The 72,089-nt window shown below is 38.8% G+C and overlaps 1 long non-coding RNA gene across 1 annotated transcript; it reads right to left on the reverse strand.

The window, feature by feature from the left end:
* Nucleotides 1-10,698: 10,698 nt before the first annotated feature.
* On the reverse strand, nucleotides 10,699-32,011 carry LOC108708585. Its single transcript, XR_001934495.2, has 4 exons — nucleotides 31,904-32,011; nucleotides 14,343-14,431; nucleotides 13,080-13,175; nucleotides 10,699-11,300 (listed from the first exon to the last, which is right to left on the reverse strand). It is a non-coding gene; the product is annotated as an uncharacterized LOC108708585 (long non-coding RNA).
* Between the last annotated feature and the right edge of the window lie 40,078 nt (nucleotides 32,012-72,089).

Genomic DNA, 72,089 nt, shown 5'->3' on the forward strand with positions numbered 1-72,089 from the left:
ACTTTAGCTGCTCCATTGCAGTTTCACACAGGGTGATTCCAAGCATATTGTCCCCACAGCATTTAATTGTATGGCAATTGCCTGCATGTATTATTATAGCACTCTATTGCACAGCAGGGTTAGGTGGGTACTGGCACCAAATTATTGTTCTTTTCAGGCCCTAAATCAAAATAACTAAATTAAAGGGGAAGTGACATGGGTTGTTGTTACAGTTTGTTTTGTGTTCCCAAACTATGGTACAGGCTCTCCTTGGGTCGTCCAGCCTGAAGACCACATAGGGACATATTTGGTTAGAATTCTTATTCTACCTTGAACATCAAGATGTCCTGTATATTTATAGAACTATGGCAAAATGGCTGATTAAGTAATCTTTTCATGTATTTGTAATCTTGATCTAATGGGGACAGTGGTCAAATTTGGAACTTCAACGGGAGACAACTGAATAAATCCAAGAAACCATCGCATCAGCCAAAGGTATTTCCAATCTATGAATCTTTCAGATGAGAATGGGCTGCAAGTTGGGCACATTTAGGATACTTGGAAATGTGGTAGCAGAAAAAAAATGAAAATAATACTTTTCTCGCACATGCACAAAAAGACCAAAAATATTTTAATTTTGATGATCGTATCTCATTTACAATTAAAACAAAATTGTATATGGGTGGGGTAGCTGTGCCTATTCAGTTGTTGTTGGCATTAACAGTCCATTGTAACCAATAACTAAACGCTATTCTTGGGATCCTGGTAGTTCAACGAAAACCAGTTGGCTTTAAAACTTAATTTGCTCTAAGGTGCTGATTCAAAATCTGAAAAAAAATTTAATTTTTTTTTTTGTAACTTGTCTTCTTAAGGGTGCTACACCCATATTAATGATCAGGAGAACAATACTTTCATTCCCCTTTCATTTTTATCATTTTGATGGAGCATCTCAGCCTCCATCTCTGTCATAAAATCCAACTTTCACTTCACATTACTCATAATGACTTCTGTTACATGTTTAAACATACTGTAACTGCAGAAATGCTAGAACCACAGAAAGTGACTTTTTCTGGATACATGGTTTACAAGTGTCCTCATTCAATCTTATTTAACACTATTAAGCTTTGACTGTGACTGTTAATTTTTCTCAGCTGCTCAAGTGTGTTTCATGTAAAGCCTAAAAGTCATTACAACTGCTCACATGTAAATTTCCATGCAGGTTGGACTGGGCTTCCCACCATATTATTTTGGGTAAATAATAGGGATGCACCAATCCACCATTTTGGATTCGGCCGAACCCCCGAATCCTTTGTGAAAGATTTGGTCAAATACCAAACTGAATCCGAACCTTAATTTGCATATGCAAATTAGGGGTGGGAAGGGGGGTTTACTTGTTTTGTGACAAAAAGTCACAATTTCCCTCCCTGACCCTAATTTGCATATGCAAATTAGGATTTGGATTCGGTTTGGCCGTGCAGAAGGAATCCTGCTGAAAAAGGCAGAATCCTGGCCAAATCCTGAACCGAATCCTGGATCGGTGCATCCCTAGTATATAACTTCTTCATTTAATCCTAATTTCAGTTTAATTTGTAACTTTATATAACTATAAATGTGCTCTTAACTTAAATATGTATGTGTCTCTTTTTTTTTTTTCCAATAAAAATTTTAGCCTAAAGCTCTCTTAAAACTACAGAGACGCCAGTGTACCTTTACTAAGCAGCATTTAGGAACAACACATGTCCCTTGTTTCAAGCAATAGAAAAAGGACAAAGCATTTTATCCAATACAGAGGGAGGACGTTCAGTAGGTTTGCAGAGTCCTCCTCTAAACTCTTGTTTACTTGGGTTGGGGTGGGGAGAAGAATAAGATTTATATTTAATTGCATATTGGAATGAAAGCAACACAGTGACACCAACACATAGAGAAGACGAGCAAAATAGAAATGGAATTATCTTTCTTTTTGTTTCCTCTATTTGAAGATAATCCTCCTGCTGCCAGAGCTGTGCGCTACTTTATCCAGCTATTGCTCTCTTTTCTGCATCAATCCCAGAACTGATGCATGTTTCTGTTTTGTATCTACTGCTGTACTGTAAATATTTCAGGGTAAAAAGAATCCAACCTATTCTACATTCTAAATCCCTCTTTCTGTATGAGATGTTTGACTCCTAATGGATAATAAATTTATTGAAGAACAGCAGGCTTCCAATCCATTGGCCATGAGCCCCTATATTAGAGAGAAAATGCATTATTATATATATATATATATATATTTATCCATCACTTTTTTGCTTTCACTTTATTTTTGTCTTTTTATTTGGATCGAGATGCTTTTGACTTGTACTCCAGGTCTAGAGGGGGGATGTGTGGCCTTTAGACTCCTGTGCAATATGGTGGTGGTGCTTCCCTTTAAGTTTATTTTGGCCATAGGGTTTGGAACATAACGACTCACCAATCCTTGTGGAGCAGATGGTATAAAGACCAAAGAGGGTCTCCAAATGCCTTTTGAGGGGTGAAGAAGGGTGAGGATTTTCACCAACATTTTGACTCATACATTTCTAAGGAGTGTTGTTAGGGCACCTCTTTTTTGTTTTTTTTTCACTTTTTTTTTTTTTACTTTGTGCACTGTGTGTTTTTGATTTTGAAGCATGACTCAAGCTTCAATAAAAATGATTGCTGTTGGCATGCTGGAACTCTCATGGTGAATTATGATATTTGCATTTGGAACTCCCTTTATTTCAATTGAATGTCTCTCAATATTTGTATGTAACGTAAAAGGAAATCACTAGTTTTGCTCTTTTTATATTCAGGTCAGGAAACAGATTGCAAACCTAAAGAGTTAATTTAATCTGATAAGGTAATTGCTGCTTGTCTCTCGCTCCCCTTCTAAGATTAATCCCAGCAATATCCTACCTTGTATTGATCTCCCTTGGGACAAACACTTTTGATCTGAAGCTCGTTCTATCAATTTCAATAACACCATTAAACTTATTAATTAGAAATGGCCGAGAATAAAGGATTATGCAAGGGGTGTAAAGAGTGGATTTGTGATTTACGCTGTGTAAACAGGGGCACCTACTTAGGGTTGCCAATTTCTTTAAAGTCGGTCATGTAACAAGTAACATGCCATATATGTAATTCATTTAGATACAAACTTCATGGCTTTATACCGACAAGTGCAGTCTCTGCCTGTGCTGTTTTTTTTTATGAGTTATGTGGATAATAATGGAGTTTTAAAGGAAGACTTTAAAACTTGTAATGTATAACTGAATTGTATATACTGAATATGTGTAAGGCTATAGTAAAATGAGCAGCAATCTTACTCTCACGGTGAGCTTTACCCCTAATGTTTGCTCCTGATGAGACCTATATCTCCCAGGGGGTGAGCCCTCGCAACAATGTGGAGGCAGGGTGTAACACACTGTATTACTAATAAAGAATGGGTGCCAGTGTTTTTTTTTTGAACAAGGATCAAAATTGGTTTATTAGCACAGATCCACAATGGAGAATATTGCAATGGTGCATAGCACAAGTATTGATTAATATGTACAACTCACAATCAAGTTTGCCCACAAATGACCCCGGATTGGTGACTTACAGTCCTCCCAGAGTCTCCTGTTTCCTCGGGGGACCTCTTAAGTGGAACCTAGGTGTAAATGTAGCTAGTCCCTCCAACTTGTATCTGGTTTCCTGACTAGGCAACAATGCCTTCGGGACTCTAATCCCTTTTATACTCCTTGGTGGAGCCAAATGCTGCTAATCGAGATAGCCCTATGCCCGGCTTTCCCTCTTACAGAGACCTGTAAAACAGCTGACTAATACACAAATATATACTTAGAGAGGGTTCCATTTCTCTCCATTCCCTTGGGGAAGCTGCTGGCAAAAAGCCCTGAGATCACATAGATTATTCAAAATATATTGCACAATGCCACCTAGTGGCTGACCTCAGGATAGTTAGGGGTCATACTGTGACCCAGGAAGGGAACAACTACTCCCTCCACTGTAGTGGCCTTAGGGGAATGCACTATAAATGATACATTTATCAGTCCCCTACACAATAGAGAAAAACTCAACCCACATCTGGACCCTAACCTGAAACCCAAGAACCCGTACTTAATCCTAACCCACGGTGCACTCCATTTTATATACCCACTCCGTTGTGATGCCACGGAAGGGCGCGGGGCATGCTGGTGTGCAAAAAGGAGTGTGTCCGGTTGAAGGAGGCACTAGGAGGTCGTGCAAGTTTGTGCTGAAGTTGACCTGAATGCGCCTGACCCGCTGGCCCTGCGGGCTTTTGGTCAGCCATCACATCACTACTACACATGTATTCAAATATTGTTAGTGGGGCTTCCAGTAGTATTCAAGAAGGCAAACAGTCACTCCCCTCCACACACAAGCTACAGCTCCAGGGGGCCAGACATGCAAACTAGTGTCCTATTGAAACCCCTGGCAGTATGTATAAGGGTTAAATTGTAGGAATGCACCAAATCCAGTATTTGGTTCGGGATTCTGCCTTTTTCAGCAGGATTTGGATTCAGCGAATCCTTGTGCCTGGCAGAACTGAATCGGAATCCTAATTTGCATATGTTGGGTCACGTGACTTTTCATCACAAAAGAAGAGGCAAATTTACTAAGTGCCGAAAATTTGCGAGCGACGGCTTTGCAGGCAGCGCAACGCTTTGCCAGGTGAAAATTTGCTCAGATAACACTAATTCAATATGAATGCCAAGTTGCGTCCAGGGCGCCGAACGCTGGCGAAGTTGCGCTAGCGTTGGCTAATTCAGCAAGCAGAGCGAAGTTGTGCTAGCGTTGGCTAATTTGCATATGGCTGGAGGTTAAAGTTGAATGAACGTATATGTTGCAGCAAATACATTACACTACACAAGCCCAGGGAAGCTTAATAAAAGAAAATAGACTGTATAATGCCATACAGATGAGCCCAGTGTATAGTTTATGTGCCATATGTTGGGAAATGTAGGGGGGAACCGGTTACCCCAAAAAAAAATTACGCTCTTTTGCAGCCCATCACCTTGAAAAAAGGAAAAAGACGCCAGCGGTTTTTGGGACTAAATTTTGAGGAAGTCTTATCTACTCTAATACACTTCGCCTGGTCTGAGGTGGTGAAGCAAGTCTGGCACAAGAGGTTACCTCTATCGGCAGGCGAAGTTGCGCTCTGGCAAATGGACGTAACTTCGCAAATTCACTAAGATGCGGATTAAAATCCCCATCTTAGTGAATTTGCGAAGATACGTCCATTTGCCAGAGCGCAACTTCGCCTGCTGATAGAGAGCGTCAGTCTCTTTCGCTAGCGAAGTTACGCCTGTGCCAGTTAGTAAATCGGCAAAGTACTTAAAAGTACAAAAGAATTTTCGCCAGCGTTAAAGGGATACTGTCATGGGAAAAAAATTTTTTTTTCAAAATGAATCAGTTAATAGTGCTGCTCCAGCAGAATTCTGCACTGAAATCCATTTCTCAAAAGAGCAAACAGATTTTTTTATATTCAATTTTGAAATCTGACATGGGGCTAGACATTTTGTCAATTTCCCAGCTGCCCCATGTCATGTGACTTGTGCTCTGATAAACTTCAATCACTCTTTACTGCTGTTACTGCAAGTTGGAGTGATTATCACCCCTCCCTTTTCCCCCCAGCAGCCAAACAAAAGAACAATGGGAAGGTAACAGATAACAGCTCCCTAACACAAGATAACAGCTGCCTGGTAGATCTAAGAACAACACTCAATCGTAAAAACCCATGTCCCACTGAGACTCCTTCAGTTACATTGAGAAGGAGAAACAGCAGCCTGCCAAAAAGCATTACTCTCCTGAAGTGCAGGCACAAGTCACATGACATGGGGCAGCTGGGAAATTGACAAAATGTCTAGCCCCGTGTCAGATTTAAAAATTGAATATAAAAAAATCTGTTTGCTCTTTTGAGAAATGGATTTCAGTGCAGAATTCTGCTGGAGCAGCACTATTAACTGATTCATTTTGAAAAAAAATTTTTTTCCCATGACAGTATCCCTTTAAGTCACTTCGCCCTTTAGTAAATTTGCCCCAGAGTTTTTTTCATTTTTTCCTTTCCTGCCCCTTATTTGCATATGCAAATTAGGATTCAGTTCGGTATTCGGGCAAATCTTTCACCAGGGATTCGGTCGAATCCCAAATAGTGGATTTGGTGCATCCCTATTAAATTGTATTAAACGTTTACACTCCTAGGGGATTATTTACTAAAACTCAATCAATCAAACTCATTTACCAATATTTCTTCACTGAAGAGAGACCATGTTTAAGTTCAGAAGTTCTGGTGTGGGGATATACAGTAGGCTTGTCAAGAGATGATCTTAAATACTTTTTCCCATAGTGATACGATGGTAGGAAATATCTTCATACAGTGCATGTATTAGAGTTGCTGGTGCATTAAATCACCCCCAGTCCCAGTCTGAGAGACCTGTCTCCTATGGTTTTATTAAGTTGTTATATATTTGGAGTGGGATTCTATTGAGTTGAATGCTCTGATCCACTTAGGAAGGAGGAAGGATTTATTCAGGTCTCTTTTACCATGACTGGTAAACTGTGTGATCGCTAAATAAAGTCAAGTTATTGGCATATAAATGTACTTTATAAAATCATTTTTTCACTTTTTAGGGCCAACTATATCTCTGAATATCACCGCAATTGTTCATCAGAGAAATGGTGGTCCATCACTGGTGATGAAGATGTTGGAATGTGCAGTCAAGTCAAATCAGTATGCTGTAGGTAACATCACTACAAAACAATGAGCCACAATAAGACTTGCGTATAATGATTAAAACATGGGCAGGAGGCACTGAGACAGTCAATGCCCCAGTTATTAATATGCAATACACCCTGTACCCATGTCCCATACACAATGAACAAAATCTTTCTCATTGTTCTTTCCCTCTATAAACCTTGTTCTGTCTGACAGAGATATTGATGCTTTATCCTGAGCGTGAAAGGACTAAGCCTCTCTGTTCAGTACAGGTGAGCCACTACCAACTGAGCTGCGAGTCAGCACAAAGTCACGTTTCAAGGATCTGCACCATCTGCTCTTACTGACAAGCCTCTTGTGCTGCTTCTACAGACCCTCCAGCCCTGAGCTCCGTGTTCTGACACTGGCAGATGCTGGGACTTCAACAAAGGTCTTTTGGGTTACGCCACATCGAAAGCAATTTTTAAAATCTTCCTGCAATCTGCCAGGGATAATAATTAGCCCGGAAAGTGCATTGTCTGTCTCTACCTGCTCATTTAGTATATTTCTACACAAGTCAGCTAACAGAGCTTGCAATCTTTTTATTTGTGAGTCACATGTAGATCAAATGCCTTTGTTGAAGTCACTAGAATCAAGGGATAATCTTCCTTCCTATCCAAGTTCAGCTTCTCAGTCGGTCTCACAGAGGGATTCTAAAATGTGTTTAACGTTTGTTTACATCTATATCAGGTCTCTCTTATTGGAAAGCCCACTGCAAGCAATTGTACCCAAGGCTTGGCGTTCCCACTGTAACGTCAGATGTTAATAATACTAATTGGACAGCAGACAGAAGATAATGAATGACAGAGGAAGAGTTATCAAAGAAAACTGTCAAACTGCTGTTAATGTAATGCAAGCATAATGTGATTTATGAGGAAGGTCGCTGTACCTTTTATTAATTGCACATTGCTTGTGGGATTTGTAACAGACAAGACAACTTGTGCTGGAAAGGCTGGTTCTCAGACTCAATAGGAGCTTCTACAATCGTGTTTTTTTTTTTATTTATTAACCAAACAAAAATGAAATAAACATCATACTTTGTTGATTGGTTGCAAACTGTTTTCCTTTGTCCTGGGAAGTACAGATTGTACTCTAGTGTCCTTTTTTTAATCACAGAGGAATAGACTGTGTTCTGCACTATGGCATTTAGTATGTAAAGCATATTTATTCAGTACGTACACCCTGCTGTTGAGATAGTAATGGCCATATGTTGCCTGAGGCTGACTGCTCCTGTCCCAGACAGGGACTCCACGCCTGCATATTAGGTAAGTGTCAGACATGTGTAAGTGACAGCACTTATATCCAAATGAAGGAAGTTGCTCTAACCTATTTGAAAGTTCATAAAATATGAATTTTTTTTTTTAAAGACACAACTTAAAGGAAAACTCAAGCTTAAAGGGATATTGTCATGGGAAAACAGGTTTTTTTCAAAACGCATCAGTTAATAGTGTTACTCCAGCAGAATTCTGCACTGAAATCCATTTCTGAAAAGAGCAAACAGATTTTTTTTATATTCAATTTTGAAATCTGACATGGGGCTAGACATATTGTCAGTTTCCCAGCTGCCCCAGTCACGTGACTTGTGCACTTTAGGATGGAACTACTTTCTGGCAGGCTGTTATTTCTCCTACTTAATGTAACTGAATCAGTCTCAGTGGGACCTGGCTTTTACTATTGAGTGTTGTTCTTAGATGTACCAGGCAGCTGTTATCTTGTGTTAGGGAGCTGATTTCTGGTTACCTTCCCATTGTTCTTTTGTTTGGCTGCTGGGGGGGGGAAAGGGAGGGGTGATATCACTCCAACTTGCAGTACAGCAGTAAAGAGTGAATGAAGTTTATCAGAGCACAAGTCACATGACTGGAGACAGCTGGGAAACTGACTATATGTCTAGCCCCATGTCAGATTTCAAAATTGAATATAAAAGCACTGAAAGCACACAGCGTGTGAGTGTCACAGACTTTTGGATTTATTCATTAGATTTCATATTATTTTCTTTCTTGCCTTGAGCCCCCCTTGCATTCATAGTGTGGGTCCCAGCAACCCTTTTGAGGCTGATAGAAAACCACAAGTATACAACAAAGTTAAATGACAAAGCAGGGGACATTCCATGTTCTTTCCAGCTCTGAAGTGGTGGCCAAGCTGGGTCTCCAGCTCATGGGAAGGGGAAAGAATTGACCTCTGTGGGAAGGTATTAATTGAGTTATGGAATAGCTTCTGCTCTGTACAGCCCATTTGTAACTTAATCCTCTGAGCTCTAAGATCTGACAATCTTGTGTTATTTTGCCTTGGGTGCTTTGAATAAAGGAAAACAAGGAGAAGAAACTAAGCACATAGACAAATGTTTATTTTCTTTCTCTACAGAGTATAATATTCCATTAAACATGAATATTGCGATTTAAAATATCCGTTCAAATACTCCACAAAGGAAAAGTGACAACTGTTAGGCTTAATTACCTAAAATATCTGGCTTGTCTTCTCACCAGCCTTTCTGATGTGAACAGTTGCAATCTCACTTTGGCAGGGAATAGGGAGGGTGAGTGCACTGCTTTCTCTTTGGTTAAATTGTGTTGTTTGTTACGGCTAATTACAAGCTTGTTTAGTGCCGGTGCAGCAAAACTGTTTCATTAACAAAGTTATAGAAGCCAATGTGGTGTTTAGACCAGATTTAGAGCTGAATAGGGAAGCTGCATTCGGCGCTGAGTATTTTGATTTAAAGTCGAGTGACACTATACTGTTCCTGTACAGAATCAGCTTGTAGGTCAAATAGACAGATCTCTTATGGAAACCATTCTAATGTTCTGTTCTAATGTAATGTTCTAATGTTATGTTCGTTCAGCCCAACAGCGATGACACCCAAATCAACCAATATCCATAGTACAACTTAGTTTTATATGACTTGATTCATATGTGTATAGCCAATATTAGTTGGTTGTTATATTGGCTTCAGATAGCCACAGGTCCCTTTTTGAATTTTGAATATATTGTACTATTTTTCTTAAATATTAGGTGTCAGTGCTGATAGGATCCTTCACACCTCACCCACCGGCAGACTGCTACAACTACTTCAGGTCTAGTAACCTATAGCAACCAGTAAGGGTTACTTTTGAACAGGTGACTAGTACATGATATGTGCTGATTGGCTACCTTGGGCTACAAGAACTGGAGCAAACTTTGTACTTCACTCGTCTTTACTAAATGCTTTCATTTACCTCAGTGGCATAACTTTGTAATTTTATTGCCCCCCAGCAAAAAAATTTTTTGAGGGGCTTGGCACACAAGGCAACCCCTGACCCCCCTTCTACCCACCCACCTGTCTGCTCACATTCCTCTACTCCCCCTCTAGTACTCAAGGAAGGAGAGTGGCTGGGGAGGGGGATTTCGATACAACTTTAGAGAAGGCAGACAATCTACTTCCTCTATAGTTACACCACTGATTTACCCAGATTAGGGATGCACCGAATCCAGGATTATGCCTTTTTCAGCAGGATTCGGATTCGGCCGAATCCTTCTGCCCTGCCGAACTGAATCCGAATTCTAATTTGCATATGCAAATTATGGTAGGGGTGGGGAGGGAAATAGCGTGACTTTTTGTCACAAATCCAGGAAGTAAATTTTTTCCCATTCCCATCCCTAATTTGCATATGCTAATTTGGGCCCGAATTCGGTTCGGTATTCGGCAAAACTTTCACAAAGGATTCGGGGGTTCGACCGAATCCAAGATAGTGGATTCAGTGCATCCCTAACCCTGATACAACAATTTTAAACAAAAACTACAGACAAATTGGGGTTCATTCACTAACACTTTAACACTTTAACCAGTGCAGTGCAAGCAATATGGAATCTGCTGCCACCATTCTAGCTGCAGTAGTATTTGCTTATTACTCGCTGGTTTCTATGAGTTACTGCACTGGTGCAAATTAGCCTAGTTAATATAAGCACCATTGAGCCTAATATCAATTATTAGTATTTATTTATACACCACACATTACTTTCTTCAAACATACGTTTCTTTTATACTATACTCGTCAGATGCAAACCCCCACTTAACATCTAGGACATCTGCCTGTGGCCCCATATATGGATGATCTACATCAAGCCCAGGGTTGTAATACAACTACATCTTGAAAGGTACACATTGCACATGGCTGCCTTACATCATTAATAAATAGTTCTACTAAAAAGTGTAGAATACTAAGTAAGTATAAAATGTCAAGCTAAACTTACATTTTGCCTAAACGATCTGCTAACAGCTTACGATACTTACAATGAGTGTCTGGGTACATACAAAGCAAAAGGGTTCAGTTACACCTTTATGTCATAGCATGCTGGGAGTTGTTGTGGTTGTATTTTAATACAAGGGGAGGCAACCTTTAGTGCTCAATCTACCATGGAACTAATTCTCAGCATTCTCCTGTCTTTTCAATAAGGCAGAAAAAAAAGTGTGGAAAAAAAAGGGACTTTATCTTCAAATGTGTCTGTGCAACATGAAATAATGTGTTCCAGCAGTTATGTCAGGCAGGGACCAATGTCTTCACAGACAGGAGGTTTTCAGATCCTAAAGGAAAAAAGAGACAATAAGTGAGCTACTTCTTTAGACAATATGCTTTAATAATAAGGGACTCCTCACGCCACAGCTTTAATAGGGTGGTTTAAAAAGAAAAGCCGTGGTGCAAAGAATTCACTCCACTCTAAGGCAAATCAGTAAGTGCAAGAATAAGCTTGTTTGTCTACATGCACAAAATATTCATCCAAGCTCTCATTTGCCTTTTTTATTCCTTATAAGGAATAAAGATTTTAAAAACTTTTCTCAATGCCAAGATTCTACTGAGGGCTGTTACTATAGAAGAAGCAGACCTTGTGGCTGCAGGGGAACCCAGAAGGTATAAGGGCCCCATGAAGTCCTAATATATATACAATTTAAATAAATATTGGTAAAACAGGTCAACCCGGGGGCCTGAAAAATATTCAGCTCTGGAGCCCAGTAATATATAGTTACATCACTGATTCTGCTAATTAGATTCGGTGAAACCAAACTGAAATTTATAGATAGATGACTAAAATGCTGAAAGGAAAACTGAAGGGGATCACATTTATGGATGGAAAGACCAACTGTTACAAATGAGTATATTGCATGTTCAATGCCATATTGTATTCAAAGATATCTTTAAAAAAAAGTATGTCCTTAAAAATTGTGTCTGATTGGTCTTTTATTTATGATAGAGGACTGGAGCATTTATTATTATTATTATTATTAACATGTATTTATATAGCGTGAACTAACATGGGACAACACCTCTCGTATTCAAAAATTCAAAAATTCTGCACACGATGTTGCTTTGTGTGAATCCCTTTTGTCTCATTTGTATTTATTTATTTTAGGTGTTCCTTCATCCTGGGGTAGGGAGTAGTTATGTTGCATCTGATTTATTAATTAAGCACATATAAACTTTCAAAAGATTTAAAATCCTATTTACCCCAATTTGAATTTGCGGAATGCTAAAGGTTTTTTTTTCTACTTCGAATAAGCTCGAAGTTTTAGAAATATTTGCTGACATTAAAAAATCAGAGTATAAAAAATGTGAAAAAAACGTGACTATCTTGAGTTTGTACTCTTTAACTTTCAATGGGTCGAAAAATCTTGCATTGAAAGAAGGCTTTAAATTTGCCATAGACAGCTCCAATCAACTTCTAGGTGAACTTGGCAGCTTTCGAGCCACACATTTCTTGCTCTCAGTAAGTTTTTGAAACCATAATTCGAATTCAGGAGTTTTAGCACCAAAAAGATTTGATTTGCAGCAAAATTTGACTTTGAATGATGATGTATCAGTGTACTCAGGGTCAAGGTTCCTTCAAGCAGAGGTCTTTTTTAAAGTGTAAACCCCTATCTGAACTCCAGCATTTGACCTTGACCCCCTTTTATAAGGTTATACATACAGGTATACAGGCAAATTTGATTTAAACATAACCCTGCAGAAATTACAATATCTAGTGAAGCAAATCATTTTTAACAGCAAAGTCCATTGGGGCTTCTAGGAAAGCAAATAAACTTTCTCCTCATGTCAAACTAATTAGCCTTTATTTAGTTACCCCAACAGTTTGGAGACTCTGCCTTAAAGCCAAATGTCCAGACCTGGGAACTGCGAACTGCCAGTTTGTTTTACTGAGCCTTTCGTTGCTCGCCTGAGTCAGCATGTACTAAATATAAAACTTTCATAATCTGTTTGGCAGCTGCTCAGCTGTGAAAGTGGTAACTTGTATTCCTCCTGTGACCTGCTGAGTAATCTATACCTGCAGTGTATCCGGATATTAACATTTACTTTTCACTTTGCTTTACCTGTTCCATTATTAAAGCAGCTCATGGCCTTCAACTTGTCTCAAAAGCTCTCAGTCTAATTTATACCAAGGCTCTGGTTCCTTCTTCTTCACCCAGCTGGAGAAAGAGCAGAAATAAAAGCAATAAGAAATAGCTACATCTGGCACGGCCCAGTTATAAATGCAAACACAGTTATAAACGTACACACATGCACAGTTGTAAACTTTCGCAAATTCATACTCATACTTAAACACAGGCTGGAGTTAGCAAAGAATCCTCCCCCCCTCCATGTAATTCTGGAAGGCAGAGGTGATGTAACTGGAGGCCTGCAGGTTGGACATCCCAGATGTATAATATATATACCAAAAATATTTGCACTCTTAGTATGCCCCCTTAAGCAACTTCTCTTATGCTGGGGGCCTAAGGTAAATTCCCTTTCCTATGAGTAAGTTCCCCCGTAGGCATAAAACGCGTCAGGCCGTTTGTCTCTCATGTCCGAATAAATGTTTTTTTACTTTTATAACTCAGTATATATATTTTTAAGAATCTAACATTTGAGCTTTGCTGTACAAATTCCCTTTCCGCCTTACTGCCCATTTACACCTGCATACTACACCTATCATACACATGCACACATGATCTCTCACATTATGAGCAGAGCAGTACAAAGTTTACTCCAGGAGACAAACGGAAATCAGAAATAGACAATGCAAACTTTTTTGGCAGGCATGGATTGGAGTCAAAACTCAACTTGTTGCCATCAGTGAATACCTTTGAGAAAAAAAGGTATTCACTTTAATGCAATTTGGAGAGAAAAAAACTTGAGAAGAAAAACTCTCAATTCATTTTAATGCATTTGGAGTGAGAAAAAACTTTAGAAAATCTCCCATTGACTTCAATGCGTTTGGAGTGAGAAGAAACTAAAGAAAAGCCCCGTTGACTTCAATGCATTTTGCTAATTTTTGCAGCCATTTCGCAAATATTTTGGCAACAGGACATTCACTTTTCACCAATATCAACAAATCAAATGTTTGCTTTCAAATGCAGACCAGCTCCTAGTACCTACAGATGTTGCTATGACTATCATGGCATGGAGCAAACATTGCACCTATTATTACATTACCTCCAAGGTCTTGCACATACTGTAGATCCCATTGTTGTATATGGTCAAAAAAACTACTTGGACTACAGAGAGTTGTACAATGTGTGTCATAGAAAATAATAAAACCTGTTATCGCTACTCACTACTTATCCAGTACAAATGGAATAACTGTATTTTCTTACCTTATATCTGGGTTGAACAGGGTAAGCTTTACCAGGTAGAGAGCTGCGTTGGTAATTCCCAGTCCAGTAAATCCAATTAATGGAATCAACTGCAGAGATGAAATATATTTTTAAATGTAATGGATTGAATATATACAGTACTTTAAGTGTGCATAATTCCAAGGTTTTGGCTGCAGTTCTGCACAAGACATTGTCGGGCCTATATTTAAATAAGTACAGTTTGCCATTTTGATTTACTTTCATTTCTAGACAGGCTATAGGTATTTTAAAGGCAGTGCTTTTCACATTTTTAAGGGGACTCCCACCTTACCTTATGGGTTATGATATGGAATACCTTATATTAAAGTTTAATGATTTAGGAAAAATTTGTTGTACAGATTGTTATGATTAGTATCCCAAATTTAGAACAAACCCCAAGGACCTGTCACGGCTTACTCTTCTGCCATTTACAACCACCTTTGGCTCTGGGAGGAGCCCCCGCTACTTGGGTGCCGCCAGGTTTAAACATGAGAGGACCAAGGGAAGAGTTCTAGGCAAGCAAGGAAACTGCACATTATACGGAGTTGTAGAACAGGAAGCGTAGTCGGAATCACAGGCCGGGTCAATACCAAACGGACAGCGTAGAACAAACTCAGGAGGAAATAGCGTAGTTGGAGTCACAGGCCAGGTCACCTTTAGATAAATACTTCCTTGAGGTGTATATATGGTCTTGTTCCAGGGCCAGATACTAATCCAATTTATTAATAACCATTATTTACTTGCTAACACTCAGAAGTTACACACACACACACAAAAGGTTTACTGTATGTCTTCTTATATATTGTATTCAAATGGCCTCTATAAATCTTAATCCGTGTAGGCTCAGTTAGGTCAAGTAAAGGAAATGTATTTTCACTTGTTATCATTCATATAGTTTCAAGATAATCTCAGTGTTCAGTGCCCATATAATTGATGGTGTGATACAACTGCACTGTATGAGATTTAGGCAAATAACATTTTTATTTATATACAAAATAATATGTGAGAGCAGCAGATATACACTGGACCTTCTAAGTGACCCTGCTTCTGTGGGCAAGAGAACCTTACTTTATACTCACATCATTCAGTGCCATTGTGGAACTTACTGGCTAAGAGTTGTTGAAGCATTGGTTAAACAAAAGCTTTTGCCTGTGGGCATGTGGGCACCCTGCTTTGTTTTCCTTTAATGCAGGAGCCTGTACAGTCTGTATCCATTTGGGAAGGATTTAATGCTTTATATTTTCAGCCTTATCTGGGCAGGATTTATACAGATGAAGGGAAAAGCTCACAAAAATGCAGCTCCACTAAAAATTCAGTTTAGTTTAAATGGAACTGCTATTAAAGCTGAAGTTCCTCCTAAATGAAAGAGACATTTGCGAGCCTCACAAAAAGCTTTGTAAACCAGTTTATTCCTTCATGTTGAATCACTGGCTGACTCCTGTTTGAGCAGATGGAGAAAGTTAAGAATGCCGAAGAATAGCCTGTCTCCCAGAAATATAAAACAGGACGGGGAGCAGATTTCATATACATTTAATTCTCTTATGGGTTGAATACTGGATATTGTCATTTAAAAATGTTCACTTTCTATTAACCCATTTCATTATCTCCAGGTAATGGCACATCAAGTTGTTATCAGGAGCTTGGAGTGCTGCATTTTTAGGTAGACCAAAGGTCCATCGACAAAGCACCTTCAACTTTCTGGGAGGCGCTTGTCGGGCCTGGTAATGTGTATAAAATCCTTATGCCATATTATACGGAATATGGTACCCTCTGTAGTAAAATATAAGAATATTAGAAGTGATGCCCATAAAAAGACATATATACAGGGCATGGCACTCCAATGTGATGTCTAGTATCCTCATATTCTATCACAATAGGTACATTATTTTTTATACTACACACAGTTCAATAAATCAGGTGATGTCACTTGTGTAACTGATGACATCACTCTTATAACATTGTACTGGTTATTTCAAGCTTGTTTGTGTTACAGTGGCTACCTCAGAGCAGCTGAACACTTTAAGTCGGGAGTCTCCAAACTTTTTTACTCACGACTAACATGCAGATGTAAAAAGGGTTGGGGATCAACACATGCATGAAAAGTGTTACTAGGGATGTGTGTTTTCATGGGAAAGGTGCAATTCTTGCTATCTATTCTGGAAAACAAAGGCCAAAGAGCACAGGGTGCAGAATTCAAAAATATGGGGCTTTCCACAATTAATGTACCCTCCCTGCCCAAGTTTTGTATATGAGGTCCCTAAAGTTTATGTAGTGGTAATTGCAATTCCAATGCTAAATTTGGTATGTATATATATACAGGTATACCTGTTATCCAGAATACTTGGGACCTGGGGTTATCCGGATAACGTATATTTGCGTACTATGGATCTTCATATCTGGAATCTACTTTTGCATCCAATATTATAATTATAATTAATATAATTTCTTAGTTGGGATCAAGCAGAAGGTACGGTTTTATTATTACAGAGAAAAAGGGAATACTTTTTTTTTTAAAAATGGGATTATTTAGATAAAATGGAGTGTTAGGGAGATGGCCTTTCCATAAATCAGAGCTTTTTGCATAATGAGTATTTCTTGGTTAGTGACACCCTTACAAATTAGGCTTAATGATAAGGTTTTTTTTTATTTCTTATTATTTACTGGATACTGTAAAATGCAAATTTTTGAGGATGTTTGGCATGCCGCTGCATTTATCTACCCCTGCTTTACTCAATACATTCTGGCAATAGAAAACTAAAAACAGCAAAATAAGCGGTGCCAGGGAGACCAATGAAATGCACAGAGGGCTATTTATAGAAATGTATGCCTTGCAATAACAGATGACAACTATTATTCTCTGACTTTTCCCTTTCTTTTTACATTCACACTGAATTTGTATAAAACCGGCCAGATGTTATGCATTCTCCTGACTTAGGCTGGAATAAATTATATTGTCTTAATAAAAAAATATTCCATTACTATCCTCATATGTCAACAGTTTCCAAGCAACACTCCGGCATCTAAACACACAGAAGTTTCACTTCTGAGAATCTTCTAAATAAAGGCATGGTGTACACACAATATCAAGGGCAAGAAGGGAATACCTGTAAATAAATAGCTGTGTCTCTCTGTCATCATATCACCTAGTCCGTATGACAGAATCCGTTCATTTGAAAGTAACCAAATGACAGGTATGTGTAAATTATTTCTCCAGAACTGGATTTGTATCCTCCTCCGGTATCCGAAGTGCCCTGTAGCTTTATCTAAAGATCACCCCTGCAGGAGAAGTTATCTGCATGTAAGTCACAAAGGTCAGCTGAGATAAACTTGCAAAAGAAGGTGCTATGAATCGGGTGAAAGCACCTTATTATCCTAAAGATTCAGCAGACAAAGAAGAAATGGAAGCACTAATTCAGTAATTCAGTTATAGAAAATTCAGGTGTATAAAACGCTCTTTCAGAAAATTCTATTGGTCTGAACATTCTTAGCTGTTTTTATGCTCCCTAAGGAATCAACATTGTATGGATGAAATCCTTTGAATCATTTGAACGATTTTACTTCGACCGCGAAACGGTCAAATTCGGTGAAAAAAACTTCGATATTCGAAGTCAAAGTAAAGCCATTCGATGGTCGAATTTCGAAGTATTTATCACTTCGAAATTTGACCCTTGATAAATCTGCCCCCATTTGTGACATGGTGACGTGCAATTAATAACTCCAGTGTCCCTTTTGCACTGGTGCAGTTTTGCACAGTGTTATTGTAAGAGCGTTCTGTTACATTTTTACATCATGCACACTTGTGCTAGGAATTTAGAAAATAAAAGCTGAATAAAAAACATGGATTTAAATCTGAAAACATGACCAGCTGCAATCAGTTTAGCATTAACATTTTTGCACAATGTCAAAGAGTTTCTAAACATGGCAAATCATTTTGTTCATATTTCATTAAAGTATTAAATGATTGTTAAATATAAATATAATATAAAAGTAATGTTTGTGTGTGATAGTGTCTTTTAGATGTCAGCTCAGGTTTTTGATGTTTAATTTAGGAGCAATGTCCGGAAAGCTTGGGACCTGGGTCTTTCCATAATTTATATCTAAAGTATTCTAAAATCATTTAAACATTAAATAAACCCAATAGAATTGTTTCCCACAAAATTCCTGCAACTTAATTACCATCAAGTTCAAGGTACTGTTTTATTATTACAAAGAAATGGAAATTAGAATTATTTGCCTAAAATGGACTCTATGGGAGATGGCATTCCTGTAATTTGCAGCTTTCAGGATAATGGATTTCTGGATAAAGGATTCCATTCCTGTATATAGAAGAAATAATAGACTACAAAGGCTACAAAGCCAGTATGTGGTAGAAAGCAGCACACAGATATCAAACAAGTAATTGGCTTGTTATGTGAAAACATCTGTGAGGATGCAGAATCCTATAGGAAAGGAAAGTGATGTAGAATAATTGACAAATGTTGCATAGAATGGCTCATTGCTGTAATGTGTGCTACTATTGCAGCCATGGGTTAACAGGACAGCCGGCTGCTGGAGCTTTATATAGTGCCACCAAAAGATGCGCTGTCCAGGGTGCTCATACTCAACACAGTTCTGTAATATGCACTTTTCATACTACATTCTGGGGAAATTGTCAAGTTTATTTTCTCTTCATTTTATCTACAATGCTCATTTTAATGGTACAGTGAGAACCAGAAATGGTTCAGCCACAGGGTAGAACTTTAACTATCAAACCTTACATTGTAAGATTTTAGCAATGTAGAAAAGGTAATCCTTTTGAAAATCTATTATTCTTCTTTGTATAATTACAATGTCTCTATCTTGTATGTTCTTGTTGGCTATCTGAATTGTTACAATACTAAACTCTTCAAAGGATTTACTTGACCATTTCCCAGAGAAAGAATACGTACAGTATCTCCACTTGGATAGATTTAGGAGGTCAAGTTTTTTAGGGGGAAAATCAAATTCTTGTGGAAAAATAAAAACTCTAATTTTAGAGATTTATTATAACCCAAGGCTGCTAAAAATCCGAATTTAAAAATACTCCATCTCAAACCTGTCGAGTTCATGTAGAAGTCAATGGCAGATGTTCCTGGAGTTATTTCTTGACATAGTGATCTGCGGTGGATAATACCATAAAGCCGAGGGTTCCACAGCAACAATTCGATAAAATCGAGTTTTCGTGAAAAATTATTGATAACATAGTTCAGTTTGTGGAAGGGAGTTTGTCTTAAGAAAGAAATTAGATTAATTTGAGTTTTAGTAAATAGGACAACATTTCAAAAGAAAGGTGTGAGTATCTCCAAAAATAATGAATCAATCAGTTAAAAAATTGAAAAATTTATTAGGACATAAGAGCAAGACCTAATGCGTTTCTTGCCTGCTGGGGCACTTACTCATAGGTTGCACAGACTTCAATATTTGTTTCTAAATTATTAATTATTTAATAATTATTTTAATAAATAATTTATTAATTATTTTGGAGTAGTACCTATTTATATATATATATAATATATATATATATATAATATATATATATATATATATATTATATATATATATATATATATATATATATATATATATATATATATATATATAGAGCAAACAAAAAAACCGCACACACAGGACTTATGAAGTGCAAAAACTACTACTAAAGTAGTGCTCCTCTGATAATAGAGCAAAATCCTACAATACATGTCTGTTACCTAGCCTACAATGGGTGGGATTTTGATGAGGCTAAGCCTCCCCAACCCAACACCAGTGATTTCCCTATAAGATACAGGATGAAGGTATTACTATAAATATGGCCTTATTTATCAAAAATCCGAATATTTCTGGGTATTTCTTAATTAAAAAAGTCCAACTCAAACTAAAATCCACAATTGGACCTTATTTATTATTAAAAAAGCACTGTTTTTTCAAAAATTTTTCCCAAATCACTCGGTTTTTTTTGGACTTCTTTCCAAAAGTCAGAATTTTCGGATTTTTGGCTGAAAAACCTGAAATGGACAGATTTTTAGGCTAATTCCAGCACAGACTACAGAAACTTCCAAATAGGACAGAGGCCTCTCCCATTGACTCATATACAGGTCGGAGATGGAGTATTTTCGGATTTGGACTTTTTCCATCCTCAGGGTATAATGAATCTTTTTACGCTAAAAATTCAGATTTTATAGTTAAAAAAATTAAATATTTTTGAGTTTTATGGATTTGGACTTTAATAAATAACCCCCTTAAAGATGACACTGTATTTATCCTTCCATGTGTTCTAGGGTATTATACACAAAATGACCACTGTATTTATCCTGCCAAGTGTTCAGGAATGTATGAACGTGGCACCATATTTTTCTTGTCTTTTGTTCACAGGTATTATTTTGCAGGTTCCACAATGTGCAAAAACCTGAGCCTAAACTGCAAAGTCATTTGGAATATTTGGGTTTATCAGGGCATTAGTTAGTAAATGCTGACTACTTTTATAGCATGGGTACTTTATTTAGGTTTTACATTTCTTTCCTTCAAGTAACAGTAATTCTCATTAGTGTGCATGGCCGTTTGTATACACAGAACATTCATTTTCAGAATACTGGCATTTAAATGTATGTACAGTATATGTCATGTTGTTTGCCTTGCCAAAGCTGATCTTCATAGACAGATAAGAATAAAACAGCATGTGCAGAATACTTGTGGTGGTATCTCCCATTCATCAGACCTTACCTTATATATAATAAATAGAAATGATATACAGGTATAGTATCCCTTATCTGGAAACCCGATATCCAGAAAGCTCCGAATTACAGAACGGCTGTCTCCCATAGACTCCATTTTATCCAAATAATCCAAATTTTTAAAAATGATTTCCTTTTTCTCTGTACCGTATATACTCGCGTATAAGCCGAGTTTTTCAGCACCCAAAATGTGCTGAAAAACTCGACCTCGGCTTATACGCGGGTCATACGCCAATCCCTCACCGGATCCCTGTCATATAGACAGCCCTGCTGGTCCAGGAGCTCCGGGCGGCGCGTCCTTCCCTGCCGGCGTCCTTCCAAAATGGCGGCGCCCATGGCCGCCACGTGGGTAGAGGCGCCGGCGCCGCTACCCACGTGGCGGCCATGGGCGCCGCCATTTTGGGAGCGACGCTGGCAGGGAAGGACGCGCCGCCCGGAGCTCCTGGACCTGCTCCGGGCGGCGATCGTCAGTCACAGAGTCCTGATGCGCTATGGGAGAGGGAGGTGAGGGATCCGATATTACGGGATTTGAATTTCTTATACGCTGTTTGCTTGGGGAAGTGCAATCCTTATTCTCAGCAGGGCTGTCTATATGACTAGAGGAGCGTTCCTGTACAAAGTACAGATTGATTTTCAATCAGCCCCTAGGCTTATACACGAGTCAATACATTTTTCCAGTTTTCTTAGGTAAATTAGGTACCTCGGCTTATACACGGGTCGGCTTATACACGAGTATATACGGTAATAATAAAACAGTAACTTGTACTTGATCCCAACTAAGATATAAATAATCCTTATTGGAAGCAAAACCAGCCTATTGGGTTTATTTAATGTTTAAATGAATTTCTAGTAGACTTAAGGCACGAAGACCCAAATTATCGAAAGATCCGTTATCCGGAAAACCCCAGGTCCCAAGCATTCTGGATAACAGGTCCCATACCTGTACTAACGTCCAACAAAAACATGTCAGAAATTAATATTGATTCTAGAACCAGCCTCAATGTGTTAGGTGCTATTAACATTCTAAGCCATGGAGACTTAGCTACACAAACGAGAGCAAAGTTATGTTTAATGAACACACAGTCATTTTCTTGTATATGTTACTCTGGATGACTCCTTAGCTCTGTGATTGATTCTGCTCTGCACTGATAATGATGAAGCATATTCTGAAATGTGTTACTAACTAATAGTTCATAATAGCCCATATACATTGCTAGAATAATTTACACACTTGTTGGCCACAGCTTCATTTAAACAAAATACATTTTAACAACCTAGGTGGTCAATAACTTCAAAGTAGATTAAATAGCCTAACTATATAGCATTATAAACAAAATAGAAAAATATGTAGGAGCAAATTGGTTCATAGCAGCAACCAGGCCTGTACTGGCAAATGCCAGAGGGGCTGCTGTAAGGTCCCATAGACAGTCACTATTTAGTGGGCTGGTGGAGGACTATTTGGGCCTCAGTGTACTTGGAATGCCAAGGCCTATTTTGACTTCCAGTCCAGACCTGGCAGCAGCCACAAATAATATACATTGCTGTACAACCTTACCAAGTCTACCAGCTGCCCAATAATGGAGCTTTGTGGGAAGCTGAATTACCCTTCCTAAAATACCTACTGTCTTGAATTATGAGCACTGGAGCTTCAATTTGGGACCTGTGTAGCTCTCCCTGTTGCCTTCCATATAGGAAATAGTAGCACTGCTGAGTTGAGAGAATGGGAAACATAATGAGTGCAGCTGATGATCATATATGAAGGACAGAAGGCTTAAAACATGGCAAGCTGCACCCCTCTTGACTGCCCGAATAGGAAATGTAGGACCTCTCTTACATAATTACATAGTTAAGTTGGGTTGAAAAAAGACCACCAAATCTGTTAAGTTCAACAACGCCAAACAAACCCCAGTGCACATACAGTATATATATATACATATACCAACCTATCTATAAATTCACATATATAAGCTATATATACCAATATCTATACTCTATCTATACTCATTTTAGTGTAACAATAGCCTCTGATATCTGTTTATAATGAACTCTAAATTAGGACTGGAGCCCAAAACTGCTTTGCATATCCAAGGTGAGGCCTTATCAGTGACCTATAAAGAGGCAAAATTATATTTAATTATACAGGTATGAGACCTGTTATCCAGTAATGTAACTAGGTGGGGTGGGCCTGGGTGTGAGCCGTGTAGTCCCCCACCTCCCTCAGTGACGCAGGAGCGCGATCTGCAAGGGGGTCCTGCGGGGGTGCAGGTCCTGGTCCAATCGCACCCCCTGCTTCCCCCATAGTTACACCACTGCTGTTATGCAGAACGCTCAGGGGTTTCCAGATAATGGATCTTTCCAATATGGAATTTGGAATTTTCATACCTTAAGTTAACTAAAAAATCATGTAAACATTAAATAAACCCAATAAGCCGGTTTTGCTTCCAAAACGTTTTAATTATATCTTAGTTTGGATCAAGTACAAGGTACTATTTTATTATTACAAAGAAAAATTTGGATTATTTGGATAAAATGGAATCTATGGGAGATGGCCAATCCGTAATTCAGAGCTTTCTGGATAACGGGTTTCCATATAATGGATCCCATACCTGTAGTATCATTGTATTATTTGTAATAGAAAGGAATATATAACATATGTATTCATATATACATAAATGTCTTGAGAAAGGTCCAGAACGGGACCGAAGCGTTGACAATAAATTTTCCTCTTAACTGCATTATGAAGTCCCAGAGTGCGTAAATTTTGGAGAACTATTATCTAAAATATATATGTAACAGCACCCAGGCATGAAGAGAACACTTTATTGGAGTACACCACAGCTGGAACTATAAATATATATATCTATATATATCTATATATATCTATATATATCTATATATATCTATACATATATATATATATATATATAGAATCCTTTTGCTGTAAGTGTATTAAATATAATATAAAATATATTATATTAAATATATTAATCTATTAAAATATATTTTTTAAATGTAATATATTAATCTATTAAGATAGATTTATAGCAAATTAAAATTCATTGAATATCTACCAATCTACCCAAGCGGCACCACCTCCTATTCCAGCACCGAATGGGTCAAACTTCTGCTTTCTTTCCTTGCTAATAAGAGTTTTGTTTCCCCATCTCTCAGAATAATGGCTTTTGTTGCTGTCACCAGCACTGCTTTGCCTGGCCTTATCCCAGGGGAAAGAGAGCTTTGCCCTCAATCCGATATTGTACACAAACACTTGACCTTAAGTAAGCTAAAGTCCCTGGCAGACTTTGTACGGCTACTGATTGCCTCATTTATAATGGACCAATTGCACTCAGTAAAGCCCCCCTCACGCACATTCACAATCGCTCTGGAAATAATAACAATAAATAGGCAGGGTGTTTGGGAGCTCCGAATTGGCAACGTTGTAAGTAATTTCCCAAGTCAAACTTTTAAAAGTACACAGCTTCAGCAGCATACAGATGCATAGAACCTGCAGAGAGCCACAGTCCACTAACTGATTGTAACATTAAACTGGGTCCTATTTGGAAATCTAGTAAAAAGTCAGAACTGGCAATCCATGTGCCCACCGGGACATTCTGATTGGGTAAATGGTAATAAGCTGTACACTGTATTGGTTGCTGAGCAGCCCATGCATGTGTATTAAATGCTAACTGGCCTTTCAGAATATTGATTTTATATGTGAACGGTTTGGGATAAGGTGAAAACATAGTACGAAATACCAATGTTTGCTTTGCTTTCAATAATCTAAAATCACTTAATGGTAAAAACATGCACCAGTTAATAACTCTCCTCCTGCAGAATCCTGCATTGAAATCCATTTCTCAAAACAGCAAACACATTTATTTCATATTTAATTTTGAAATTTGATGTGGGGGTTAGATATGTTCTCCCTTTCACATGGGCCTTTAGTCATGTGACTTGTGCTCTGAGAAACTTCAATCACTCTTTACTGCTGCTCTGCAAGTTGGAGTGATTTCACCCCTCCCTTTCCCCCAGCAGCCTATCAACAGAACAGTGGGAAGGTAACCAGATAACAGATCACTAACACCAATATTCTTAAAAACGCTCCCATGCCCCACCTAGTGGTAGATATAAGGCCAGTACTCAATCCTAAAATTTAGCGATGGGCGGATAAATTCACCAGGCTCGAATTCGCTCCACTGGCGAATAAATTTGCGGAACTGCAACGAACATTCACCAGCGTAAAAAAAACATTTGGACACGCATCAAAACTGACGTGCATCAACATTAATTGGACGCCTGACTTTAATTGACGCGATCGTCAAAATTGATGCGAATTTACGTGGGCGTCAAAATTGACGCCAGTGTTAAAATTGACGAGGGTGTGAAAATTTGCGTTTCACTAATTTTTCGTTGTTTCTCAAATTTCGCTGGTCCAGCTAACCGAAGTTGCAACTCACCTAGTTACATTGAGTAGGAGAAACAATAACATGTCATTCCATTTTGAAGTGCTAGCTATTTCTAAAAGCACATGACCAGGCACAATGACTGCCTACACACATGAACTAAACCTACAACTAAAAAAAAATACATTTATAGGCTTAAGAATAACATTTTAAATGGTAGAATAAATGACTTGCAATTTACAAAGTGAAATTTAGTAATAAAAATAACAGCAATCACAATAGAATCCGTTTAAGAGTAAACTGGTTCTGATGTGTCATTGACATTAGAGGGGTGAAGTCAGGGAGGTAGGTGGAGGGACAGCAGAAGGCATCACTGCTTATAGGCTGATACTGATTGCTTGCTGGTTAACTTGCTGGTTGCTTGGTTGAGGCTTAGTTTGGCAATATGTCTTGTGAGCCCATAGAATATCCTAAAGAATGCTTGGTTGTATGTTTGGCCCCATAGAAGATCAATGACTATTGGAAAGTTGGATGATAGTTTAATTGTGTCTGTTTATCCATATACTATATCTATGTTATATGTTACACGAAACGCGTAAGGCGGAGGACAGTGGATCAAGCAAACAAACACAGTGCAGTGATAAAGTTACTTTTAGGTCTCCTTGCTGCAGCTGTGACCTTAACTGGAGCTTGGAAGTTCTGCCATAAGGCTGCAAAGAGCTAATCCTGTGTTGAAATCCTTCATTCGCAGCCTACTTGTTCTTCTCATGGGCCACTTACATCAACTATGTTGTGTTCAGTTAGAAGCCAGAGAGTTTTAATAAGAGGATATAAGTTTGCTGTGCAATATGTTTGGGGAATTCAAATGGTCTCTGTGGAAAACAAACCGCAGTACAGCTAGAGAAGGACACACCCAGTGGGAAAAGAGGGCCTGGGAAGATATATTTTTTGTATCCTTGATGGACTCCAGTTTTCAGACCTTTGAACCCATGGTGTTAGACGTAAGCATTCCCAAGCTGGAGCTAACATGTAGATCAAAGATTGTTTGGTACTTTATTAAAAAATAACCACAATAGAAGGAGGATCTTATCCATAATCTGGATCTCCATATCTTGTCTACGAAAAAAAATCATTCAAACATTAACTAATTTCAATAGGCCTCCAATGTGGATTCATTATATCTTAGTTTGGCTCAAGTACATGGTACAAGTATGGGACCTGGTATCCAGAATGCTTGGGACCTGGGGGTTTCCGGATAGCGGATCTTCCCGTAATTTGGATCTTCATACCTCAAGTCTACTAGAAATCATGCAAACAATAAATAAACCAAATAAGATGTTTTTGTTTCCAATGAGGATTAATGATATCTTCATTTGGATCAAATAGAAGGCACGGTTTTATTATTACAGAGAAAAAGGAAATCATTTGGATTACTTGGATAAAATGGAGTCTATGGGATATGGCTTTTCCATAATTCACAGCTTTCTGGATAACGGGTTTCCGTATAACAGGTTTCCAGATAACAGATCCCATACCGTTACTGTTTAATTATTACAGAGAAAAAGGAAATCAAGATGAAAAAATTAATTATTAGACAAAAATGGAGTCTATGGGAAACAGCTGTCCAGTGGTTCGGAGCTTTTTGGATAATGGCTTTCCTGGTAACAGATCCCATACCTGTATTAAATAGTAGAAATTTGAATTGGAAATTTACCATATCTAATAACTTATTGCAACCAATCAGATGTTGGCTTTCAAACAACTGTTCAGTAAATGTTATCACCTGACCAGTTGCCTTTGGCAATCAGGCCACATTAGTCTATGGGGCGTTAGAGCTCAGTAGCTGCATTGAGCTCCAGAAACCCTCTGAAATGTTAATCCCCACTGCAAATTGCAAGAACAGACAAAAGAGTCTGTTTTTGTCATGGAATAACATTTTCCAACGTGGGGTACAAATGTTTAAATGTAAATGTACCTATTCTTGTGCTTATGAACTATACGCTCCTATTCGCAATTCATAGTGTGCATTATATTCCTGTATTCTCTTGTATAAATAAATTTATAAATTTGGAAAATTTATAAAAGGCCAGTTTTTATATGGATCGCACAGACAACATTATTCTATATAATAAGCACTGAGAGGGTTAAATCCATATGTACAACAATGCATGATTTATTTCCTTCTAGATCGCTGGGCTCCCTATTGCTGACTGCTTTGAAATCCTTATATTAATAGCCTGTTATGGAAATTGTCCCTGAATTTTCATTTACAAAAGACAACGTATTTGTGCCGTTCTGTCATGAGATCATGTAAATGTGTAAGGAAAATCCAATAGCAGCAACACAAACATCATGATACATTAGCAGCCCATCTAAAACACAAATAGTGGATAGATTACAAGGAAGCGGGGCTATCTACAGTGGGAAGAAAGGAACGAAGGAAGGAATTATTTAGGGAAAACATTTATACTGAAAGTAACAAGGCGTAAGATTAATTTTTTTTTCAGTTGTGTTATGACCATTTCTTTTAAATTGGATTGTCGGTACAGATAAAAAACACTATCCATTCGGAGAGAGTGGGGAATACGGGAAATGTGGTTGGATTTATCAAAGTTTGAATGGGGAATCCAGCAATTCTTTTGTGGAATTTTGATTGAATCAAATAAGTTTATTGACTGAATCAATCAAAATTTATATGTAACATTATCCAAGCTTTCCAGAGATTCAATGTATCAGACCCCCAAACAAATTACTGGTCTGAGCCAATGTAATCAAACTTTGGGTAATGCTTAACAAAAGTAGCCTGTGAAATCGATCAGAGTCAATACTGAGTGATAATAACCACAGACACCAATTCTTTATTTTAAGTAATAAATTCCAAAATCCCTGTGGATCCAATGGAACTGATTGGTCCATAGTGATTATTGGTAAATCTGATCTGTTCTCCCAGGATATATCTGTCATAAATAGATAGCTTCAATAGACAGATAGATCATTAAATAGATAGGTATCTGCACTCTAAATCAGAACACAGAGATCCCAATAAACAGAGCCCTGTTCCCTCCCATTGCTTGTTACCTTACTTGTACATCATTCAGACACGCAAGTTAGGAAGCCAACAGTCACAGGCCCCAATGGGACCCTGCATTAACCGCCTGTTCTATGCTCAAACCCTACAGAAATGTGAACACTAAGTGGCACGCTATGTAAATAACCCCTATAGGTTTTTAAAGATACCATAAAGTCATACTTGTGCAGCGATACTCTTCTGTACTCAAAGGAAAACGGAACCCCCCGATAATGTAGGTCTCTATAAAAATGTGTTGAATAAAACAGCTTATATTAAAACCCTTCTACATGTAAAGAAACCTGTAAAGACTCACCCTGGTGGCCTAAGTGGGCCGACGGGGACTCCCCTCGCATTTCTGGGTTTTTATGTGCCATGCATGTGACATCATCACGTCTTTGGCATGAAATTAGAATATTTAAAGGGGCTTTGAGCCCAAACTCATTGCCTATTGTTAGGTCTAATTTAATTAGTTGCTGGGTGGGATTTCTGTCTGTAAATTCTCTGGTTTTGATCCATGCCTGTCTGACTCTGCAAAACACTTAATAAAAAAAACCCTACCACCTACACTACAAAGACCCCCTCCCTCCTCCCCCCCAGCCTAAGTGTTACCTTGGGCAAATCCCCAAACTCTTTACTTACCCCTCCGTGCAGATTCTGTCCAGCGGAGTTCACAGCAGCCATTTTCTTCTCTTCGGTAATCTTCAGAATGAGACTGTCAAAGTGGCGCATGTGCAGTTTGAGCAATTTTCTGATCCGCGACAACTGCATGTGCCGAAACTCCTGAAAATTGGCGAAGCGTTGGTCTCATTCCAAAGATTACCGAAGAGAAGAAGATGGCGCCCGTGAACTCTGCTGGACAGAATCTGCTCAGAGGAGTAAGTAAAGATTTAGGGGCATTTGCCCGGGGGGCAGCTAGGCTGGGGGGAGGAGGGAGGGGGTCTATGTAGGGTAGATATGTTATAGAATGACCACTTTTAACCAACTGCTTCACTATTTATTTTTTGTAGTTGTTTTAATTATTTGCCTTCTTCTAAATCTTTGAACTGGGGGTCACTGACCCCAACTGAAAAACAAATGCTTTGTAAGGCCACAGATGTATTGTTTTTGCTACTTTTATTACTCACCTTTCTATTCAGTCCCTCTCCTATTTATATTCCAGTCTCGTATTCAACTCAATGCTTTGTAGCTAGGGTAATTTGTACCCTAGCAACCAGATTGCAGAATTTGCTAACTGGAGAGCTGCTGAATAAAACGCTAAATAATTCCAAAACCACAAATAATAAAACATGAAAACCAAATACTAATTGTCTCAGAATATCGCTCTCTGTAACATCTTAAAAGTTAATTCAAAGGTGAACGACCCCTTTTCTGTATACTGAAAAGTTGCTTGCCATTATGTTTTCTTTTATTATAGTACAAGCAGACTTTTAATTTAAGGGCTTCTTTTTAGATGATTTACTACCATGAAAGCAATTAGGTGGTTTTAATTTCCATTCAGTAGGTTTTTTTCAAGATCATTGTGGTTAATTGTTTCTCTGTAGCTCAGGCAGGATGTTGTTGATGCAAGTCTATGGGACTTTACTAGGATATACAGCTGCAAGTGTTCTATACACATCACTGACTCTACTCTGTAGTCTGCAGGGTCCCTTGTGTGCAGAGCAAGTGTAATTGTTGAAAGAGCTGAATGAGGTACACTCTATGATAAGGACGGCTAGATGGAATACACGTGCAGACTTCTAGTGCGGCTCATAAAACGGCATCCAAATTTACAACTGCTGTCAGATTTCTATCTACAGACTCTTCTTACTCAACCAGTCAAATAATGATTATATTCCCTTACTGTATACTTTATGAAGTCCCATACTAATGTCATTGGTGAGCTTGTTATAGTTACAGCCTATAGAAAGTTTATTTCATTTGATACTTATCAGGCATGCACAGACCTCTCCTGTAATATACAGGTATGGGACTTGTTATCCAGAATGCTCTGGACCTTGGGTTTTCAGGATAACGGATCTTTCTGTAATTTGGATCTTCATAACGTAATTATACTAGAAAATCAGTTAAACATTAAATAAACCCAATAGGCTGGTTTTGTTTCCAATAAAGTTTAATTATATCTTAGGTTGGCTCACGTACATGCTACTGTTTTATTATTACAGAGAAAAATCATTTAGAAAAATTTCAATTATTTGGATAAAAAGGAGTCTATACATTTTGAACTAATATATGTAATGCTAATCTGTTATCCCATATTTACACAACATATTATATACTTTGTAATATGATAAGTATGAAATAAGGGGGAAAATTTTTTACCTAAACGGTATCTACTGTATCTATTATGTATCTATCTATTTGATGTAAAGTAGTTGCACTCACAGGTCTTAAGTTGAAAGACTTAAAGAATGATTTATTCATTGGCGCAAGCTGACATTATCTATATGTCTATCTGTCTGTCTGTCTGTCTGTCTGTCTGTCTGTCTGTCCGTCTGTATGTCGTCTCTCTCTGTCTGTCTGCGTGTCTCTCTGTCTATCTATCATCTATCTATCTGTCTTTCTGTCTGTCATCTATCTGTCTGTCATCTATCTATCTGTCTATCTATTGTCTCTCTGTCTGTCTGTGTGTCTCTCTGTCTGTCTGTCTATCTTCTATCTGTCTGTCTGTCTGTCATCTATCTATCTGTCTATCATCTTCATATCTGTCTATTATCTATCTATCTATCTATCTATCTATCTATCTATCTATCTATCTATCTATCTATCTATCTGTCTGTCTGTCTGTCTATCGTCTCTCTGTCTGTCTGTCATCTATCTATCTGTCTATCATCTTCATATCTGTCTATTATCTATCTATCTATCTATCTATCTATCTATCTATCTATCTATCTATCTATCTATCTGTCTGTCTATCGTCTCTCTGTCTGTCTGTCTATCATCTATCTATCTATCTATCTATCTATCTATCTATCTATCTATCTATCTATCTATCTATCTATCATCTATCTGTCTATTATCTATCTATCAATCATGTATTTATCTATTTTTATAATATCATATATTCATCATATTTTATTAGCTTCTGAATGGGATGTTTTGCCAGTAGACATACTCTTGAAAAAAAGTATGCCGTTCCTTGTTAATGTTCTTAGGCTTCCATGTCATGTTACCTGTTCTCTGGAGCTGATACATAGTTTGACAGATACTCTACCACCTACAGTAGGCTGCTCTTGAAAACATATACTGCTGCTGTGAGAAACTTAAAAGTAGTTATTTTTTCCCTGCTTTTATTGATGGATTATGACAGAAGAAAGTGGTACTTACTCCAGGATTTTTCTTCGCCTGCCTTGATATTGATGACAGTATCCACCACATCTTGTCCTCAAGGACTTTCTGTCCTGTTGCCTTTTTTCTGCTGAATGCAACAGGTTCCTGTTTTTGCTCCTACTTAATAATCAGAGACCCAAGGAGGAGCTGTAAGGGAGCAGGAGGTGGGTGTAAACAGGATACTTCAGCCAGCCTTAAAACCCTCTTTTCCATTTAACTATTAACATCATTTGTGTAATAAGGCTGCAGGGGACTTAATTAGATCACACGTAGACTGTCTTTAGTTTGTAACCCATGGCTGCCTTCCTTCTAATCAATTAATTTCTAATTCAATTCTCCATCTGTATTGCATATCAGGTGATAGAAACTTCTTACAATAATAGTTTTCATATTTGGAGCTATGGCTTCTTGAGCAGAAAATAATAAGCAGAACAAAAGCTTTATATTTCTCCTTCTTGTTTCAAACCATCCCAGGGTTCATTTAAGAACAATAAAATAACGCACATGACAATTGCCAGTATTTTACAGTGTTTTTCCAAAATCCCAGTGTTATTTTAGGCGCCTGCTTAATAGGATGCTCTGCAACTTGCACACAGTTTAGCGATGGGAATGTTACGTTGATTCTGCCTTAATAAATCGCTTGAATTATTGAAGTGATTGAAGTAATTATAGCAAATGACCAGAATATTTTAATGTTCATAAAACAAGTTTCATGCTGGTCACAGTAACAAAGGTGTAAGATGCCATTGCACCAAATCTTTTTCTGTAGTTGATCCTTTTAGAGGAAGGACTGGTTTCCCATTTTGGGGATCCAAACATTTACAGTACCCCACAGTGCAAAGCCAAACCTGCAGCAATCTAACATATTTTTAACTATACTTCAGTAGCATGGCCAACCCTGTCCATTCAAATACACTATCTGTTTATCTTGAGTGTTCCAGTGCCTTTTATTTCACACAGCAAGTTCTTGCGTTGCAGACTTTTATCTGGGCAGCTGCACTTTATCAAGACAACTGTCTTAAAGACTGTTCCATGTCATAGATGATATTTTATATGGAAAAGCATTGGCCTTTGAACATCAAACCACTGGAAGTCCAAGCCCAAATCAGCTAGGCTATAAAGTAATATGTATATTACTTATCCAGAAAGCAAACAGGGAGTATATTAAAGCTATATTGCTCATGGAGGAAAAAGAACATGTAGCCAGGAGACCTGAGCATAAGATGAGACTGAGGTGGTGGTTGATAGAAATGGGTTTACATTTTCCAAACTGGAAAATGAGGTTCAATGTTGATAAATGCAAGGCTATACACTTTGGCAAAAATAATATAAATGTAAGTTATACACTAAATGGTTTGTTGGGGGTTTCCTTAAAGGGGGTCTTCAACTTTAAATTAACTTGAAGTATGATTTTCTAAGATAATTTGCGATTGGTTTTTATTTTTTGTAGTTTTTGAGTTATTTGACTTGTTATTCAGCAGCTCTCCAGTTTGCAGTTTCAGCAATCTGGTTGCTAGGGTCCGAATTACCCGTGCATTGATTTGAATAAGAGACTGGAATATGAATAGAAGCAGCCTGAATAGCGGGATGAGTAATAAAAAGTAGCCATAACAATACATGTGTATCCTTACAGAGCATTTTTTTTTTAGATCAGCCAATTGGAAAGCTAGAAAGAATCAGAAGAAGAAAGCAAATAAAGAAATACAATAAAAAAATAAAAAATAAAGACCAATTGAAAAGTTGCTTAGAATTAGCCATACTATAAGTTAAAATTAAGGTGAATCTCCCCTTTAATTGATGTGGGGATTTTTGTAGAGTTGTCTAATGCCAGGCAGTGCCATTATGTGGCTACTAAAGCAATAAATCATCACACCAGTGGACACCCCTTTATAATTAGAGGAACAGAACTTTAATTTGAAGCAGAGGAGGTGGTTCTTCACAGGGAGGTTGTAGATTGCCCTGCTGGGTGATGTTGTGAGGGCTGATTCTGGGGTTTGGATGATTTTTTGGACAAGCATAATATAATAGGTAGTGATGGGCGAATACATTCGCCAGGCACGAAACCGGGGAGAATTTCTGCGTTTCGCTGCCAGCATTCGCCGGCTAAAAATCTGCCACGACAAAAAAAATTGTCGCGGGTCAGAATAGTCGCATGCAGAAAATTGTTGGGCATCAGAATTATTTGGACACCCATTGACTTTAATGCATTTGGACAAAATAGTCGCGCATATAATAATTCTTTTGACGCCCATTGACTTTAATGCGTTTCAGAAATTTTTGGATGTTTTGCAAATCTTTTGGTAAATTTGTGAATTTTTCGGCGAATCGAAACGGCAAAGATTCACCCATCACTAATAATAGGCTATTTGATACTAAAATCAATTAATATAGATATTGGTATATAAATTTTATGTGAGTCTATGAAGGGGTTGGTGTGATTGAGCGTATATATGAACGATGGGTTTCATTTGGAGGGCTTGATGGACTTTGGTCTTTTTTCAACCCAACATAACAATGTAACTATGTAATATTCTGCTTGGGATTCAGTGAAGATGTATATTGCCTGAAAGATCCAGTATATAAACCCTATAATCATAGTTTACTTTTTATAGTTTAATTATTTCAGTTAACAGTAGCTGTTTATATTTTTAATGTATTCATATATTTTTAATGATTGCACAGTGATGTAACTAAAGAAATCATAGCTGTCAGAAAGAGAGACCATCATTTCTCACTGAGGACTGGGGTCACACACAGCGCACTCTCTTGCCAGCTGCCTCTTCAACTCTCCAGATGTCTGGATTTCTTCTTCCCCAAGCACTGTAACACTCTCTGCATGTTATTTGCTTTTGTTGCCTATATATAGTCCCAGTGCTGGGAAAGCCCAGAGAAAACAAATTTGCTTAACCTCTTTACCACTGTTTAATTCATATTTCGCACGTGTATGGTCAAGAGAATGAAAGAAGGTTGTTCACAAGTAATTTAAATAGGCACTAAGGCGAGTAACCAATGAACAGCATTTACTTGCCAAATGCAGGTAGAATAATGAACACAAACCTTGTTTTGGTTGCTGTAGGTTGTTAGGATTGAGTAATCCTTCCCTGTACTGCCCTGCTTCTATACATAACCCCCTAGGAGATTTTTGTAGCCCTCACCAAAGGGTACTTGATTACACAAAGAAAGAGAAGTTACGTTGAGCCACTTATTTCAGGGTTGTTCAATGAGCAGCGTCACTGGGGACACTGCATAGTTAACCACGCAATGTATTCTGCCACATATTTAAGTTCATATATATTTATACCAAACAAAGTAGCTGTAATGTAAAGTTGCAACTATCATTTTTTTTTACCAGCAGTGTAAAATCTGTAATGTCATTTTAAACAGCTTTTTACGCTGCCATTCTAAATTTAAATATATATATAGGTACACTATAAACTTCACCAGAAGTCCACCAACACCATGATATTAAATTAACCATAATAAAAGTATTAAGTGTTGCTGTCAATAATTCAAAAGAGTGTGGGAAACTCGCTAGCCAGTGATAAGTAGCAGACAGAGAATATTGAATCTCTGTGGGATCTATGAGTTTGTTTTGTTAAGTAATGAAAATGTTTCCCCAACTTTTTGACCCAACTTTTGTTCTTCTTATTACTGTTTACTGCTACAATTGCTTGTATGTTTTTCATAGAACTTTCCATCTGCCCTTCCTGTCTGCTGCCAAGTCCTTCAGCATTACAAAGTTGTTCTTAAAGATAGAGTCTTGTCTGTAATTCCCATGCTCTATTGGGAAGCTAGATAACAGTTTTCTAATTTTTAAGCCAGGCAAAAAATGTGCAGATCCCCCCGTTCTACATAATATTGCTAGCACACACTGCATGTCAAATTGACCAAAGGCTCCAGAACTGATGTTTTAGCAAAATGGCTGAATGATGAGTGGATTGGTAGAATATCTTGCTGATGTGATCATTTGCTGGACAGATTTACCTGCTTGTTCAGTGCTGTTGAGATTCTAAATAGAAAATTGACTTGTTGGGGGTCCACATTTGGGCAGATGTCATGCCTATACAATATTGTCCAAACTGGCATTGTTTGCTCTTTTATAGACAGGGTTCATATTAAGACTTGATTTATATCAATAATTAACCTTATGAAACCAATCAATTCAGGGATGTATTACACAGCTTGTACTTAACCAATCACCTCCAAAGATGTGGATGTGGAGACTCATCTAGAATAAAAATCAGGGTGTCATGTTATGGTGTGGAACTTTTTAGACAGATACAGAAGGACATATATAATTGGGCACATTACAGGCCGGCTGCAATTGAATCAGGACTTTCAGCCGTGGAGTGGCTTTTCCTCATTCAGGGATGTGCCCAATTATATATGTCCTTCTGTATCTGGCTAAATTAATACCCCCTGGTGCACTCCGGGGTTAAGTGCAGAGTTTATTTTCTATATTGTATACAGTTAGGTCCATAAATTATTGGACAGAGACATTACTACAATGAATTTTAAATGAAACAACTCAGATGCAGTTGAACTGCAGATTTTCAGCTTTAATTCAGTGGGTTGAACAAAAAGATTGCATAAAAATGTGAGGAACTAAAACCTTTTTTTAACACAATCACTCTATTTCAGGGGCTCAAAAGCAATTGGACAAATTAAAAATACTTTAAATAAAATGTTCATTTCTAATATTTGGTTGAAAACCCTTTGCTGGCAATGACAGCCTGAAGTCTTGAACTCATGGACATCACCAGATTCTGGGTTTCCTCCTTTTTAATGCTCTGCAGTAGGGATGTAGCGAACAGCGGAAAAAATGTTCGCGAACATATTCGCGAACTTGCGACAAAACATGCGAATAGTTCGCGAACGTCGCGAACCCCATAGACTTCAATGGGAAGGCGAATTTTAAAAGCTAGAAAAGACATTTCTGGCCAGAAAAATGATTTTAAAGTTGTTTAAAGGGTGCAACGACCTGGACAGTGGCATGCCAGAGGGGGATCAAGGGCAAAAATGTATCTGAAAAATCCATTGTTGACACAGCGCTGCGTTTTGTGCTGTAAAGGGCAGAAATCACACTACGTCACTCAGGTGATGTTTCTGGACACGGAATGTGAAAAAGCTCACACAGCTAGGTGGCACTTGGTTAAAGACTGGGCAAACAATGCCTGCAAGGGCAACGTATACACTACAGCAGTGGATACGGAATATATTATTGCTGCTTGGAAAACGTCACTCAGGTGGTGTTTCTGGAGACGGTATTATTATTGATATTTAGACAGAATGTGAAAAAGATCACACAGCTAGGTGGCAGTTGTTTGAAGAACAGATGCAGATGAGAGATCAGCAGCAGGACAGCTGCCCACAGCAGCTACATACAGAGCACTGCAGTAGAAGGTAGATTACTAGCCAGCAAAGCTACCTAACCTAAAATGTCCCTCAAATCCCTGCAGAGTTCTGTCCCTACAATACAGAGCAGTATCAAGTAGATTACTAGCCAGCAAAGTTACTATCAACTGTCCCTCAAATCACTAACAGCTCTCTCCCTACACTAGCTCTTCCAAGCACACACAGGCAGAATGAAAAAACGCTGCAGGGCTTCAGTTTATATATGGAAGGGGAGTGGTCCAGGGGGTGTGGGGGTGGTCCAGGAGGGAGAGCTTCCTGATTGGCTGCCATGTATCTGCTGGTCTGGGGTGAGAGGGCAAAAATAAGCGCCAGCTAAGGCGAACCCAAATTGGCGAACGTCGCGCGACGTTCGCGAACATTCGCCGAACGCGAATAGTCGATGTTCGCGCGAATTAGTTCGCGGGCGAACAGTCCGCGACATCCCTACTCTGCAGGCCTTTACTGCAGCAGCTTTCAGTTGCCGTTTGTTTGTGGGGCTTTCTGTCCGAAGTTTAATCTTCAACAAGTGAAATGCAGCTCAATTGGGTTCAGATCAGGTGACTGACTTGGCCATTCAAGAATATTCTACTTCTTTGCTTTATTAACTCATGGGTTGCTTTGGCTGTATGTTTTGGGTCATTGTCCATCTGTATTATGAAACACATCCCAATCAATTTGACTGCATTTAGCTGGATTTGAGCAGACAGTGTCTCTGAACACCTCAGAATTAATTTGGCTGCTTCTGTCTTGTGTCACATCATGGATAAACACTAGTGTCCCAGTGCCACTGGCAGCCATGCACGCCCAAACCATCACACTGACTCTGCCATGTTTTATAGATGATGTGGTATGCTTTGGATCATGAGCTGTTCCACGCCTTCTCCATATTATTTTCATGCCATCATTCTGGTAGAGGCTTTCTTTCTCAGGAAAGGATTTTGCCACTCCTAATATTGTAGTATTTCTCGGATGGGTTTTTTCTCTTTTTGCAGCTTAAGGATGACTTGTTTCACCTGCACGGAGAGCTTCTTTGGCCACATGCCTGTTCACAGTAAAATCTTCCACATACAAGCACCCCCCTCAAATCAACCCCAGGGCTTTTATCTGCTTAATTGATAATAACATAATGAAGGAATTGCCCATATCTGCCCATAAAATAGTCTTTGAGTCAATTGTCCAATTGCTTTTGAGCCCCTGAAATGAAGTGATTGTGTTAAAAAAAGACTTTACATTTTTATGCAATCTTTTTGTTCAACCCAATTGAATTAAAGCTGAAAGTCTGCAGTTCAACTGCATCTGAGTTGTTTCATCTAAAATTAATTGTGGTAATGTACAGAACCAAAATTAGAAAAAAATTGTATCTGTACAAATATTTATGGACCTAACAGTACATGTTATGGGATGGGACTAATAAAATATTGAACAATAAAGAGAATTTTGAGCCCAAAAATTTAAAGAGTCTATCAAAAGGAAAGATGTTACATGGACGATGTTACCTGATCTTACTGGGAGCATGAGCAAATCTTATGTTTGTTGAATATTACACGGCAATTTTCTAACTGTTGCAGTATTTAACATTGAGCTACAAGTGTGAGGTTTTGTGTGTTTATTTTGTTATTGTATGTCTTTCATTCTAGTGCAGAAGAGACTGAATTATAAACCACTTCTGTCACACCCAACAAAACAGAGCCTTCACAGTCTAATGCATGTTGGAGAACCAGAAAATGAAAACCAGAAAGAAAACAAAGTTTCATTAAATTACATACTAATAACTGTATTAAACTGAAGCCTTCTCTGATGTCAGCAGACATCTTTGATCTCCAGAATAATCAAACGTCAGCCTATTTAGCCTCAGAGCTATTATTAGCATTTGAGCATTACTTATGACTTGGGTCAAGGAGTTACCGTTCCAGATTACATTTACACTGCACAATACAAAAGGCAAGGAAAAGCCTTAATAAAAATAACTCACAACATTTAATTATCTCTGTCTTTTATGCATACAACTCCAATAAACAAATAAATTATGATGACCACTAGCTTTTTGGTTTTCTTAAACCTTGGGCTTTTGGGCACCATTTAGTTCAGGCTGAAAGGGATCATTTAAACTACAACAAGGAATGGTGTGCAAAGGCCATGAAAGCACTACTAAAGTAAAAACACTTCCAATAAATGAAAAAAGGAGTAAAAAGGCCCAGTCTGAGGGTGCATTTGCATAAGAACAAAACCATAGATGTGAGTACCTCCAAAAAGTTAACCAGTGAGTAACAAAATACAAAATGTTTATTTAGGACGTATTAGAAACTGACCTAAAGCATTTCGTGCCTGTTGGGAGACTTACTCATAGGCTAAATGGCACACCCCTGTACAATGCTTATAAAGGGGTTGTAACCAAAAGAGCAACACATGATGTGATATATGGTTGATAAATGTGTTGCTCTTTTGATTGGTTACAACCCCTTAATGTACAGGGGTGTGCCATTTAGATTATGAGTAAGTGCCCCAACAGCCCCCCCAACTAAAACACAATGGATGTGATTCAATTTGAGGAAAAATAAAAAAATTTTCCAAATTCAGTTCCAGTTTTTTACCATAGACTTAAATAGAGGTTTGAGATACGTTTTTCTGAATTTAATCGCATCTCAAATTGAATCTTGTGCTTTTATGTATTACTCAGATGTCATTTGACCCCTGGCATTGCCAACCTCCACTCAACTGGGACATCTGCCAGTGTACTTATTGTCATCTTGTTTCGGTGATTCCTAGTCAACTACTTACAACACAGCACCACTGGGTCCTTTCTGTAATAAAGTATTTACGTTAAACAGTGCTATACTCAGATTTGCAACCCCCCAAAAAACAGAAGGCTCCCTCCCCAGCTGTAGCTACTCCTTCAATTACATATTTGGAAACTTCTACTTCCACTTTTCATCTTTATAGATTTTTTTTTAAAAAGTTGACTGCATATTTTGAATTCCTATCTTTGTAAATGTACTAAGAGAAAAAAGTAGCTGTATTATGATATAAATAGTGTTCCACAGTGAAACCCCTGTACTGTAAGGGATAAGTAATGAATGGTTGTATTTCGTGCAAAGCTTGTATCTCTATCCATTATCAGCTCATTCTTACCAGGTACCAGTATAATTACTATCTTCATGTCAATTCGGACTGTCTCATCATGTGTCATTTGCTCTCAGATATGTTGTGTTTTCTTAATTATTAGGAGAAATATCAGCGGCAAGGAACTTGATGTCAAAGCAGTCACAGATGGTGGGTGGATTACATATCAGAAAGGCAGTATATACAAGGATGGACTGTCCTTAACATGATCAATAAATTGCAGGTAATCGACAAGCATCTAAGATACACAGTCATCAAAGGCAGTGTTTATGGTTCCCATTTGCTGGAAGTGCTTCAAGAATGCCACCCAGTGGTGGATTCTCAGTGTAAGACTGTCCACCTGAGTTAGAGTAAGGCCGGGAGAGCTATATCCCTGTACATATTTATATTTGCCAGTAATATCTGATAGCTGTTAAGCTAAACAAGTCATGCTGTCACATGTACACTTCACGCTCATAGCTTCTGCAGTATTTCGTGGTCTACCTTCATAGAATAACAGGGTCTGTATTTTAAACAGTTTTACAGTTTTTTAAATAGCACATCTTTTTTGCATAATTTTTCCATTATAATTTCTTTGCGAACTGATGTTTTGGCAGACTCTAGGGCTCTTGAATCCTCTGCAGCTGTTTAGAAGAGCAGTGGAAATTCCCACATATCGTATGTGACATGGTCAAGATAGTTTTTATTAAGGCATATTTTTTGGAGGAAATGATGCACGTAGAGTTTAATGTTGAAGCACTATGACAGAAATGTCAAACATCTGTGAGTTGTAATTGTCACGTAGTCCTTCATTAGTCCACCACCACTGTTCCACTACAGTAATCGCATGGTGGATGCCTAGAGGTATATCTATAATAGGATGGATGATTGAGATCCCTATGTCTGCTCAAGGCAGAGAGCTTCAGGTCATGAGAATTTGCTTTCATATAGTATCACATGACATGGACAAATGATCTTCATTTGTGAGTGGAGCCCTTTGGCAAACACAATATTTATTTGCTTTATGCCTAAGGCTAACCTACGACCAAGTGATTTTGTGATCTTCTGTATATATCTAATATGGTTTCACAAACATTGTTTTTCAGGTACTTTTTCTGGCAAAATCAGTATTTTGTCAAAGTTCACCAACCGTTATTGGTAAACAGCAACGTGCAATAGGGTTAGTTTCAGATAAGGGAGTATGGGGTAATATTATATTTGCTGCATGATACAGAGTTTTAAACAGAGCTTTACAAGTTGCTGCGTGAAGACTCTGATTGATCGCAAGGAAATTCTTTGTTGGGATGCAATAAGGCATCACTTGGCTTGGTATTCACCTGCTATTCATTCTTTTACTTATAACGCCACATCTCTCTACAAGTTGAGTAAACAAGCTGAACTCTCCAGTACTGTAGCCACCAAAACCCTCAATTAAAGTGAGAGAATAACAAGACCAGAAAAGATGCAAACCCAAGATCTCCATAAAACATCAGGCCTACAAATGGGTGCTATGTCTGGACCAGCCCTTTAAAGAGTTTTTTCCATCATATGACACTTCCAAGGCTTGCTGACATCAAGAGAAATCATTGCAACACGATCACATCATCCACATATCTTTGAACCCCAATGTTATCATCTTGGTGGTACTTTGCTTTTCCTAAGAGGCTTTACGTTTCATTTGCTTTTGGCACCAACAGTATATTTTAATACAAGCTTCTATAAAAAAAATAGCTGTGTCCTTTTGCACCAGCTCGTATGGTACATAGTTGAGGCCAATATTTCCAAAAACCCTCTATAATATGATCCAGATGAAGACAAACAAACATTTAACTAGTAGACCAACTGTAAGTCTCACAGTGGAAAATGTGTGACTGTCTGTTCTTATCTAAAAGAGATGAAGCATATTTGCCATTATATGTTTTATATATTTGCTGTAATCTAATACACATGATCATGACTATACTCTTGCATGCATGGGATTCTGTTTGTAGCAGGTTAATTAGTCTAAATACTATTGTCTTCTCAGTTTGCCATTAGACCATCAACATGTTCTACTTTATAACATCATTTTTTGCTTTACTTATATATGAAGACAATATTTGGTACTCACCTACCCTTTTGTTTGGTGTGTCACACATGCACTGCCAGTGCTGCTATAACATATAACATAAACATATATTGCACATGCTCATGTCCTATGGCTATATTTTGTTGCCTTTAAACCACTGTAAGTCAACATCAAGCAGCAGACATTAAAGCTCAGGGTTGCACTCTCTGCATAGCCCTAATAAGCTGCACAAAGACAGGCCTCAAAGCATCAGCTAATTAGTACAGACATGGTACTTGTTAAGCAGAATTCTTGGGACTTGGGGTTTTCCAGATAATGGATCTTTCTGTAATTTGCATCTTCATACCTTAAAGCGATACCAACACATTCCTATAAAATTTATCGGGCTGGGGGCAGCTTTTAGGGAAACTATTCCGGGTGCAACAGCTACTTGATACTGACACGTTCCTATGATTTTTATAGAAACGTGTCGGTATCGCTTTACGTCTACTAAAAAATCATGTAAACATTATATAAATCCAGTAGGTTTTCTTTGCCTTCAATGGAGATTAATTATATCTTAGTGGAAATCAAGTCTAAGGTACTGTTTTATTACTATAGAGAAACAGGAAATAATTTCCAAAAAATGTAATTATTTGGATAAAATGGAGTCTATGGGAGACAGCCTTCCTGTAAATTCAGAGCATTCTGGATAAGGGGTTTCCAGATAACTGATCCCATACCTGTATCTCTTCACAGGTAGAGTTTTCAGTACAGTCTTTTGCATACACTGAAAACAGTTGGGGGACAGAATGTCAAAATCAGGAGATGCCAGAATCTTCCCATGTACCCCCTAACTCTAATTTTGTTGAGTCCACTGTGTACAGGACATGTTTTGCTTCTTTTATAATGCTCCCAGTAGTTGGCAGTAGCCACAGAGGGGTGACATGCGGACTTTACTTATAAAAAGTCCACCTCAATAAATGACCCCAAATTACATTTCTTTTAGAAGCCAAATCCATGTGGTGCTACCACTACACATTTATTCCCTAGCATGTCTATTTGTAGGGAAATGATGCCTTTCCAGCTGGGGATCGTGTTATTAAAATGGCGTGAACACGAAATGATTACAGTTTTGGATCTATAAATCAAAAGTTTCTGACAGAAGTCATACCTCAACAGGTAGAAAGGAAAATGTTGTAGATTTACAAAGTGCACCAAGTAAGAAAAATTGCTACAATAAAAAAATATGACAGCGAGTAATATTGTTCAAATATTAAATGATATTCTTAATGCCGGGCTACTTTAATTATACCTCCTTTCTAACATGTTTATAAATCAAGCTGGAGAAAGTATTTCTTTTTTTTAAGGAAATAATTATATTTATAAAAAGAATAATGGCCAACTATCATGAATGTTTTTTTTAAAAATATTGCTCCTGTAATAAAGAGTATGTGTTCTTTAAAGGGCCACATTATATTAATATTTTCCTAGTAAAATAAGATTAGTACTGGGGAATACCTGATGGCATTGTTGCCTCTGTTGGCAGATTATGAGGAAATAAAGGGGCAGATTCCCTAAAGGGCAAAGTGACTAACGCTAGCGAAAATTCGCCAGCGTGACATCATTTCGGAACTTCGCAGATTTCCTAACGGGAGCAGGCGTCACTTTGCTAGCCGATTTTGCATGAGGGCGTGAGGCCTTCATTACACTGGAGTTATGAGAAAAACACTGCATTGTGGGTAAACATATGGGGATTTATGAATCAAGTTGTGCCCACTGCATCTGCTTTCTTACGTATCATCAGGACATCTCAAACGTATCTTTTTGGTCCAAACAAAGGCTACAATATTTTTATTGTAAAGTAATGCCTATACAAGGTTATTGTGTCTTTAGCCAAGTATAGAGACAGAAGTAAATGGAGCTGTTGTTCCATCAGACATGGCCTTAAACTCTGTTGTGCAACCTATTCCATCCTGTGTTTCCTTCAGTAGAATTTATTTTCTAATATTTTGATCTTTTATCCAAAGGCTTCTAGAACATGTAGGTAGTACATATATTGTACATTATATATATATATATATATATATATATATATATATATATATATATATATATATAATATATTTGTGTTTTTTTATCATATTGATCAGTTTTGCTGTAATTGGTATTAGCAGAAAACAATGTTTGTGAAATGAGCCGGCAGTAATATTCCCTGGTCAATACAGCACAAGAACTGTGTTTTCTCCAGGGAGAGACAGCAGTAATCTAGTTACTAAAATGCTGATCTGAGCAGGCTTGCTACACTAGAAATGAAAAATAACTTGATGAAAATATAACGTTTTGGCAAAAAGATGTGACTGGAAATAATGTAGCTGTTTCTATTAACCCCTTAAATTCTAGGGAAAGGCCGTTTCTTGGATACACACATGTATGATTATTGGAAAATTGCCCTTGTGACACATTATACATTATAGGGGACAAGGATCTGTGCAAAACAGATGGGCCATTCAAGGGTAAATATATACATTGTTGATAAAGCTGATATGTTAATAGATGTTATTAAAATAAAAACTGAAACTTAACAGCGATGAGAAACTTCATATTTAATTCCATATGGAATGTCTGTCCATGAAAAAGTCAGCACCATATGGAGCCCATGTACCAATATTAGGATTTCTATTTGTTTCACTAATCGTATTTTTTTTATCTAAAATCATTCTCTAAAATGCTAAGAATTCAAGAATAATTAAGGGGAAGATTTATCAAAGGTCAAGGTGAATTTTTGAATTCATAAAAATTAGAATTTCAAGCTATTTTTGTGTACCTCAACTAGAGAATAGTCCAAATTCGATTTGATTTTGAAAAAAATTTGAATATCGAAATTTATCATGTAATGTCTCTTTAAAAATTCAGCTTCAACCATTGGCAATCTAAAACCTGCCGAATTGCAGTTTGAGCTTAGGTTACCTTAGGTTACCTCCTAGAACCTATTTGGAGTCAATTGGTAGACTTTGAGAAATCAAATTTTTTTTTGGGAATTACTTTGATTCGTACGATTTGAATTCAGTCTAATGCGGACCTATTCGATTGAAAACAGACCTATTCGCCCAAAAAAAAAAACTTTGACTGAATTTCGGTTGGTCTTTTTGAATTCGAAATTCGACCCTTGACAAATATGCCCCTAGGTGTAAAAACCACAAAAAAATTTGAAATCCAAAACAAAATAAGTAAAAGCAGTCGAGGTACTATTGAAGTCAGTGTGAGCTGCACTGATCCTATTGGACCTTTTTTTAGCCATTCAGACTTTTCAGAGGTTTTTAATTGTCCAAAATTTTTAGAATTTTTAACGGTTTTAGAGATATTTGAATTTTTAAAGCGCATTTTTTTCCATTCGTACTTTTTATATTCTGGTATATTCTGCCCCAGTGGCAATTTTGGATATCCTGAGAGACAGATAAACAAGTTTTTCTGTACTGTATAAATAAGGTGAGTAAAATATACCATAGTTCATAGTTATTCCTTGCACTCAGTAAAGATATGAGACCTGTTATCCAGAATGTGTGAGACCTGGGGTTTTCCAGATAAGGCATCTTTCTGTAATTTGGATCACCATACCTTACATTTGCTAAAAAAACATTTTAACATTAATAAACCCAAGAGTAGGGATGTCGCGGACTGTTCGCCGGCGAACTTGTTCGCGCGAACATCGACTGTTCGCGCTCGCCGAATGTTCGCGAACGTCGCGCGACGTTCGCCATTTTGGGTTCGCCTTAGCTGGCGCTTTTTTTTGCCCTCTCACCCCAGACCAGCAGATACATGGCAGCCAATCAGGAAGCTCTCCCTCCTGGACCACCACCACACCCCCTGGACCACTCCCCTTCCATATATAAACTGAAGCCCTGCAGCGTTTTTTCATTCTGCCTGTGTGTGCTTGGAAGAGCTAGTGTAGGGAGAGAGCTGTTAGTGATTTGAGGGACAGTTGATAGTAAGTTTGCTGGCTAGTAATCTACTTGATACTGCTCTGTATTGGAGGGACAGAACTCTGCAGGGATTTGAGGGACATTTTAGGTTAGGTAGCTTTGCTGGCTAGTAATCTACCTTCTACTGCAGTGCTCTGTATGTAGCTGCTGTGGGCACTGATCTCTTCTGATCTCATCTGCTGACTGCTGTAATAACCCAATAGTCCTTGTAAGGACTGCTTTTATTTTCTTTTTTGTTTTTTACTTTGCTACTATAAGAGCCCAGTGCTATTAGTCTAGCTGTGTTGGGGAGTGGGACTGGTGTGCTACTGTGCTGCTCCTAGTAGTTCAGCAGCACCAACCCGAGTAATTTTTTTTTTTAATATACATATATTTTTTTTTTATTTTACTTATCTTACTGTTCTTTAACGTGTCCAGTGCTGTTTGCTGTTCTTCATAGTAGTGCACCAATAGTAGTGCACTTGCAGGCATTATTTGCCCAGTGTGTTCTTCAAACAACTGCCATCTAGCTGTGTGAGCTTTTTCACATTCTGTCTAAATATCAATAATAATACCGTCTCCAGAAACACCACCCGAGTGACGTTTTTCAAGCAGCAATAATATATTCCGTATCCACTGCTGTAGTAGTGTATACGTTGACCTTGTAGGCATTGTTTGCCCAGTGTGTTCTTCAAACAACTGCCATCTAGCTGTGTGAGCTTTTTCACATTCTGTCTAAATATCAATAATAATACCGTCTCCAGAAACACCACCCGAGTGACGTTTTTCAAGCAGCAATAATATATTCCGTATCCACTGCTGTAGTAGTGTATACGTTGACCTTGTAGGCATTGTTTGCCCAGTGTGTTCTTCAAACAACTGCCATCTAGCTGTGTGAGCTTTTTCACATTCTGTCTAAATATCAATTATAATACCGTCTCCAGAAACACCACCTGAGTGACGTTTTTCAAGCAGCAATAATATATTCCGTATCCACTGCTGTAGTAGTGTATACATTGACCTTGTAGGCATTGTTTGCCCAGTGTGTTCTTCAAACAACTGCCATTTAGCTGTGTGAGCTTTTTCACATTCTGTATAAATATCAATAATAATACCGTCTCCAGAAACACCACCCGAGTGACGTTTTTCAAGCAGCAATAATATATTCCGTATCCACTGCTGTAGTAGTGTATACGTTGACCTTGTAGGCATTGTTTGCCCAGTGTGTTCTTCAAACAACTGCCATCTAGCTGTGTGAGCTTTTTCACATTCTGTCTAAATATCAATAATAATACCGTCTCCAGAAACACCACCCGAGTGACGTTTTTCAAGCAGCAATAATATATTCCGTATCCACTGCTGTAGTAGTGTATACGTTGACCTTGTAGGCATTGTTTGCCCAGTGTGTTCTTCAAACAACTGCCATCTAGCTGTGTGAGCTTTTTCACATTCTGTCTAAATATCAATAATAATACCGTCTCCAGAAACACCACCCGAGTGACGTTTTTCAAGCAGCAATAATATATTCCGTATCCACTGCTGTAGTGTATACGTTGACCTTGCAGGCATTGTTTCAATTTGTTTGCCCAGTGTGTTCTTCATTTTCAAACAACTGCCACCGAGCTGTGTGAGCTTGTTCACATTCTGTCTAAATATCAATAATAATACCGTCTCCAGAACCACCACCTGAGTGACGTTTTTCAAGCAGCAATAATATATTCCGTATCCACTGCTGTAGTAGTGTATACGTTGACCTTGCAGGCATTGTTTCAATTTGTTTGCCCAGTGTGTTCTTCATTTTCAAACAACTGCCATCTAGCTGTGTGAGCTTTTTCACAATCTGTCTAAATATCAATAATAATACCGTCTCCAGAAACACCACCTGAGTTGTTGTTGTTGTTTTAAAAATAATGCCAGGCAAAGGCAGGCCGCCACGCAGAGGCACTAGGGGCCGTGCTGCTATGCTATCCTGTGGCCCTAGGAAATTGCCCAGTTTTAAAAAGGCAATGACCCTGAACTCCCAAAATGCTGAAGAGGTAGTTGACTGGCTTACACAGCACACCCCATCCTCTACCGTTTCTAACTTTACCACAACATCCTCATCCTCCACTGCTATGGGCACCCCACGTAACACTTCCTCCACCACCGGCGCCCCTTCTTCACTGGAGTCAGAGGAGTTATTTTCACATGAGTTTCTTGAACTGAGTGATGCGCAACCATTATTGGCAGAAGAAGATGAAGGAGATGAGGACGTTACACCAGATTTAATTCTGGCAGAGAACAAAACAGAGATGGACATAATGAGTGATGAGGAGGTCCCCGCTGCTGCTTCCTTCTGTGAGCTGTTAGAAGAAATTGATGCATCTGAGGAGAATGATGATGAGGAGATTGATGTTTTGTGGGTGCCCAGTAGAAGAGAGCAAGAGGAGGATAGTTCAGATGGAGAGACGGAGAGTCAGAGAGGCAGGAGGAGAATAAGACTTAGAAGAAACAGGGAGGACAGCTCGCAGGGAACAGTAGGGCAACAACATGTATCGGCACCTGTGGTCAGCCGGCCAACGCACCCGCCATTGCCGCCAACGCCGCCAACTTCTACTGTTACCGCCAGATTGCCAGCTTCAAAAAGGTCAGCAGTGTGGGATTTTTTTAATGTGTGTGCCTCTGACAAAAGCGTTGTAATTTGCAATGAGTGCAGTCAGAAACTGAGTCTTGGGAAGCCCAACAGCCACATAGGTACAACTTCTATGCGAAGGCACATGAACGGCAAGCACAAAGCACTTTGGGAGCAACACCTCAAAGGCAACAGACAAACTAAAAGCCACCCTCCTTCTGGTCCAGCATCTTACTGCTCTACCTCTGCTGTCCTTGACCCGTCTGAACCACCCTCCACTCCGCCTTCCACCTTGACCACCAGTTCCCATTCCCAGTCATCTGCCCCCAGCCAAGTTTCTGTGAGGGCCATGTTTGAGCGTAAGAAGCCAATGTCTGCGAGTCACCCCCTTGCCCGGCGTCTGACAGCTGGCTTGTCTGCACTCTTAGCCCGCCAGCTTTTACCATACCAGCTGGTGGACTCTGAGGCCTTCCGCAAAGTTGTAGCAATTGGGACACCGCAGTGGAAGGTACCCAGCCGCAATTTTTTTTCAAAAAAGGGAATACCACACCTGTACCACCATGTGCAGAGCCAAGTCACCGCATCTCTGTCACTTAGTGTTGGGCCAAAGGTCCATATGACTACTGACGCATGGTCCTCCAAGCATGGTCAGGGCAGGTATGTCACCTACACTGCCCACTGGGTGAACTTGGTAATGGCTGGGAAGCAGGGAATGTGTGGCTCAACAACAACAGTGGAGTTGGTGTCACCGCCACGGATTGCACGCGGTTCTGCCACCACCTCTACTCCTCCTTCGCTCTCTACCTCGTCTTCTTCCTCTTCTTCCTCCTCTGCTGCTGGGTCCTCCTCCTCCACACCTGTGCACCCCCAGCTCCCCTAGGCTATTCGACGTGCCAGGTACGCCGTTGTCATGCTGTCTTGGGGATGACGTGCCTGGAAAGCAGAAACCATACCGGATCTGTACTCCTGTCATCTCTGCAGTCACAGGCCGATCGGTGGCTGACCCCACACCAACTGAAGATCGGAAAAGTGGTGTGTGACAACGGAAGCAATCTGTTGGCAGCACTGAGACTGGGCAATTTAACACATGTGCCCTGCATGGCACATGTTCTGAATTTAATAGTCCAACGTTTTGTCTCGAAGTACCCAGGATTCCAGGACGTTCTCAGGCAGTCCAGGAAGGTGTCGGCCCATTTCAGACGTTCCTACACAGCCATGGCACGCCTTGCTGACATTCAGCAGCGGTACAACATGCCAGTCAGGCGTTTAATTTGCGACAGCCAGACTCGCTGGAATTCAACGCTCCTCATGTTGGAACGTCTGCTGCAACAACAAAGAGCCGTCAATGAATAACTGTTTGAACTGGGTGGTAGGACTGGATCTGCAGAGCTGGGGATTTTTTTCCCACGTTACTGGGTGCTTATGCGCGATGCCTGCAGGCTCATGCGCCCTTTTGAAGAGGTTACAAACATGGTCAGTCGCACCGAAGGCACCATCAGCAACCTAATACCCTTTGCTTTCTTCCTGGAGCGTGCCGTGCGACGAGTGACAGATGAGGCTGTAGACCAGCGTGACGAGGAGCAGGAAGCGCACGATTTCTGGTCGGAATCACCAGAACGAGCCCAGGCACCTGCTGCAACGCAGGGAGAGGTGTCAGAAGTGGAGTCAGAGGAGGAAGGTGGCTTTGTGGAGGAGGAGGACCAACAGGAGCAGGCTTCCCAGGGGGCTTGTGGTGACCTTTTGGGGACCCCTGGTTTTGTACGTGGCTGGGGGGAGGAGACCGTGGATGATGTAGTCCTTGATAACGAGGAAGCGGAGATGGGTACCTCTGCATCCAACCTTGTGAGAATGGGGTCTTTCATGCTGTCATGCCTGTTGAAGGAGCCCCGTATCAAGAGGCTTAAGGAGAAGGACCTGTACTGGGTCGCAACGCTACTAGACCTTCGGTACAAGCATAAAGTGGCAGAAATGTTACCAACGTACCACAAGTCTGAAAGGATGCTGCATTTACAAACCAGCCTGCAAAACATGTTTTACAATGCTTTTAAGGGTGATGTCACTTCAGGAACTCATCAACATTCCAGGGGCAGAGGTGCCAGTAATCCTGCCACGAGCGCACCTGCAAGGACAAAGCACTTTGGCCACTCTGTAACGTCAGACATGCAAAGGTTTTTCAGTCCAAGGCAGCGCCAGAACCCTTCTGGATCCACCCTCAAAGAACGCCTCGACCGGCAGGTAGCGGACTACCTGGCATTAACTGCAGATATCGACACTCTGAGGAGCGATGAACCCCTGGAATACTGGGTGCGCAGGCTTGATCTGTGGCCAGAGCTGTCACAATTTGCCATGAACCTCTTGTCTTGCCCCGCCTCAAGAGTCCTCTCAGAAAGAACCTTCAGTGCAGCAGGAGGGATTGTAACTGAGAAGAGAACTCGCCTAGGTCACAAAAGTGTGGATTACCTGACCTTTATTAAAATGAACGAGGCGTGGATCTCGGAGGGTTACTGCACGCCGGAAGACTTGTTCTGACTCCCCATGCAGCTGTCCTTCTCTGCACGCCTCATGACTCCACACACAGCTGTCCTTTAGCGTCCTCCTCCCTCCGCCACCGTTACAAACTAGGGTGCAAACCCTACTGGTTTCATTTGAATCCAGTTAAATCCTGAGTTTTTCTGGCCTCTGTGCTTCAGTGGCTGCAACCAAAAAAATTAATATTTTCAGCATTTATATGGCATATTTTTTCTGGCCTCTGTGCTGCAGTGGCTGCGACAAAAAAAAAAGAATATTTTCAGCATTTATATGGCATATTTTTTCTGGCCTCTGTGCTTCAGTGGCTGCGACAAAAAAAATTTATATTGTTAGCATTTATATGGCATATTTTTTCTGGCCTCTGTGCTTCAGTGGCTGCGACAAAAAAAACATAATTTTTCAGGAAAGTACACATGCCTAATTTTTCAGGGTTCTGCAACAGTGGCAAAATCGCATCTTTTATGGTCACCGCAGGTGATCAATAAAGTAGACCAAAACTGGGCCCACACTGCAGAATCAGTGTTTTTTGGTTCACTTCACTGTACATTGAATTACCTCTGCCTGACCGTGCACGTGCGCACAAGCACGGTGACTGCTAAACACACCACTACAGAAATATTGCCACCAACAGGACGAACATCCTGGAGGTGACAAGCTCAACTAGTAATTAACAACTATTATTTGCTCACTTGACGGTATCATTCATTAAAGCTCTTTGCGTTTTTTTGCGTTGCAGTAAGCGCTGCGTTTCGTCTTTGCGTGTGAACAGGCTGTAACCTTTACACGACTTGATTGGCATGTAGACGCCGGACGTTTTAAAGCAGTTTATTACACAGGTTTAGAAATGTAGTGTGATTTCTGCCCTTTACAGCACAAAACGCAGCGCTGTGTCAACAATGTATTTTTCAGATACATTTTTGCCCTTGATCCCCCTCTGGCATGCCACTGTCCAGGTCGTTGCACCCTTTAAACAACTTTAAAATCATTTTTCTGGCCAGAAATGTCTTTTTTAGCTTTTAAAATTCGCCTTCCCCTTGAAGTCTATGGGGTTCGCGACGTTCGCGAACCGTTCGCATTTTTGACGCAAGTTCGCGAACTTTTTTTCCGACGTTCGCTACATCCCTACCCAAGAGGCTGGTTTTGCTTCCAATAAGGATTAACTATATCTTAGTTTGTACAAGCTACTGTTTATTTCTTATTATAGAGAAAAAGGAAATCAAATTTAAAAATTGTAATTATTTGATTAAAATTAAATCTATGGGAGATGGCCTTATTTGGAGCTCTATGGATGACTGATTTCCAGATAACAGATCACAAACATGTATGTGCTTTGACCTGAATAGAGTCACTAGGGCTGTGCTTGTCACTTGTTCTTGAGATCCATAGCAACATCCACACATCCTACTTTGCCCCTGATCAATGTGTGGCACCTAATTTCTGTTCTGGCTACCCATTGATTGATTTGTAGCTTTTTTAGTGCACATGCTGTTGTGGTTTTGCAACTTTTGCCGCTGTCATTGCATGAATCAGTACCATGCATTATAGGGATGCACCGAATCCACTATTTTGGATTTGGCCGAACCCCCGAATCCTTTGTCATAGATTCAGCCGAATACCGAACCGAATCCGAATCCTAATTTGCATATGCAAATAAAGGCTGGGAAGGGGAAATTTTTTTTACTTCCTTGTTTTGTGACAAAAAGTCACGCAATTTCCATCCCACCCCTAATTTGCATATGCAAATTAGGATTCGGATTCGGTTTGGCCGGGCAGAAGTATTCGGCCAAATCCGAATCCTGTTGAAAAAGGCCGAATCCTGGCCGAATCCTGAACCAAATCCTGGATTCGGTGCATCCCTAATGCATTACTTGAGTCTAAATCAGCTCCTGCATATTTTGATGTAAAACTCCAATATGCCCCACAAGTCTGTATAGATGAATTGGGTACAATGCATCTATTGACACAGGAGTACCCTGGAGCTACTTCCCTGGTAAGATCCAGGTACAGGTAATATCACCTGGGTGTCAGACATGCCAACATCCAAACAGATCATTTTCAGCACAACTGAGTCTGATTCATGTCAAAGTTCATGCACAATTGTGTCAAGTCACCACCATACGACTATAGTTATACTGGAATTGTGGAGATAAAATGCTGCATTGTGCACAGACGTTGCACTTGCACATGATCCCATATAGTAGATATTAGACAATAGTGTTCTAGTCGGCAGTCAAGCTGCAAGTTCTCACTAGTATTTATACCACCAGGGGCTTCTTTAAGACTTCACTTTTCATAATACAGTTTATCCCTTAGCTGATGCTCAGTACTACAGTTTCTGGAATGTATAAGAGAAAGCTCTTGTTTCTTGTTAATGCATTTTGAGTACATTTCATCTAACTTGGAACATACCTTAATGAAGCCTAGTGTCTTAAAGTGGACCTGTCTCCCAGACACAAAAATCTGTATAATAAAAGTCCTTTTCAAATTAAACATGAAATCCAATTTCTATTTTTTATTAATGCATTCATAGCTGTTGTAAGCTCATTTAAACATCTCAGCTGTCAATCAAATATTGTCTGCCCCACCTCTATGCCTTAGGCATAGAGGTGGGGCCGACAATTAATTTCACTTTCCATTCAGCACTTCCTAGATGTCACTGCTCTCCCCACATGCCCCTTGTTCTCTGCACCATTTAATTGTGTAGCCAGGGCATGGGGATGGACATCTGGTCCCCCATTCTGGTGCACAAACAAGACTCTGAGATGATGCAAGGCTTGTCTTAATAACAGTGTCCACAAAATGGCTCCTGCCTGCTTGCTATAATTATGAATTCCCAGACTGAAGGAAACAATATTCAGATACTTTATAATGTGTAATTTAAGTTAATTTTGCTTGACTAATGTGATAAAATAGGATTTTGAATATTTTTTTGGAGTGACGGGTCCCCTTTAACATACTGCCATATATAAGTGACTTGCAGGGACACTGAGTGGAAGGACAACAAAATAAGATTTTATCAATTGTATATGATGATATTGTCCCCACTGTAAATCACAGAAAGCCACCTTCACTGTGCCTATTTCTTTTCTTTTGAGCCATTTTTTCCATGGCCTTGTTATCTGAGAAAGCATCATTGCTGTCTAGCTAAATAGCTGAGATATTCAACTCCTAGGCTTCAATTTGGACCATTTTGGTGGGGCCTCTATGTCCTTGTGGCAACTAATGTGGGGATTCAAAGGGACTTGGTCCTTCAAGGGAAGCTGCAAGTTCTGATACTGTCAAAGCAATGACAGCAAAGTGATTTTAAAATGGATACTGTCATCGGAGAACGTGTTTTTTTTAAATGCATTATTTAGTAGAGCTGCTCCACCAGACTTCTGCACTGAAATCCATTTAATTTTGAAATCTGACATGGGGCTAGACATATTGTCAGTTTCCCAGGTGCGCCCAGCCATGTGACTTGTGCTCTGATAAACTTCTGTCACTCTTTACTGCAAGTTGGAGTGATATCACCTCCTCCCTTCTACCACCAAGCAGCCCATCAGCAGAACAATGCGAAGGTAACCAGATAACAGCTCCCTGGTAGATATAAGAACAGCACTTAATAGTATAAATGTTGGAAAACAACAGACAGAGATTGTTCCATTTGATGTCATGTTTGACCTGTAACCCTGTGTGTTTTTCTTCTTCCTCTTCCTGTGTATGCTCTCTATGAAAACTTCCTGTTGCAGACATGTTATGCTGAAGTGTTTATGCTGAGTTCTATAAAGCAACCAAGTTACTGTTCACACAGAAGTTGGTGTGTCTGTCCTCAATTACAGAGAAGCTGCGCATGCAGTTCAGATCAGCTCTCTGCTAACAATAAATCCAAGTCCCACTGGGACTCCTTCAGTTACATTTAATAGGAGAAACAATTGCCTGCCTGAAAGCAGTTCCATTCTGAAGTGCTGACTCTTTCTGAAAACACATGACTAGGCAAAATGACCTAAGATGACTGCCTACACATGAATATTACAAGTATTACATTTTACACAGTAGAGCGAATTATTTGAAGAGTAAAAAGTGTAATTTAGAAAATAAAAACCACACCATAAAATCATGATAGAATCCCTTTAATCTACATTGTTCTCGATGGCACATGGTACTATAGCTGTATACATATTTATATGCTCTATACTTTCTGCCTTTGTCCCCCACCTCCACATCTTCTGTGGGTGCTCTTTATTTTTTAGATCTGGAGGTGGCAACTCTTTAAATTCAGTTTGCCTATGGCCAGACCTAGCGATAGGCATACAGCTATAGCAAGTAACCATAAGAGCATACAATGTCTTGTCTTTAATCTAGACAGTGAGGTTGTGGAATGCACTGCCGGGTGATGTTGCGATGGCTGATTCAGTTAATGCCTTTAAGAATGGCTTGGATGATTTTTTGGACAGACATAATATCAAAGGCTATTGTGATACTAAACTCTATAGTTAGTATAGGTATGGGTATTTATAATTTATGTAAAAGTAGGGAGGGGTGTGTGTATGGATGCTGGGTTTTCATTTGGAGGGGTTGAACTTGATGGACTTTGTCTTTTTTCAACCCGATTTAACTATGTAACTATGTAACTAAGTAGTTGCAACCAAACTATTATATTTATATGTTCCTAACTATTTCTAGACCTATATCTAGATCTCAACACTCAACAATTAGCAGCAAAGCAAGTTAATATATGAAACAAAGGTGCTGCTCTGTCCCGGGGTATTAACTCTTTGTTTTGACTAATAAGGGGTGGCAAGTTGCCTGCATCTATTGGAAACTGAATACATGTGATGTCGCCTGTGTCCCTTATAATAGTGCAAAGCAGAGCTCACTTATATTCCTGCTCCTGGAGTTCTTGCTGCTCATGTTACAGCTTGCTTGCAAAGGTAGACATTCTGAAAAAGCTCCTCCAGTGACAAATAAACAGAGCAGAGGCAGGAGGTACAAAGATAGCAGAGCTGAGAAATTACTGTTTTCTGACGGAAATTGTGCTGATGTGTGCAGTGATAGAGTCAGTTGGGATATGTGTAAATGTGATAAAAGAGATCATGCCAAGGAAATAGGATTTGACATTATTAAATGTAAAAGCAAGGTGCCAATTCTGGGGATCCATTATCTAGACACAAATAGTTTCAATGTATTACATGGGATATGAACAGAGCCTGTATAGGAGCTGCACCCAAGTGACATACAACAAACTGCTAAATAGTTTGTATTCATCAGCTCTCCAGTTTGCAATTTCAGCATTCTAGTTGCTATGGTCCTAACTACACTAACAACCAAGTATTAAGTTGAATAAGAGACTGGAATATGAACAGGGCAGGGCCTGAATAGAAAGTTATTAAAAGTAGAAATAAGAATCAATTGTAGCTTTACAGAGCATTTGTTTTACAGATGGTGTCAGTGACACCCATTTGAAAGCTGGAAAGATCAGAAAAGGAAAGCAAGTACTTAAAAAAACTAAAATAAATAACTTAAAAGTTGTGCACTCAAACAAATATCAAAACAAGAATGTATACACCTCCTAATTAAATATGCAGTAATGTTTGTATTAACTTGATTAACTGGACAAGTTACAGGGTTCAACTTTAAAAACTGTAAAATACAGTGCACAATTCCATGTTTTTTTCTCTTTACATTTGCTTTGTGTGCCCTGAGCACCTCCAATGGATTGCAAAGTGTTGCAACTCACCCCTCATTTGTTACACAAGGAACCCTGTATTTACCACCTGCCTGTGGTAGACTTTAAAGGAGAACTAAACAACCATTTACCCCATCCCCTTCCCTCTTTCGGCCCCCCTCCCTGCTTTCTCCCTCCCCAGTACCACAGCTGAAAAAGTGTCCCTACAATTAACCGTGACTTATTCATGCAGAGTAGCACAGCGGAGCTCTTCAGCGCCATTTTCTGTATCTTCACATCCTCTTTTTTTTCACATCTTTTCTTTGGCAATCGTTGGAACTTTCCAGCGCATGCGCAGTAGGCACAAATACCAGAATAACCCCAACTGCACATACGCAAAAAAGCTCAGTGTGGGTGCTCACTTCCACGAGGAACCCAAAGATACAGAAGATGGCACCGAAGAGCTCCTGTGTGATGAATATGCCATGGTTAATTCCAGGGACACTTATTCAACTAAGTAACTAAAAAGCAGGAAGGGGGGGCCAATGGAAGGGGATGGGAATTTTTGATTAATGGGGGTTAAGTTCTCCTTTAAGCAAAGCACTATGCAGATTTTAAGAGGTGCAAGGGGCATATTTATCAAGGGTCAAATTTCGATTTTGAATAACTTCGCAATTCGAATTCAAAAAGTCCAACCGAAATTATGTCAAAGTTTTTTTGGCAGTACATGATAAATTTAGATATTCAAATTGAATTTGGACTATTCCCTAGTCGAAGTACACAAAAAATAGCTCGAAATTCGACCTCGATCTTTGATAAATCTGCCCCGTAGAGTACAGATGTTATCAACCATTTTTATCAACTCTTAGGGGTGACATTTTGCGTCCATTTGCACACCAGGACTTCAGGCCTTGGTATTGATAAATGAGCCCTTATATATACTTTCTCAAATCCCTTTTTGCTGTATTTATTTGGTGAAAGACCCCTGTTTGTTATAAAACTATTGATATATAAATATATACAGTATATAACAAACAAGGGAAAGTTGTGCTCACCACTAATTTTTAAAACCATTAGGCGGGGGTGCAATGAGGCTGTGACCACAAAATACATATAGTCAAATACAAGAGTCCTCTGCACTCAACCCATTATCAATATATTTAAGACTTAATGAATCAGATAAAATTGAGCATAGGACTGGCCAGATATGGGATGACTTTGACGTAGTTGGCCAGCTTAAATATATTGCAATATATGGACAAACAATCCCTGTTTTGTTTAAAGGGTAAGGCATTTTTAGTAGCAGTATGCACAAAATGTCTATGTCTTAAATATATTGATAATGGGTTGAGTGCAGAGGACTCTTGTATTTGACTATATATACAGTATATATATATAAATATATACAGTATATATATATATATATATATATATATATATATATATATATATATAAATCTTTTCAAAGACCCGCACTCCAATCTGTGTTAAATTAATTTAATTTTATTTTGTTTATTTTGTACATATCATACATCCAGTATGATATGTACAAAATAAAAGTAAATTCATTTAACACATATTGGAGTGCGGGTCTTTGAAAAGATTTATGCTTATTATTTGACCCTGCACCCACATTCATCGAAGAAATCCGGATTGAGTGCAGTTGCTTGGAATTGATTATATATATATATATATATATATATACACACACACACACAGACAGGCATTGGACCTGTTGTCCAGAATGCTCGGGACCTGGGGTTTTCCAGGATCTTTCCATAATTTGGATCTCCATAGTCTACTTGAAAATCATTCAAACGATAAATAAACCCAATAGGATTGTTTTGCCTCCAATGAGGATTATATATATATATCTTAGTTGGAATTAAGTACAATGCATTATTGTGTTATCACAAAATTCGAATTATTTGATCAAAATGGAGTCTATGGGAGATGGCCTTCCCGTAATTCGGAGCTTTCCGGATAATGGGTTCCCGCATAATGGATTCCGCATAATGGATTATACAGTCCCAATGTAAGAGCACTCACACAAAAATATAAATCGTCTGCCTGGGTGCTGGTGGTTTGTAAATTAAATAGAAAAAAACTTATTTTTGTTGCTGTACTTCACTGCACTATATATACAGGGTCGGACTGTGCCGGTGGGACACCGGGGAAAAACCCAGTGGGGCCCCGGCTCTTGTGGGCCCCACTGGCCCAGATCCGCACCCTGTGTTTCTTTCTGCCGGTTGAGGTCCAACCAGTTTCGGCGAAAACTCAGTTCACGTGAGCGCGTGCACACAGATTTTTGACCACGTTTTGTGACTGCTAATAACTGCATTAGCTGTAGAGAGATTAGAATGGGAATTAAATTAAGTTAAAAAAAAAACAGCACCAAGATTAGTGATCTGATTATTTCAGTAATGAGATTCTGAATGCTCTCTAGCAATTATTGCCTCGAGTCAAAGTGGTACAAAACAAGAACAGCAAGATACCAGGTTATGTTTTTACTGAATGTTTCCTGCCCTATATTTTAGAAAATGGATATTGCCTGGCAAAATGCCGCTGTTAAATAACTGGCTACTATTGATATTGAATCTTGTTTTTAATTGCCGGAGCTAAGAGCTTTCTCATATTTAGGTCAATCACAGTTCCTATCAAAGAGTGAAATAATAGCCAACCATCCAAAAGTTTTAGAAGAACCAACCCTAGCAAGATTAGTTTCCTGTTATCTCTGCTTTCAGATTTGACTATTTTCTTGTTGATTTACCTTATGGTACCAGTCAGGAGAGGGAGTTTCCATTGTCCATAATGGATCAACTGTCCATAATGGATCATTGTCCATAGTGGATCATGTGATGTTGAAAAATTACAGAGAAAAGTTTTGTGGTCCGTGAAAGGATCATTGTGTTGTTGGTTAGTTAGTTGTGCTCAGCACCGTTTTGTTCTTCTTGCTTTCCATTCTGAATTGAGTGCTGCTGTGCCTATTGACACTGTAGTAAAGTTCAGTTGCACCAATAGCATCACATGCACATGTTACTCACGCATCAAATACTGGAAATAATGTGTCCACAATGACCCCAAAGACCCCAGAATTCTGGGAACAAATGGTGAATTGTGGAAAAAAATGTGACTCAAAACGGGTTTTTTTTTATGATTTTTTCTCAAGTGTCATATTTAGACCACTGCCTAATTCATAGGCCTTTGGACACTGAACACTCTAGTAACACTATCAAAGAGAGAGGCGCAGAACAAAAATGTAAATACAGGTATGGGACTTGTTATCCAGAATGCTCGGGACATGGAGTTTTCTGGATAATGGATCTTTCCGTAATTTGGATCTTCATAATTTAAGTCTACTAGAAAATCATGTAAACATTAAATAAACCCAATAGGCTGGGGTTGCTTCCAATAAGGATTAATCATATCTTAGTTTGGATCAAGTACAATGAACTGTTTTATTATTACAGAGAAAAAGGAAATCCTTTTTCAAAATTTGGATTATTTGGATAAAATGAAGTCTATGGGAGACAGCCTTTCCGTAATTCTGAGCTTTCTGGATTACGGGTTTCCGGATAATGGATCCTATACCTGTACTGTAATTCCAAAATGACAAGGAAATTACAAAGCACTGATAATTAAGACAAATTACAAATTACATTGTCTTCATCATAAATGTGAACTACTTCTGTAACGTAGTTGCAGTTGTATTAATTTTACTACATTGTGGGTTCTTTGATTTTGCATTGTCACAGAGCTACTATATCCCCTGGACCAACATTTTCAAATAAATCCTACATATGATTTTGCCCCTGAAATTCATATTATATGCTTGTTCTCATTTCAACATATTCATGGATTCATGGGATGAATGGAAGGAAGGAATCAGCCCTTTAACAAGGACAAGCAAGAGAATTAGATCCTACATGTCATTGAGCCCATGGCAGAGTGGGCTTAACCAGCAAGATGATTAGTGGCAATCAGGTTAGAGCCCTAAGGGGCAAATTTACTAAGTGGCGTAAATTCCCCAGCGACGGCTTTGCAGGCATTGCAACACTTCGCCAGGCGAAAATTCGCTAAAACAACGCCAAGTCACTAACATGCAAAGTTGCGTCCAGGGCGCCGAACACTGGCGAAGTTGTGCTAGCGTTAATTTGGCAAGCAGAGCAAAGTTGCGCTAGCGTTGGCTAATTTGCATAAGCCGGTAAGCTAAAGTTGAATGGACGTATATGTTGCAGCAAATACATTACACTACACAAGCCCAGGGAAGCTTAATAAAAGAAAATAGACTGTATCATGCCCTACACATGAGCCCAGTGTATTGTTTATGTGCCATATTTTAGGAAATGTAGGGGGGAAGCTGGTTACCCTAAAAAAAATTTACGCTGTTTTGTAGCCTATCACTCTGGAAAAGCCTGGTCTGAGTTGGTGAAGGCAAGTCTGGCGCAAGAGGTAACGTTCAGTATAATCCGCATCTTAGTGATTTTGCGAAGTAATGCTCTATCTCCATCGCTAGTGAAGTTATGCCAACGACCATTAGTAACTCAGCGAAGTATCGAAATGACATCACGCTGGCGAATTTTCCCACGTTAGTCACTTCGCCCTTTAGTAAATTTGCCCCTATGTGAGTAATCAAAATTAATGCCAGGGAAAGGGTGGGTTTTACCAAGTTGTAGCCTAATTTTAAAGTGCAATTAAATATTTAGATGAACATTAAGCCCATAAAGTAACTGTAACTGATTGATTGCTATGAGTGACTATGAGTAGCAAACTTTGCAACTTTTATTATATAACACCTTTAGCTTCTTGTCAGTGTTTGACATAAGAATACAGAATACTATTTGTGGTGCAGGGGAGGCAAATAATTCAATCAGATCAGAGAATCTGAATCAAAGCATACAAAAAAGAGAGGGAGGGGGGTTGATCAATGCACATTGCAAGTGCATGTATTTACAAAAACAGGGGTTTTATTTATGATCATAATATTAGTAAGTCACCATACCACATCAAGGTAAATCCTATATGGTGGTCCCTAAATATTTACTTATAGTCTTTTGGGGGTTATGTAATAAAAGGCACTAAATTTGCCCGGAGCAATAACCCATAGCAACCAATCAGCAGGAAGCATTTACAGGTCATCTGTTTATATGCAAACATCTTATTGCTTGCTATAGGTTACTGCTCCCCCCGCTTGCGGCTTTTAAGAGAGAGAAACTGCCCAGACCAACACCCATTTCCAAAGGCATGGGGCCACCATTTAAAGAGACAGGTGTGGGGGTGCTACAACCACATGGAAGCCTGGTCTGCAGCATAGCTGCTAAACTTCCGAACAGAATAGATCTGCTACAATACAAAATGCATTTAATGGGCGTCCAAATAATTTTGCCACACAACAATTTTTATGCGTGCGGCTATTCTAACGCACGTCAAATTTTTTTTCCACGCGTCTGATTTTTTGCCAACGAATTTTCACTGCAGTTTCGTGAGTTTATTCAATGGTGGCAAAATGCGAAAATCCGCCACAAATCCGCGTCTGACAAATTTATTCACCCATCACTACCCTCCATTAATTGCTGTTTTCTGTGAAACCAATGCCTAGATCAGGAGACACTTATCTCATGAAATGCTACCATGCAGGGAGATGCCAGCCTTTGAAAACTATGACTGGAGGTAAATAGTTATGGATCACCATATGGGGTTTACCTTGACATGGTATGGTGACTTACCAATTTTATGATCCTTAACTTTGTAACTAAAAACCTCAGTTTTTGTAAACACATGCACTTGCACAGATACTAAGGGGCCCATTTACTTATTTCGAGTGAAGGAATAGAATAAAAAAAACTTCGAATTTCTAATGATTTTTTTGGCTACTTCGACCATCGAATTGGCTACTTCGACCTTCGACTACGACTTCAACTCGAATGATTCGAACTAAAAATCGTTCCACTATTCGACCATTCGATGAAGTACTATATCGTTAAAAAAAACTTCGACCCCCTAGTTCGCCACCTAAAACCTACCGAAGTCAATGTTAGCCTATGGGGAAGGTCCCCATAGGTTTTGGAACAATTTTACGGTCGAAGAAAAATCGATCGATCAAAGGATTTTAATCCATCGATCAAACGATTCGAAGGATTTAATCGTTCGATCGAACAATTTTTCATTTGATCGAACGAATTGCGGTAAATCCTTCGACTTCGAAGTTGAAGGATTTCCATTCGGCAGTCGAATATCGAGGGTTAATTAACCCTCGATATTCGACCACAAGTAAATTTGCCCCCAAAGACGGGACCAGGGAATGTGCATTGAGCAATCCTCTCCTCTTATTTGTATGCTTGTAGTTAATTTGGCCAGATTAGGAGCAATTCCACTGTATTTATATATTTTTACTTAGCCTTAGGGGGTTATTTACTAAACTCTGAATGCAAAAATCACAAAAAATTAGTGATTTTTTTAATAAAATCAGACTTTTAAAAAAATCACAAATTTTTCGGAATTTATTAAACCCCGAGGATGGGAAATGTCCGAATCTGAAAATTCTCAGAACTTTCGAGGTTGCATATAAGTCAATGGGAGAAGTCCCAATGATTTTTTGATGTGCTCAAGTTTTTGGGCAAAATTCTGAGTTTTCGGATGAAAAATCCGTAAAAATCAGATTTTTTCCCGCAAACAAAATTTTCGGGAAAATGTATTAATAAATAAGCCCAAAAAACATGTGCGGATTTGGTCGGAATTTTTTTCAGAAAATATAGAGTTAAATTTGGACTTTGATAAGTAACCCCCTTAGTCTGCTCCCATAAACCCCCTTTTTTGAATCTGGATCACAGTTCTAATTTGGAAGATATACTAGTCTCAATAGTTCATAATTCCCTTTATGAATTAAATTCCCTCAACAAGTTTGAAAATTGCCCTAGTAATGGTTCAGACTTTAACCCCTTTACCTCTTGGCATCGCAGTTTGTCAATAAAAATATTGGTTCAAATCACTCAGTTCAGGATGAATCAATATGTAAATCAATACACACTGAGCAGGATCATAAGGGGTTTACTCATGCTTTACAAATGATGCCATGATTCATATCTAATCATTTATTCATTGAATTCATTTACATTGTCAAGAGAGCTATTTTTCATAAAATAAATATTTATTTTCATGCTGAGAGTGTCAGGGTAATTTTCGCATAAGGTAGCATTTTGCCTAGAGCTGATCCTGACAATGAAATATCTTGTTTAATGAGTAGTGACCTATAAAACTGCTCAGTTATCTTGGGCTTGAACCAGCTGCTTAATATTATATGGAACATTAGTAACGACAATAGAGATAAAGACCAGTCATAGGCAGATGACCAATTGTGTAATAAAAATGGTAACTCTCAAAAGTATAGTATTGTAAAATGAAAAAGTTTAGATTTGGGTCACAGAATTACCCTAATACTGCGTGACTGCGTGACAAACTAAATACAGTCATATGAAAAAGTTTGGGAACCCCTCTCGGCCTGGATAATAATTTACTCCACTTTCAACAAAAAAAGATAACAGTGGTATGTCTTTCATTTCCCACGAAGATCTGAGTACTGGGGTCTTTTCTGAACAAAGATTTTTAGTGAAGCAGCATTCAGTTGTATGAATTAAATCAAATGTGAAAAACTGGCTGTGCAAAAATTAAGGTACCCTTATAATTTTGATCATCTGAATGCATGTAACTGCTCAATACTGATTACTGGCAACACCAAATCAGTTGGATTAGCTCCTTAAACCTTGAACTTCATAGGCAGGTGAGTCCAATCATGAGAAAAGGTATTTAAGGTGGCCAATTGCAAGTTGTGCTTCTGTTTGACTCTCGTCTGAAGAGTGACAGCATGGGATCCTCAAAGCAACTCTCAAAAGATCTGAAAACAAAGATTGTTCAGTATCATGGTTTAGGGGAAGGCTACAGAAAGCTATCTCAGAGGTTTAAACTGTCAGTTTCAACTGTAAAGAATGGAAATGGAAGGTCACAGGCACAGTTGCTGTAAAACCCAGGTCTGGCAGGCCAAGAAAAATACAGGAGCGGCATATGCGGATGATTGTGAGAATGGTTACAGACAACCCAAAGATCACCCAAAGATCATCTTGCTGCAGATGGTGTATCTGTACATCGTTCTGCAATTCAGCGCAATTTGCAGAGCATCTGTATGGCAGGGTGATGAGAAAGAAGCCCTTTCTGCACTCAAACACACGCCACAAACAGAGTTGATTGTTGTATGCAAAAGCTCACTTAGAAAAGCCCCAGTCATTTTGGAACAAAGTGCTTTGGACTGATGAGACAAAAATTTAGTTATTTGGTCAAAACAAAAAGCACTTTGTATGGCGGTAGGAGAACATATATTCATATCTGAAGAGGACTCTAAGAGCTCCATCACTGTTTGTAGTGCTACAAACCATTTTATTTCACATGTGCATTCATATAAATATAGTCAGAGGTTGACCCTGTGGGTCCTGATTGATTCATATTAACATATGGTTGCACAAACACGTAATCTTGTGAAAGGTCTTTGGTTATTTAGATTTTGCTGTGGGATCCCACTAGACCAGTGCTTATTAAAGCAGGGAGGCTTGGAGCAGTCACACCAAGTTCAGCCTGAAGGCCAGTTAGGATTAGAATAGCGGAAAATGACCGTATGTTCTCGTAGATACATCTCTTGTGGAGGTCTTACTTGCCCATGTTGAAGGTCAGTTAAAGTAGAACAAAACCAGTAGCACACTGATAAAGGTGAAAGATGATTCTGTGATTTATTCAGCCCATATGCATACAAATAAAGGGCAACGTATCGAGCTCCACTGAGCCCTTTATCAAGCCTAGTGTTCAAGTGCAATCTCAGTGTTATATAAGGTATGATACATGGGATGGGCTACAAACTCCTCCCCTTCACAGTGACATCATATAATCAATATAAAATTTATATAAAAAGTATAAAATCATGTATTAACGTGTAAAATAAGTCTCTTTCAAAGTCCATAATTTGATCCGATCTTGTGAATCTTCATACCTAAGTGAACAGTATCAGTACAAAGAATAAAATTATGAAGTAATACTTCAATGGTGTGGTATTACCTAAGATGCATTCAAACTGATTCTGCACACGAAACATATGCAAATCTGGTAGTCAACACCCAGTTTACTTCCCAGACCAATTATTATCCTTATAAAAAGAGGAAACAAAGTGGGTTAAAAACAGTTACATAGGAATAAATCAGCAATTGTATCAACTTCTAATACTTTCTATGCAAACTTACTTAAAAATAAACATCCCAGGGGTATAGTCTCTATTTAATCCTCGTGGCCATAGTGTATCCAATTTATGTATCCAATACATCTCCCGGTATTTTAACTGAAGCAGTCTATTTCCACCTCTCCTTGGTACATTAACTGTTTCTATCACTTGAAATATATGCATATTCTGGATGTTGTAAAAACAGTTGATTTACTCTATTTTGGGGCCCAACGTCAGCTTTAACCAACTGGTCACATATGTTATTACACCTCTGGTAGGCCATAAGTGGAAATTGTTGAAATTGAGGTATATGGGGGAGACATTTTTGTAGTAAATGCCAATGTTTCTTTATTATCCTTGACACTTGTCCACTTGCTGTAGTATACTTACTCACAAAGACCATATTCTCACCTTCTTTTTTAACCTTACTAGGATCTAGGAGACTTTTTCTATCCACATTGTTGATTTTCCCCAATCCTAATTCAAGTGCTTTATCAGGGTAATCCCGTTGTGAGAAACGCATAGTCATTTCTTTTAATCTAGTCTCACATACGGAATCATTACTTCCAATGTCTTTAACCCTTGTATATTGTGCCGAAGGTAAGGAATACTTTAGGGAAGGTGGATGGAAACTCTGAAAATGTAATAAATTGTTTTTATCTGTTTCTTTGCTATATAGGTCTGACTCGAGTTTCGTGCCCATAACAGTTAGGTTTACATCAAGAGAATTGAGGGTATCTATGTGGTAAGTGTAAGTAAAATGTAATGATGTTTCAATATTATTGACCTCTTCCTGAAATGTACTTAAACTTTCAGGGTCTCCATTCCATATGATTAAGAGATCATCTATATAACGTAAGTACAACAGACAATGTTCCTGGTACAGACTGCTTAATAATGTTGTATGTTCAGGGAGTTTAACTGTATTCAGTGTATTTAATAAGTGGGTTGAATCTTTTACATAAGATATGGTTGCCTGTATCAAAGGCCCAATTTGGGCGACTATTGAAAACGCTTCGCCGCGTGTGCATTAGCGCAGGCGATTTTGCGCTGTAGCCTATGGGGAAAAAACACTGAGGCAGTTCGGGGAGATAGTCGCGCAAAAGACGTGGCGATAAGTCGCCAGGCGACAAAACCTCCCCGAATCTCCTCGTCTGGCCTTACCCTTAAAGGAATTTCTTATCTTTATCTTATCAGTGTGCTACTGGTTTTGTTCTACATGGATTGCAGGACCTGAAGGGCAGGCAAAGGTCATCCAGTTTGAGCACCTGTCACCTTAATTGGGTGTATAGCAAAGGGTTTTGAGCACTCCATAATTACTAAGTATAGAAGGTCAGTTAAAGTGAGATTTGAGGTGAATATGTATTTGCTATCCTAGAAATGATTGAAACTATGGCTGAATGGGGCCTGACAAAAGGTTAGACCTTCAAATGGAGCCTTGAACTAACACAGTTTGACAACCACTGGACTGGACTGTGCTTAACACATAAGCACAAGGACAGATTGTGTCTGTTTACTATCCACATCAGAAAAATGCAGAAATAATGGTGCTACATGATTAAAACAATTTAATGTTTTTTGATCTGCAAGCAGCACTTTCTGCATCTGGCATATTGCTATTATTTCTAACCTTCTAACTCAGTATCATTAATAAACACATTAAAATAACTGGAACCAGAACTGAAATCCTCTGGCACTCCACTTGCAGCCCTTGTCTGCTCTAAGAACCTTCCATTAAGAACCTTTCTCTGGAATTGATCCATCAATCAGTTTTATATCCAATCCCAAGTGTTCCTCCTAATCTTATAGTCCTTCATTTACACACCAAAGCCTGAGCAAAATTGAAATGTACAACAGCTGCTGAAGTACAGTTACTTCATTGTGTTTTCTGCTCCAACTATACCAAAGGTATTCTGAACAATATAAACCACTGGGAAATCCCAGACAACATCAGATGGGCAGTAAATGATGGCCGGGGCACGTCTGTAACAGGTGGAAGGGTGGTCACATGAAATTCCTTTTTTCAACACAGTAGAGCAGTATTAAATTGCAACCCTCTCTCTTTAGCTGAGCCCTCGAGTCACTAGGAGTGTCTTGAGGATGGGTGATTTTTCTAACCTAATAGTATATTGAATTAAAAGGGACACCCTTTGCACATTTAATGATTAAGCTATAGAATCAATACTTATATAACAGACATCAATAGTTCATCTCCCTACAGGTGTAGCCATAGCATATCAGATATATATATATACTTTACTCTGGTCCTACCACACTAAAGTCGCTGCTCTGGTTACTATTGTCTGGGAAATACTAACCCCATTACTTCTCCTTGGTGGAGCAACTGCTCTTGCTCACTAGCCCATACTATATCACTGTAGAGACCAGATGATTAATCTTACCATACTCATTCAATGGGTCCTTGTTGCCCTGCCTTAAATAAGTAATGATTACTTTTGAGTCTAACCTCATCTCCTTGGATACTGAGCTCTACTGCCACCTCAGGGCCTCTGATCCATCCACCCTTTGCTATGGTGGAGTCCTCAGCACATGTTCCTGCCCTTTTATGAAACAGTAGTAAGGAACTGGTACTACAAGACAGCCTATGGGGACTACTTCAGTGCCACAGGGCATAGGTTACCTACTGAGTAATACCTGATCACAAACTTTAACCATATGGTCCCCTTAGTGTTTCCTATTTTTCAGGGTATTTGGTAACAATACAACTGCTTAGGAGAGTGCTGGTGAAGATGTAGCTAGGAGCTAGGGAGACTAGACAAAAAAGATAAGAATAGCCATATTAGGGTATGTCATTTTAATGATACACCCTATATTGTCCTCTCTTAGCTCTCTGATACTTGCATATCAGTGCTTGTGTTAACTTAATGCCCTGAGCATGAATAGTGCCTGTTGAGTTACTGTAGTGCCGTGTGCTCACTGGGGTTCTAATTGCTCTGTTCACATCATGACACATGAAAAGGCAAACGCTTAGCTCAGGGTTTTAGTTCTCCTTTAACCTACTAATCTCCAGATTTGAGAGTTTTGTTGCTGTATAGATTCTGCTAATGCCTCTAGCTCCTGCGGAGAACCTGTGTTACAGTTACTTTTCTGTTCTGAATGAAGAATCTAAGAAATGATCTCGGCTGGAAGTCATCCCCTAACAGGAGTTCATGCTCACAAGTCATTTCTGCAATAGAGGGAGCATTACGAGGAGTTTATGCTGGCAGGTAGAGACTTAACCACAATAAAAACTGGAGGATGTTAAAATGGCATTGCTATGAAGAAAATGTCTGCATAATAGTGAATATTGTGTTTCATAAATAGCTTTTATATTGTGTTTGTCTTACAGCTGTGTTTGCCGTTCAACATTTATTAGTGAATTATTTTAACCTAACAATTTTTTTGCTGCCTCGAAGTCCCAGGCAAAAAACAAGAGCAATAGCAATGCTGCCGATAAATGAGTTCTCTGATTCTGGTTCTCTGGTTCCAGCAGGAAAAATTATCGGTTGAGTGAATGCAATTATGATCCTGTAATCTGGTGCTTTATAGATATCAGGCTTTTAAATAAGGGATCTCATTCCTTTACCTTATTACCACCTTCCTAGATATTTATATATATATAGGGTTGTTTCTTAAAAGTAAACTTCCCATAATCTGCAGAAATTTCTTTTACATTTTATAGCTTGTTGACTGCCCGACTCAGTGTTCACTTAAGGAACTCAGCAGCCTCTTCATGTTATGAACACTCCTTTATCATTAGGAAGAGCATTCCCATTTTAAATACCATAAGGGTTTTTTTTTTATAAAACTTGAATTTATCTATTTTTTTTATTAAAACAAAGTCAAGCAAATTCCCATCCACTAATTCAACTCATTTATCAATAATTCTTCTCGAAAGAGTTGCAAAAAACGCTGCAACAAATTTGTGCATCAATTCGAAACATACGATTGACCCTTTGAAACCACAACTTTATTGGATCATCCAGTGCAGATCACAATGTTAAGAAACAATTTCAGGAACATCTTCCTTGACTTCTACATGGCCTTGACAGGTTTGAGATGGAGTATTTTCAGATATGATTTTTAGCAGCTTTGGGGTATAATAAATCCTAAAAATTCGAGTTTTTTCCTCTTAAATACCTTTTTCTTACAGATGTTGTCTTGTGTCTAATTACAATTCTGAATTGTGCAAGGATAGTGGAATAAACAGTCCTGAGCTGAAATTGGCCGTTCTCCTTTGCTACTTTAAAATTAGCCAATGCCTTTTTCTCTGTAATAATAATAATATAGTACCTCGTACTATATTATGTATTTGTGTCATACTTAATTGTGCTCATTAGCAACAGCCAACCCCCAACAGCCAACCCCCAACAGCCTAACAACTGAACAATGGGATGGAAGCAGCTCCCTAACACAAGATAACAGCTGCCTGGTAGATCTAAGAACAGCACTCAATAATTAAAATCCAGGTCCCACTGCAACACATTCAGTTACATTGAGTAGGAGAAACAACAGCCTGGCAGAAAGCAGTTCCATCCTACTGCTGGCTCTTTCTGAAATCACATGACCAGGCAAAATGACCTGAGATGGCTGCCTACACACCAATATTACAACTAAAAAAAATACACTTATTGGTTCAGGAATTAAATTTTACATGAATTATTTGTAGTGTTAACAGTGTAATTTAGAAATAAAAACTACAGAATAAAATCATGACAGAAGCGCTTTAAAGGAGAACCAAACTCTTAATTAGAAAACCCCTACTCTCCTTTGCTGCATAGACCCCCCTCCCTGCCCCCCCCAGCCTAGGTGTTACCCCCGGTAAATGCCCCTACCTCTTTTCGTACCCCTCGGTGCAGAATCTGTGCAGCGGAGTTCACAGGCGCCATGTTAGTCTATAATAATTAGCCAATATACTGTAACATTTTAGCATTTGAACATCCGTGGTTGGGCTGGGATATCAAGATGACAGTCTTAATTTTTTTACCCTGATTTTTTTAGTTTATTTATAGGCTGAGGTTGCAAGGTGCTTTCAGTATACAGTATGTTTCTATGGTAAGATTAGCCTTACTTCACGCAACATTATTTTGCTGCAGCCACTGGTTCTGCAGATTTAGAGAACGTTTGTATTAAACAATACAAAAACTATAAAAATCCACATTAGATTACATGACAACACAGGACCCAGTGCAGTCTGCATATTTTGCCTAGTCTTGCTGTATCGGCATCTGGAAGATATTATTTGACTTGAGCTGTTTTGATCATTTCTGACGATTCAGAAGCAGCCCAGACCACACTGAGCATGTGCACAGTCTTGGTCTTGCAAAGATGTTTAACAAAGTTACAAGATGGTGACCCCCTGTGGCCAACTTTTAAAGCATAAATCATTTGTTTGATTAGGCTTGCGGTGCAGTAAGTTCATGTTTATGTTTAGTATACACAATACAGCATTTCTAGCCTTATTCTATTTTAGACTTTACTTCCCCTTTAATGTTGCTAAAATATTATCTATTACACCACAACTTTGCTTTTCCATAGACCACACACTATACCGAAATACATTTACATGTGCTAAACAATATAACATAAAATATGAAATATGGATAAATGGGATACTCTATACAAATGGCTTAGAAGT

The sequence above is a fragment of the Xenopus laevis genome, chromosome 2L, assembly GCF_017654675.1.
Source record: "Xenopus laevis strain J_2021 chromosome 2L, Xenopus_laevis_v10.1, whole genome shotgun sequence".
NCBI classification, from domain to species: Eukaryota; Metazoa; Chordata; class Amphibia; order Anura; family Pipidae; genus Xenopus; species Xenopus laevis.